A 72089-nucleotide genomic window follows, 5' to 3' on the forward strand; every position below is an offset into this window, starting at 1 on the left:
TTACTGTCAAGAATGGCTGGATTTCAGATGCACACCCAGCCTGAACGGTGTAAATAAGAAGTCAAAGGTATTTTATTTATTATTTGTTTGTTTTTAAATAATAAAATACGCAATGTAAAATGTTTAGACCGTGAAACATAAGTTATAGGCAAGTGTTTCCTTGCCATTCCTTGGTGGAACAAGTGATGCCCGTGTCCATTAATATTTTTCTAAGGGAATTCAGGGGCGCCGGGGATGGAAGGTACGTGGTGCATTCGGACAGGATGGCACAGTCACCACAAGGAACTTCTTAGCTGTGAGAAATGCCTCCTTGATGACTCGTATAACATCCTGGCCTCACAATCACAGCCTATGCCAAAGGCTTCGTTAATATATATGCAAACTATCCCACCCTCTTAAATGCCTTAAGGCCTAACAGCCCAAAACGCTTTAGGAATAATTTCCTGCAACTAATAGTCATTAATCCTTTCCCGCCACTCACAAATCTCAGTGTCAGATCCATGCCCAAGATACCCTCTGAGCACAGCAGCTCAGCCCCCACACTACCTCCCCTCCGCCCCCTACCACGGGCAACCTCGCTCCAGAGTTGATTCGTCTCGAGAGACTAAACCATCCCGCCAGGCACAGGGGCATTTCTATCAATGGTGTAGCAGATGTAGTGTCACAGATGAATAAGGCAATAGGGGCCCTTTAATCCCACTAACAATGGCTATATTTTGATACTCACCTTGCAACAGGGGGCCCTGGCACCCTTGCTATGCCACCGCCAAGCATCTAACAACTCCACACAATCCATACAAAACCTGTTGTAAAAAGCATGTAACCCTTTTCTAACCTGTCACTCCCAACAGCAATAGCATAAAGAAGGAAGACTTCACACAGATCTGCTCAGGAAAGTGGCTTGGCCCACAGTAACATCTCACTTACTGCACATCATCCCTTGGTAATCTGGAGGTCTGGTGCGTGTAAACACGAAAGATCCTATAGGTGCACAGTGAAAAGGCAAAAGACTAAACCTTCCCCAGCACACCCACACTCACATCCAAACTCCCCCCCACCGACTCCATCCAATCGCGTCCCTCGTAAATCCTATCCCTATCTACTTGACAAACCAATTTACCCAAAAAGCCCAGGGAAAGACTGGTACAGTGTGAACTGACACCATAGTGGGAAAATTCCTCTCTGATAAGACTGGTGTGCGGTAACATCATATTACATGTTGGGATCACACATACAAACTAACCTCCCACCCGTAAAGTTAACCGGACAGTCTTCTAACAAGTCTTTTCATTTATCAAATGAATGGCTACAGAGCCAAACTCATATCCACCTTTTGTTGGTCACATCACAAAAACTTCAAAGGTGTGCAACAAAATAATTAGTCCTGTAGGTTTAAGATGCCTACTGAGCATACATACCTCCTGCTACAATTCCCCCTGCCCTCAACCTTTCAACACCCCTGCTGGCTTCTTTTGCTGCTCCTATCTTAAAATAGTCCTTATCAAACTGCTGCCCGAGAAGAAAAACACATGTAGCAGCTCAGTAACTGTCAATGAGGGCCAATATTTGTGTACAGAACCTATCACCATTCTAACTTAAGTTCAGAAACTCCTTAAATGTTCTATAGAAAATCACATTGTATTCGCATACAAGGCTACCAGAAACAGCACCTGCCATAGCTGGCAGAGAAATTAACTACTTCAGGTGAACCCCACAACACCTAGCCAGGATATCTGCTGATTGGAAACACTGCACAGAAAATAAAGGGAAAACTGAAGCCAACAAGCCTTTTCCATTTGCTCTCCTAGGGTCCTCATCAGAGTCAGAAATGCCTCAACTCCTCTGAAATGTAACCGGGGTGTGGAATTTAATAAAATATCTACTCGTCCATGGGGCAAGTTGCTTAATAAATCTACTTGTCCTGTAACAAAATCCACTTGCCCCTGTGGTACCATGTAGGGCAATGCCTCTCCATGACCCACACTTGGAAAACAGCTCAACGTGCCTGCTCTCCAGGGTAGAGTAAATGAAGGATTTGTTTTACCACAATTTGCTTACATTCAGTATTCCTGTGTGTAACTAAGGTCTTATAACTTATAGTACTTTTCCCTGAAATTGATATTAGAATATACACACATACAGGGGGCTTTCGGTCAGTGGTCTTCATCCATTATTCTGTTAATTTGTCTATAACATTTTGCATCTATCCACTACAGGTTGCTGCATACATTAAGAGCCAATGTGTAAGGTCACTTCAACGATTGGCTCCTCTCTGTGTGATTGATTGCGTTTTGCTCGTAAACATTGTGGCCATCCTCACATAAAATATTGCACTTCTACACCAGAGCTTGTGGGACAATGTTTCTGTCAGAATTCCATTCATAGGGAGTTATTGACCCCAACCATGGTGGCTGAGGTTTTTTATTCCAGAGTCCGACATACTATGGACTCTGAGCAACTGGGGCCAAGTTCTACCCCTTCAGCACTTGACACCTCTGTGGCAGAGAGGGTTAAACAGTGAAAGGCTGCATGGGGAAGACGTAGGTGGAAGTTTTACATGGGCAAATTATTCAAAACATGCTTAACAACTCCCGTGAATAAATTTCCAGCCAGATACTTGCTTTTATGAAAAAAGTAGTATTTATATACAAACACAATGTGAAATATACACTACGAATAATATACATAATCTTCATAAGGCTGTCACTCTAGGGTTGTCTGGGTAAGATCCTGAGTACCACTTCCCTGCCTAAGGACTGTAGTTATTCCCCATTTACTTGAGGCAACATTCAGACATGGCCCGCTGCTGCGTACAAGTCATAGAGCTTCCACGATGGATTTTAAAATGTCAAAGACTCTTAGTGCTGTAGTCCTTCAGTCGGAGCAAGTCCCAGCGGCTAGGTGTGCCAGAAATAAGTCTTACCTGCTTTCGCTCGAGTTTCAATATGGAAGGCCTGGGCAAGTATCAGCGGCTCGCTGTTGAGTAGAAGTCTGGATGCTGCAGCTTAGCTACATTGGACCGACCACCACGGTGTCTACTTCTCCTTCACCAAACCCACCGTGCATCACCACACCCACTGCTATCCCCGCGGAAGCTGGAACAAGGTCACCGAAGACCAGCTCAACACCTCCATCAGCAAAACCCACCCACCGACATCCACGGGAGCCAACACCTCAGCACGCGACCTCCACCTATGGATCTCCAACTGCGCCAACACTCTCCAAGAGTCCAGGCCCACCTGCAGACTGCTCGAGAAAAGATTGAGAAGCAGCAAGATATTGGCAGACCACACAGCCTTGAATACTGCTGTCACCACACACCACCACCTCATCAGAACAACAAAGAAAATGGCCATACAGTAACTCATCAACGCCAATGCACACAACAGCAAATAATTCTTCACGGTGGTCAAAGAACTCTCTAAACCCAGCACAAAGACAGCAGACATCCCCCCTCCCAAGACCTTTGCTACAACCGAGCCACCTTCTTCCACCAAAAGATCAAGGAGATCTACAACAGCTTTGCAACCCAAGACCCACCCGCCGCACCGCAATCACCACATTCAGTGGCTCCAGACCCCAGGAGACACTGCCCAACTGGACCACCTTCACCACTGACGACATCCTCAAGATCATGAAGAGCATCCATTCCAGAGCCCCCTCGAATCCCTGCCCTCACTACATCTTCAACTGAGGCAGCACCTCCATCACCCCCGAACTCTGGCACACCATCAACTGCTCTATTGAGTCCACCACCCTTCCTGAACACTGGAAGCACACAGAGATCAACCCCCTGCTGAAGAAACCCTCTGCCGACATGACGGACCTCAAGAACTACAGACTCATCTCTCTGCTCCCCTTCCCAGCCAAAGTCACCAAGAAGGCCATCAGCGCCCAACTCTCTGAGTTCGTTGAACCGAACCACATCCGGGACCTCTCCCAATCAGGCTTCAGAAGTAACCTCTGCACTGAGGCCTCACTTCTCGCCAATACAGTTGACATTCAAATCTTCCTCGACCAAGGCAAAACTGCAGTCCACATCCTCCTGGACCTCTCGGCCTCCTTCGACACCATCTCCCACCACCCCCTCTGCGCAAGACTCCAAGACACCGGCATCAACGATAAAGCCTTGGAATGGACCTGCACCTTCCTCACCAGCTAAACAAAGAGTGTCAGATTTCCACTGTTCTACTCAGAACCCACAGAGGTCAGCTGCAGAGTGCCCCAGGACTCCTCCCTGAGCCCCCCCCCCTATTCAATATCTACATGGCCCAGCTTACAGTCCTTATCAGAAGCCACTGGCTTAACAGCGTCTCCTACGCGAATGACACCCCAGTCACCAATAGCAACCTTCACAGCGGGATGAAGGATGTCGCCACCTGGATAAAGGACAGCAGCCTCAAGTTCAACTCAGACAATCTTTTATCCTGGGCTCCACATCATCCGCCTGTGACGGCTCCTGGTAGGCCCGCAGCGCTCAGACTCCTCCACACCCACAGACCACTCACAAAACCTTGGCATCCTCCTAGACTCCTTGCTATCAATGAACCACCAAATCAATGCCGTCCCATCCTCCTGCTTCCACACGCGCTGCCTCCTTCGGTAGATCTTCAAGTGGATCCCCACCGAATCCAGGAAAATGTACACCCATGAGCTCGTCAACAGGGCATTGCAATCTGCTCCAGCACCACCCAAAAACTTGTAAGGAAACTTCAGAACATCCAGAACGCCTCCCCCAGATTCATCCTGAACATCCCCCGCACAGCCACATCACCAGTCACCTGAGAGAGCTCCACTTGCTCCCAATCAACTAAAGAATCATCTTCAAGCTCATCACCCACTCCTACAGAGCCCTCCACAACACCTTACCAGCATACCTCAACCACCTTCTCTTCTTCTACACACCCACCCAACATCTCCCAACATCTCCGCTCTGCCCACCTAACCCTGGCCCCCACCTCAAGGATCTGCAAGACCACAGCCGGAGAAAGATCCTTCTTCTACCTCTCTGCAACAACCTGGAACTCCCTCCCTCTACACCTCAGGCAATCACCGTCACTGCCTCAATTCAGGAAGGACCTCAAAATCTGGTTCTTCGATGAACCGCAGACCCTTCCATAGCGCCTTCAGACCCCTACAGTTGAGTAGTCGCACTTAACAAGAAACCTGATTGATTGGTGGGGCCACATGACAGAGGGATTCTCATACTTCCATCCCTTTTTACCATTGGTAGCTTTTTTCTCTACAGCAGTAAGACCACCAAACCGTGGGGCTCATTATGATGATGGGAGGATCACCACCGCCGGGCCGGCGTTGGGAATCACATTGGTTCCACGAAGGACGGAAAGTCCGAAGGCGTTCCTTTTATGCTCGCCTTGCGGAACCCGTAACTAGGGCATCATTGCAGCGGTGCCGTGCAGGCACCGCCGTAGTGATTAGGATGAGCCCTTCCACCTGTCTTTTTGCGGCGGATATCCTGCCACAAAAAGACAGGCGGAGACTGGCTTTTGGGGGCCCGTTGCCGCCCCCCCGTGGGGTAGTGGGTGCACTGGGAGGGTACCCATAGTACCCCCCTACATTTCCTTGCACAGGTGGCAGGCACCACGTGATGCCTGCCACGTTGTGCATGGAAATTCACATCATGGCATTTTCACATTGCGGACGGTGCTGCAGCGAGCAGCACCATCTGTAATGTGAAAAGGCCAGGATGCGCCCGCTAGTGTAGCGGGCGCATCCTAATTGGGCTGGTGGGACGGCCGCACGTCTGGCGGGCGGTCCTATCACTGTTATGATGACTGGCGGACTGATGTCCGCCCGCCATCATAATGACCCCCTTTGTTCTTTGTCCCTGTTTCTCAATGCCTCTGGTTCTCCTTGCCTGATGTTCCTTTCCCAAGATGTAGTCAGACACTGCACCAAACATGAGAACAATATGTTTTCAGCAGGCAATTTACAGGGACCTTAGTAAAGTATTAGTAATCAGTAAATTAGTAGTTAGTAAATTATTCTCGCAGAATATTAAGACAATATCTACCCTGAGCAGTCCAAGGCACTTGGCATTCGCTTACTCCAACTGAAGCTAACCCAGTGACGTACTAGCAGTCTGAGCCCTTAACCAATATTACTGTTGTTACATACTGTGACACCGATTCCTCCCCCTCATCAAACCATTAGTTAATATAAACAACCATGTCCTAATGGGTGTACTGTCAGAATATTGAGTTTTTTTTATATCTTTCTACAAAAATATTGTCCACCAACATATCATAAAGTCAAGCACACTTAGGTAAACATAGACTTACTATTCTTAACTCTGTATTTACATAGTTTGCCAATATATGCATCTTTACGATATGTAGATATGGAGTTAAAAATAGTAAATCTACATTTACCTTATTGACTATATAGTTATATATTCAAGGCACAGAGATGTGGTGTTAAGTATTACATTTGTTACTACTTATATATACTTACAATATGTATCTTCAAGGCACATAGATGTGGTGTTAAAAACTGTAAATGTATACTAACTTATATATATGGCTCATATATATATATATATATATACATATATATATATATATATATATATATATATATATATATATATATATATATATATATATATATATGTATATATATATATATATATACATATATATGTATATATATATATATATATATATATATATATATATATATATATATATATATTTATATATATATATTCACTGAAAAAACCATAGGTTATAGACCATATATAGTTAGGAATTAGCATTTACAAAACCTTGAAAATTCACTGAAAAAATCATAGGTTATAGACCATATATAGTTAGGAATTCGCATTTACAAAACCTTATTTTACTCACACAAAACCATTGAAATTCCATATAAGGTTAGTTGCACTAACTATATATCGCGCACCCGCAATCCACTGCTGATGATGTCACATATTACATCATTCATGACATGGTCAGTGACATCACTGATGACATCACTTATGACATCTCAAATGACATCACTGATGACATCACTGATGACAACATCCAGTGACTGTATGTTTCTGTAAAGTTAAAATATGTCTTACATATTGAAGAATGAGTGGATGTATAAGTGTCTGGATGAAGGATTTAGTAGGTGCATGACTGACTGTATGAGTGAGTGATTAAATGTGTCTCACTGAGTGCATGGGTTAGTGACTAAACTGTCTTAATTTGTGCATCATTATGTCTGTTGTTCTGTAAACTGTTGCATGTGTTGATAAGTAGCTATATGAGTAACTATATGGGTTATTGATTGGTTGCCCAAGTATTTGTATGGGAGACTGAGTGTGTGTGTGGGTGGCTGGGAGGTGTATGCCTCTGTGCATAGATGTGTGAGCAGTTGATTCACTAGATGTATGGTTTCAAAAGTGCATGTGGAAACAGCTGTATGGGCGGTTGACTGTGTGCATGAGTGTATTGGTGAGTGAATGGATATCTCAGTGCTACATGTCAAAGTAAGTACATATGTAAAACACAGTACATGTGAGAGTTGACATATATAAATAACTGTGCATAAGAGCCAGTGAATGTGTGAGTGGCTGTATGGATCATTGTGAACTTGTATCAGAGATTGTATAAGAGAGTAAATATGTGTTAGTATATGTTTGAATAAGTAAAGTTTGTATAACTGTATAGTTGAGGAAATGGAGGTGTGATTGATTCTTTGCATGACTGACTAGGCGTGTGAGTAACTCCATGGATGAGTGACAGTCTGTGAGTGTCTGTTTACACTGATTGTATCTAAGGTTATATTAGAGTCTGAAGAGGTTCATCGTATTATCACATGAATGATATCATCAGTGATGTGATCAGTAATGTCAAATGAGATGTCATCAGTGATGTCATTTGAGATGTCATCAGTGATGTCATTTGAGATGTCATCAGTGATGTCATCAGTGATGTCACTGACCATGTCATGAATGATGTAATATGTGACATCATCAGCAGTGGATTGCGGGTGCGCGATATATAGTTAGTGCAACTAACTATATATGGAATTTCAATGGTTTTGTGTGAGTAAAATAAGGTTTTGTAAATGCGAATTCCTAACTATATATGGTCTATAACCTATGATTTTTTCAGTGAATTTTCAAGGTTTTGTAAATGCTAATTCCTAACTATATATGGTCTATAACCTATGGTTTTTTCAGTGAATTTTCAAGGTTTTGTAAATGCTAATTCCTAACTATATATGGTCTATAGCCTATGGTTTTTTCAGTGAATATATATATATATACATACATATATAAACATATATCATCTGTATATCTATATAAATACAAACATAAATGCATGCATGCATATACTTATATGCATACAGATGCATGTTATTTACATGAAAGTTGAAAAAACACTAATAAAAGCAAAGCTAAAAAGCCACCTCATTACAAACAGAATGGCTTTAACTTAAACGAGGGCGAGATCTATTGCATTTTCAATGCTTGTTTACTTTGGTTCCATCAAGAAGGCATTCAGATGTGTCACACATTTGCCATAAATTCTGAATGTTAGCACTCTAGTTGCACATTAGATCACTGTAGTAAAGCTACTGCTCACCAGGGACATCTGCTGCTGGTATTCAAAGTGCATGTTTCAGTCTGCATGTCAGAATTTTTTTAATGAAATAGAAGAGGATTTGAGAAGTCACTCAAAATGATCCCTAATTTTTCTTTCTGAAGCACTAATCATACTTTCTATGGCAAAATTAACCCCCTCATGTTGTTCCTTTTTAAATTGAGTGTTTTCAGACTTACCACTTCATTCCAATCAAGATGGCTTCTGGTGTGCCATACTTTTGTCATAAGTAAGACTGTTAGCGCTCTAGTTGTTCTTTAGAACACTCTGGGACATTCTGTCATTGGGCTATACTTGGGGTACATCTGGGTGATATTTGGGCTACATTTAGGCTCTTTTGTCTCTGGTGGCCATCTTGGGAGACTGTATGTCAGAATTTTTTAATGAAATTGAAGAGGGTTTGAGAAGTCACTCAAAATGTGCCCTAATTTTTCTTTCTGCAGCACTAATCATAATTCATATGGCAAAATATACCCCCTCATTTTGTTCCTTTTTAAATTAAATGTTTTAAGAGTTACCACTTTATTCCAATCAAGATGGCTTCAGGTGTGCCATACCTTTGTAATAAGTAGGACTGTTAGCGCTCTAGTTGTTCTTTAGAACACTCTGGGACATTCTGTCATTGGGCTATACTTGGGCTACATCTGGGTGATATTTGGGCTACATTTGGGCTCTTTTGTCTCTGGTGGCCATTTTGGGAGGCTGCATGTCAGAATTTTTTAATGAAATAGAAGAGGATTTGAAAAGTCACTCAAAATGTGCCCTAATTTTTCTTTCTGCAGCACTAATAATACCTTCTATTGCATAATATACCCCCTCATTTTGTTCCTTTTTAAATTAAATGTTTTAAGAGTTACCACTTTATTCCCATCACGATGGCTCCAGGTGTGCTATACCTTTGTAATAAGTAGAACTGTTAGCGCTCTAGTTGTTCTTTAGAACACTCTGGGACATTCTGTCATTGGGCTATACTTGGGCTACATCTGGGTGATATTTGGGCTACATTTGGGCTCTTTTGTCTCTGGTGGCCATTTTGGGAGACTGCATGTCAGAATGTTTTAATAAAATAGAAAAGGATTTGAGAAGTCACTCAAAATGTGCCCTAATTTTTCATTCTGCAGCACTAATCATACTTTCTATGGCAAAATATACCCCCTCATGTTGTTTCTTTTTAAATTAAATGTTTTAAGAGTTACCACTTTATTCCAATCAAGATGGCTTCAGGTGTGCCATACCTTTGTAATAAGTAGGACTGTTAGCGCTCTAGTTGTTCTTTAGAACACTCTGGGACATTCTGTCATTGGGCTATACTTGGGCTACATCTGGGTGATATTTGGGCTACATTTGGGCTCTTTTGTCTCTGGTGGCCATTTTGGGAGACTGCATGACAGAATGTTTTAATGAAATAGAAAAGGATTTGAGAAGTCACTCAAAATGTGCCCTAATTTTTCATTCTGCAGCACTAATCATACTTTCTATGGCAAAATATACCCCCTCATTTTGTTTCTTTTTAAATTAAATGTTTTAAGAGTTACCACTTTATTCCAATCAAGATGGCTTCAGGTGTGCCATACCTTTGTAATAAGTAGGACTGTTAGCGCTCTAGTTGTTCTTTAGAACACTCTAGGAGGCTGCAGTAGAACACAAAGGAATCAACTGACAGTCTCTGTCCTTGTTGGATGTACATGTTTTACTGAGAATGTCAGACTTCATTTTCACATGACTGAGAAAGATAATGTGAATTTACAGAAAATATGCTTTCAGTTTAGCTTATAGATCCCCTTCCAAACCACTGTGGGAAAATCATGAGATATTAGTTTTCTTTCAAACAATATTCATGATATCACAGCAGAAGGTTTTTTCACATGGTAAAATCACCTTAGAACCCACCACAGTTCCTAAAACGAGTATGGTACCATCAACAAATGATTTATAATTTAACTAAAGTCCTAAAACCCTCTATTAACTACAATGCTTTTTAATGAGGTGCTATCATGTATATTGGTCCCAAGATGGCTGCCAACACTTCTTGGATGAAGTGCTGGCAGCCAATCAGATCAGATGTGTGGTTAGGCTCCGCCCAGATATATATCTTTTTTTGAACCTAAATTACTCAAAATCCACTGGAGCACATATATTGAGACCTAGCAAAGGCACATCGGGCTAACAGTCCCTACAATTTTGCCAAGTTTCGTGCAAATCCATTCAGCCGTTTGAGCTAAAAGTGAGGCCAACCGCCCTATGGAAATTAACATGGGAAAAACGCGTTTTGGGACCCCCCTTTTTTCTCGCCCCCCCCTTGATGAAACCCCCCCCAAATTGTCAGGGGCTGCTCAGAAACAAAATGTTCCATTTTCCTGAAAATTTCAGCCAATTCCGTCCACAAACGCCAAAGTTATTAGACATAGAATTTTCAAAAATCCCATAGAGAAAAAATCCTAACTATATATACCTACTGGCGACCGCCAGTAAGTAATTTATATATATATATATATATATATATATATATATATATATATATATATATATATATATATATATATATATATATATATATATATATATATATATATATATATATATATATCCAAACTACTCCTGCTTCTCCAATGCGGCATGCAGAAGTTACAGACCACCAGACAGCTCTCCAGTACACAGGTAAGTTTATTAACTCCTCTTGGTTTTGTTCGGCATGCCGCTTTTCGGGTAGAAGCTATCCTTGATCACATAGCAGGCATCTGGTACGAGGCAACCCTAAGTACTCATTTTTTCACTTTGAACACCACGTGATAATAGAAAGTGAAAACATACTGGTGTAAGTGTAGTGAACGGCAACTTCTTTTTGCGAGCAACATTTACTAACAATTCATTCTTAATATTTGAAAGATATCATGCGTGGCTAAATTGTCCCCACGAATTCTAGCAGCATAAATGCATTAATGGTATAAATAACAGACACATGCAAACCTGCGCCCATAAGTTAACATAGTAATAGTTTTGCACTGTAAATAATTATACATATTTAACCCGTTAAGCGCTGCAGTCGGCCAACGGTCATTGCAAGCACTATCTTGCCAGTGCTGCGCACGACCGTTGGCCGACGGGCCAGCGCTCGTTATTCGAACGTTCAGCACTGGGTGCTGAACGTTCGACGCAGCAAAGGGGTTAAAACTATTTACATCTATGTACATGATAAAATATTCTGTACAGTAAAAATATATATATATATATGTAAATCTATACAACTATATATACATATGCATTTAATAAATCACTTTTAATTGTGCAATATTACAGCCTGAATGCTGAAAAACACATGTGCAAATTATGGCAAATTTATAAATATGTCCCAATAATCCATGTTAAACTCAATTGTCTATTGCTAAATACCGCAGGCTATGTGCAAAACTGCTGCCTCAATGCAATTGCTATGTGCAAAATTGCTATATATGCATGATATCACATTCTATACGGAAATGTGCAAAATAAATTAGCTCCAAGATGTAACAAATCGACACCTGGTCCCAGGTGTCACTAAGGTGCTCGTTCCAATTCATCCTAAGTTTAATCAAAGTGCTAGGTGCTATGTCCTTAAAAAATGAGTGAATCCTAAAAATATTACATAAAATAACAGTGAAGATCTATACATGTTTGAAAATCAAATATAATTCCATCAGTTCATTTCCGCACTACTTCAGGGAGTGGTATAAATATAGTTCATGTCCATCCCTCTATGTTTCCACCAACTGTCATGTCCAAGAATATCAGGATATTACTCACTGCACGCCTGCAGGAAAATTCAACTAGTTGGCAGAAAAAGGTGTTTTTCTTAATCGTCCTTCCTCTCATTATCTTCTCTTAGTTCTAAAATATAAGAGGATGGTTGTGGATAACTAGTAGCAAATCAAAGAATCATCTGAAAGAAATGTATGCAATTCCTTCGTGTTGTTCAGACCGTGTGGCAATTTGCTATTGAGATTCAGAATATATTTAGTCTCTAGTTGTCTTAAGAGAGTCTCCCTATTGCCCCCTTTCCTAGGTATAGGGACGTGATCAATAACAAAATACCTTAAGCAATTGATGTCTTTATTGTGCACAGCTTTGAAGTGCCGTACGACCAGATAAGCCGGATCGCAATTAATAATGGCTCTAATATGCTGCAGAGTTCTCACGTGCACCTGGTGCTTGGTACTACCAACGTACCTGAGCCCACAGGTGCACACAAGAATGTTCACTTTATAATCTGTGCGACAATCAAAATTGCCCCTGATGGTCAATTCTTGTTCTCTAAAGGGTGTGCTGTATTTTGAGGTGTTGACATCAAATTTACATGCTCGGCAGTTCGCGCATTTGAAAAACCCCTGTTTTACAGGTAGCCACGTTTTGGTGGAGGCCCCTTCTACCACGGGTTTGGATAAATAAGCTTCCATGGTTTTGCATTTTCTGAAGGTTACCGTTGGTTTCTCCGGTAATCTTTCTTTCAAGATGTTATATATATATATATATATATATATATATATATATATATATATATATATCCTGCACTCCGTTTGTCTCCTAGCTCGCGCGCTCGCACAGCCAGCAAGCAGACTCCGGACACGGACCTCGAGGTGCATCAAAGATCTTTATTTGGCAGAAAGAGTCACCGACGTTTCGGCTCAACGGAGCCTTGATCACATGACCTATATACATATATAAATATGCATATATTTATATATATATATATATATATATATATATATTGTTCTCCAACTTGAAAAACGGCAGCGCCTCTGCCCGTTTCCCCAGCGCGCAAACAGCAATAAACGTCCCGAGTCAGACTTGTAGTATACCTTCTTTTATTTTGTCATCAAAGTGCAGGGTGCAGAAGACATCAAACAGACGCGTTTCGGGCGCGGACGCCCTTGCTCACTGTCAGCGAGAGATGGACACGTCAATCATTAAATAGCAAACATTGGTGTTCAAAAAGCGCACCAGAGTGCTCACAGAGGTAAACATAGTCAGAGGACTAATACTGAAAAGCCTGAAAATAAGTAACTGCCATAGCGGCCATTGGTAAATGGTGAACCAAACCATGACCCTACATATATGTACAAATACAATAACATTACCGATGGTGACCACAATATTGCAAACAGCATTATAATTAATCAATATTAAATGTAAACAAATAACATATGTGCAAATACGCAAATTGATGTGCAAATGGGCAAATGTATAAAGTGTCACGGGCAATTGCATAATGCCTAAGCATACATTACTTAACTGTTTAAATGCATTATGTTAAAAGTGCAAAGTGCCTTGTAAACTTAGTAACTGTGCAAATACGCAATTTTAAATGCTGTCACATTAATGGTAGATAAAACTTCAACCATATGTCATTGCACATCATTCTTTGGCGCGTTGATGTTTCATTTGTTGGTCGTAAATGCTATAGAAGTGTTATTAAACTATTGAATATGTATAGTTAATCACATGTGTATATATATATATGCAACAATGTTCCTGTTTCACCAATCCACAGTGAAATAGACCAGGTAAGGACCTCTTAACGTGACTTTTCTTTAAAATAGGCAGAAAGAAGCAGCAACGATGTTCTCCAGTGAAAGTAAGTATTTATTTCACACAGATGAAATGAAAAGACATGGTGTCATCCATCAAATATATATATATAGACATATTTATATAGATATATATTGCTATATATATCTATATATTTCCAATCCAATCCAAACAATTCTTTATTTCGGCCATATAGACCATAAAAGATGCAGTAGAAAACATTACATACATTTAAAATACATTTCAAAATACATTGTATAAAATTCTCTCTCATCCAGCGAGGAATGGAATTATAATATGGCTGAGATACCCGCCACCCCCTCTCAACACAATCCCCAAGGATGGGAAACCGGAAACAGTTCTGAACTTTTGGAAGACGGGAGGGAGTGACCCCCCCGGCCGTATTTATTAAAATATGAAACAAAATTAAAACATTAAAATAACAGTTTCATATTATGTACAATTTCATTACCACATTGCGATGTTTGGCTAACCTTAACATATTCTCTAATACAAAGGTTCTCCTAGCCGAACTAACATCCTACAAAACATTTAACTTGAAATTTTGAAATTGTACATCCTAACGTTTAAGGGCCAACGGCAAGGTCGTAACCGGTGTCAAGATCCCTAAACCAGAAATATCCCCCTCACTTGTGAGGGGCGACCGCACAGAGGTGTACCTCAAGTGCAACTACCAATTTCCCTTGACTTGACGGGGGCCCCAATAAACTCGACGCCACTTAAAGGTCGTCCGAGGACTCGTGTGAGGTATCTAGAAGGTAGCGTAGACCCCCCCCCCAAACCCCACACAACTTACCACATCTGCCGTCGCAGATGTCCTGGCCCCGGGAAATTCTCCAGGAGGGGGCTGTAGCCCCTCCTACCCAGGAAGGGGCCTTGACCGCCTTTCCTTTCCTTTCGGCGGCCCATCCTTAGAAGGGACCGCCTCCCCGTTGAGGGGCCAATGACAACCTCCCTCGTGCGCTCCCATCCGTAATGGGTGACGCCCACTCATAGGGATCTTCCAATTAGTGCTCACCGATCATGACCTTACCGCCACAGGCCGGATAGTTGACCGGCTATCCGGACCCCCCACAACACTCCTACCTAAAGGTCATGTCTTAAAGTCTTTAGCCAAGCTATCAAGTCTCCTATGAGTAACTCGTTCCCCACCCGGGACAAATGAACACCATCCCCCAAATACATACTGTCACCATTAATACAACCATGCGAAATAGAATGCAGTGTATTGGAACGGAACAATCTACTCACTTTGTTATTAATTTTTCTTACTGAATGATTCAGAGCAGAAACAGAAATAGCCCCCCGCCATACTTTTCGTGGGATCATATGGGACCATGTAATTGTGCACCCTGGAACTCTCCTCGCTAACCAACTTACAGTGGAAAGCATCGCCTCAAGAAGAAGTCGTCTACCAGTGGTGACCAAATCATTGCCCCCAAGATGTACTATGACTATAGACGGCGGTGACCTCGTCCGCCCTAGCAAACCCTCGAAAAATGATTGAAACTAGTCAATACAGAGTCCGCCCCTTCCGTAGAAGGACACACTGTACCCGTATTCCCCAGCCACGTGAATCATGTCACCTGCTTTGAATACGTCCGCGGCACGCCTCACGTATGAGTGGCCCACGACCCACACCTCCTTTCTCACAGCCGGTGATGTCTGACCGCTGGCCCGGTGTTGGGTCGACTGCATAGTCCGCCCCGCCTCGTAGGCTTGCGCAACTGAAACCAAACAAAAAGAAGAAGCGTGAGTACATCATTACAGCTTCACAACATGTGCAGCCGCACATACCTTTTATAACAGTTGGAGGACCAACGCCCCACACGTTTAACTTGTTCGACATTCAGACCCCTGGCTGTAGCCTCTGTAGCAGCCCCTATCCGAAAGGAATGGGTCCCAAACTCGCCCGGGTTCAAGCCCGCAGCGGCAATCGACATCGCAAGCACCCGCTGAAACTGAAACCTCGTCAGTGGGGTGGCGTCAGCGTGTCTCAACAAGGTCCCCCCCCCATGATGCCACCCTTTGTGCTAAATATTCCTCTACACAACTCACCGGGCACATGGAGGACCCGGGAATCCTTTGTATGATTATGCAGTCGCCCATCGCACCCTGATCGGTCTTGGACCTGACAAACGAGACAGTCATTGTCTCCCCTCTGACCTGAACGTGCTCTCGGCACAGTCCCCCCATCACATCCTGCTTGTTCCTTGCCACTAGTTCGCTTACCCGCATAGCCCCATGGAATGCCAGCGTAAAAGCGGCTCGGAATAACACTGTTTCATACTGGGATGAACACGTTGCAGGGAGTATGGATAATAACAGGGCCAACCTATCCAAACCTATCGGGCGCCTTTCATCTACTCTGCGACCCTCAAGGCGTTGCCACCCACGTAGCGCTTTTTGCACAACGAAAGACGCTGTCGGGTCCTGGATCCCATGAGCCCTAGCCACAAAGGAAATGGCGGCCCGATGCCTCTGGGCCGTAGCCACTGATTTGCCTGCCTGATGTAAAGACAGCAGGAATTTCACTACTAACTCCTCCTGGCCCCAAAGCTCCCCTCTAGCAGCCCCCAAAAAGGCCCAATAGGAACGGAACGCCCCTTCATATGCCTTCCTCGTCCTGGGTGCTAAACTCTCTCCCACGAGGTTTCGAAGTTCGGGGCACCGAGAGACCAGAGAGCTTCGGGAAAGGGTGCCGCCACCGGGTCCGCTGTGGGCAGAAAACCCCAGAAGGCCTGCATACGAAAACGAGAAAGCGCATCAGCCGCCTGGTTCATCACCCCCGGCACATGTCTTGCCTTAAATAGCACATTCAATTGCATACACAGTAATACAATTTCCTTGAGCAATCTCAGAATCCATTTGCATCGTGCTGCCTGGCTATTGATACACTCAACCACGGTCATGTTATCAGACCAGAATACCACAGAGTGATCTCTGAACCCCTCGGGCCAAGTTCTCAGGGCCACCAGAATGGGGAAAAGTTCCAGAAAAGCAATGTTACTTGTCAGTCCACCATCATGCCACCATGACGGCCATTTTTGTGCCGACCACTGAGTGCCGAATATGGCACCAACCAATGCTCCCTGCCGAATCTGTCCACAGCCCCAGCTCCTCAGAGGACACCGCCGGTTTGTTCCAGACAATTCGACCATTGAAATCCGCCAGAAATGCCAACCAAATGCGCATGTCCTGGCGAACCTCTGCCGAGAGCCTCGTGCGATGATGACCCTCCTTCAGGCCGACCATGGCTTGAGCGATCGAGCGGGAAAAGGGGCGGGCCATCGGTATTACTCTTAGGGCAAAATTCAACTGTCCCACCAATTGTTGTAATTGATGTAGCTTAACCTTAGACTTACTTATACACGTTTGCAGGCATGCCCTGAATCTTAACACTTTGTCTCTTGGTAAACGAAAACAACCTTCTTCAGAGTCGAGCTCGATCCCCAGAAACTCGAGGCAAGTCGAGGGACCCACAGTCTTACCTGGTGCCAATGGCACGCCAAACTGATTCATCAAGACACAAAATTCAGTCAACGCCTGTCCACATTCCGGATCCCCGGCTGCCCCCAGAAACAAAAAGTCATCGAGATAATGCATAACATGTTGAAACCCCGTCTTCTTTGTGAAGACCCATTGCAGGAAACAACTGAACTTTTCAAAATAGGCACAAGATATAGAGCACCCCATTGGCATACACCTATCCATGTAATAGTGACCCTGAAACATGAAACCAAGAAGACGCTGGTCGTCTGGATGTACCGGGAGCAACCGGAACGCTGACTCGATATCAGATTTTGCCATCAGCGCACCGGGCCCCAGGCGATTCAATATGGCTACGGCCTCATCGAAGGATGCGTACCGCACCGAACACACTTCCGGGTCTATCGCATCGTTTACGGAAAGACCACGTGGGGCTGATAAATTATGTATCAGCCGAAACTCACCCGGGTCCTTCTTGGGGACCACCCCTAAAGGGGAACAAACAAAGTTAGCCACTGGTGGCACATTAAATGGACCGGCGACTCGACCTCGAGTAACCTCTTTCCCGATCTTTTCCTGTACCACGGTCGTATGTTGCAAGACCGATAATTGGTTTTTACATTTCGCTATACCCTGAAACTCCCCCACTGGGATGCGGAAACCATATGAAAACCCGTTCCGCAACACCCCAGCGGAAGCGTGATCCGGGTATTCGCTGAGCCAGGGAATCATTGCCATGGTATCAATCGGAGTAGGTAAAGGCGCCCCTCGGACTATATTAGACCTGTTTGGCGCCTCCTCTACTCCCGTTATCACCCGTTTTGGCTCTGCACATGGACTCAGGATGGGATGATTGCCCACACCCACCACATTCGTGCCTAAATTTGCATGACCCCTGGGGCCTCGTACATTTACCCCTGTTAAAGTTCCAACAAATCCCCCTTTTACCTGCGTTGCAGATCGGCCTCGAGTGGTAGTCGTTACTCGTACCTGATCGAAAGGGCGTCCCAGCATATTGGCGGGAGGATTCACCCACGCTACTCCCTACCAATGGCAACTTCAACATACCAGTATCTTCCATTTTGGACCAAGACACAGAATCATAACAATCCCAAGTTAAGTTTTTATCATGTTCTTTCGCTTTTCTGAAAATATTATCGTAACAGAACCATTGATTGCCCTCGTGTGATACAGAATACCCCATGATCCGTGACTGATAAATCGGCAATTCGGACAGCAACTCGGGCCTACGTTCACCCATGATGGATGTAAAAATCCCCCACGCTCTGCCCCAAGTGCCAATGTTTTCATTTACCTTAAAGGCGGCCATCTTTGCGCGCCAGACACTCGGATGCATGAGCTCCTTCTGGCTCTTAACATGCTCCATCTCATAATGATCGGTAAGCAACGAGAAGATGTTTATATACTCATCTGCCCATATCTTCTCTTTAATAGCCAGAGGGACATGTTGACCCAACTTTTCCCTTCGTGAGGGTGCAGACTCATCCCTCGCAATCGGCAATGGCCGCTTACCTGAACCGGAAGCTGCATCTGCGACTGGACCTGTCCCAGGTTGTTTCTCTACTGCCGCAGCCGGCGATGGTGCCTTCGCCGCTTCCCTTGTTTCACGCAGTTGCTTCATCAACACCCGCGCGTCGTCAGCCGTGGTGCCCTCGCTACCTTTACCCAACCACGCTGCTAATTGTGCTGCCAGCTCGGGCGGCATATCCTCCCCGGACACGGGGGTGACCACCACGGGAATCGGATTCCCCTCTTCCGGCATCGGAGTTGGCTCTTCGAGTGGGGTACAGGGAACCGGGATGTCTCCCCCAGCCACTCCCCTTCTGGGCCTCTTGCCTTTTCCTCCCGGAGCTGCTCCTGCCAAAGGACGTTTCGGTCCCCCTTCCTCGTCATTATCCGCCATTCGCCTCTTTAGGTCGGTCACCTCTTTCATAAGAACACGCAGCATCTGGTCGGTAGTCATTCGCTTTCCCGCTTTCTTGGGCATTCTCCAACAGAGTATCTGTAAAATAAACAAGAAAGATTACAACGCTCAAAATTGGCTCTTCGTTCCGTCTCGAGCTCACGTGCAGCGAGGAGGTGCAGCTTCAGAGCACAGGAACAAGAGGATGCTTCCTTGGCTTGTTGCTCCTTTTATCCGTCTTCAGGGCGGGCGTAAACCCGCCCCTGCCTGCCCCAAGGGCGTGGCCGGCCGCGTCAGTGTCTAGGCCAGCCCACTCCAGGGCGGGAAAAAGGCGCGCCCCGGCTACGCCGCTTCGGGCATACCAGCCGAGACTCGCCTCCCGCCCAAGATGGCTTCCCGGGGGGATCGTGGTACTCCGCCATACGTTCGGGGGGACCGAATGGTCGCCCCTTTCCATAACAGTAGAATGGTTCAGGGGGCTTTTTTCTTTCTGATCAGCCATACTGCCATTAAAAATTTGGATATAGCGAACAAAATGTGACCCAAAGTGCTGGTTTTCATGATTCTAAATGCCTGTGTATACTTTCTAAACCCCAGGTTTCTACAGAGCGGCGCTATCCAATATTTTCTGGGCCTTTGATAGGCGGGGCACACAAACAAGATGTGGAGGTCATCTTCCTCATGGGTGTTACAGCAAGGACATATTTTGTCTCCCCCCTTGGTCCACTTGTAGGTAAATGTTTTAGTGGGGAGTGTGCCTAGCCTCCATTGAACAAACAATTTCCTCGCCAGGATAGGGAAAATAAAATCCATAAAAGGTTCAAAAACATAAGAATTTTTGGATTCCAGGAATCGCGCAGTAAGGGTGCCGCTGTTTTGAGCATCCATCATATGTGCAAGGGACCTGTCTTTATAGATTTGGGTCAGGGCTTTGCGTGAGATCCTTTGGCAACCTCGCGCAGGATCCTCCCATAGCTCCAAAAGGTTCATGGTGAGCAATTCATTTTTTACAAAGGCAAGCCAGGGGATTTTACTATTGCGGTTCAGGCTCATGACATGGGTAAGATCCTCCCTATAGTGATGTAGATCATTTGTGGACCAAAGCCTGTGCCAGAACTTCACTGGCTTTGACACAAGCTCCTCTGCAATAGGGGGAAGACCCATGTCCAATCTCAATGGCAGGAGTGGCGTGGCTCGTGGGAGAACTAGTAGGCGCCTTAGAAAGCTGTTTTCCACTATTGGTAGGTCTTTTCCTGCTTTGTACCCCCAAAGTTCACTGCCATACACGGCCGCTGCCTTGGCCTGAGTCCTATAAGTTTCAAGGGCCGGGCTTATGGGCTTGAAGGTGGAAGTGTTGGCCACCTTCAGGATTGCGCCCGACAGCTGGGACAGTTTGACCCTTGATCTTGCTATCTGACGGTCCCATGATAGATTTTCCTGCAGTGTTACCCCCAGATATGTGAAGGTAGACACCCTCTCAAGGCTGACAGTACCCAGGGTGGGATTGGGCCTGGCTTTGTTTGGTGGATTAAAGATCATGATCTTGGTCTTCTCTGTGTTCACCTCCAGACCGTGTTGACGACAGAAGAGACCAAATCCATCCAGGATCCTCTGGATCCCCATGGGGGATTTGGAAAGCAGGAGGGTATCATCGGCAAACATAATTGCCGGAACCCTCCTGCCTGCCAAATATGGGGCGTCGTTGTCCTTGACGTTTTCTAGATGTGAAATGACATTATTGATGAAGAGACAAAACAGGGTCGGTGCCAGGACACAACCCTGCCTCACCCCTCGACGGACAGGGAACCTGGACGAAAGGTTGCCATCCCTCCCACACCTGACCTGCGCATAGTTGTTCTCGTGTAGCCTGATTATGATGTTAAGTAACTGGGGGGGTACTCCTAGCTTTTCCAACACCTCCCAAAGTTTCCTGCGCGGGACTAGGTCAAAGGCTGACCTTAGATCCACGAAGACCATGTACAGTCTTCCCCCCTCTAGCCTCACCGTCTTCCAGTAAAGGAGGACGAGGCGGAAGATCTGATCCATGGTCGACGTGTTTTTTCTAAAGCCAGTCTGCAGGGGACTCATGATATCATTATCCTCTACCCAGTCTAGCAGGTGGTTCAGAATGAGGCGCGCAAAGAGCTTTTGGGGAACATCTATAAGGCTAATCGGCCTGTAGTTGGCCGGGAGCAGAGGAGACCCTTTCTTATATATCGGCACAATTTCAGCCCCTAGCCAAGAACAGGGGACCGCCATACCTCCTAATATAGCGTTAAACAGGATAAGAAGGTACGGACCCCAGAATATATATATATATAAATGCAACAATGTTCCTGTTTCACCAATCCACAGTGAAATAGACCAGGTAAGGACCTCTTAACGTGACTTTTCTTTAAAATAGGCAGAAAGAAGCAGCAACGATGTTCTCCAGTGAAAGTAAGTATTTATTTCACACAGATGAAATGAAAAGACATGGTGTCATCCATCAAATATATATATATAGACATATTTATATAGATATATATTGCTATATATATCTATATATTTGTTAGATTGGGCAGTCTCGGGTGGACAGGGGTGAGGACCTGCCTCCTCTAGTTAGGATAGGGGGCTCTTCCTTAGTAGTATCACCAAGCAGTCAGACCGAACCTCGAGAGCCAGTGTAAAGCATTTATTGAATTGAATTGAATTGAAAAGCAATTTGTATTGCGCGACTAAAACCCGAAGGTATCAAGGCGCCTACCAAAACATATCAAAAAGGCCGAGCACAACTATAGGTATGTCCGCACAAAGAGATGGGTTTTCAAAGCATTTCTAAAAAGCTGAAGGGTGGGAAGGGACCTTAGTTCCAGTGGGAGGGTGTTCCACCACTTAGGTGCCAGATTGGAGAAGGCTTTACCTCCCCATCTGGTTCTCCGAATACGAGGGACTGAAAGAAGGAGTCTGTTAGAGGAACGTAAGTTCCTGCCGGGGCTGTAGCGAGACAGAATGGATCCAATTCCAGTAGGGCTACTTTTTGCTAAGGCCCTGTAGATCATGCACATGGATTTGAACATTATACGGTCCTCTATAGGAAGCCAGTGAAGTGATTTTCTGGCAGAGGTAGCCGAGGTGCGCCGGGGTAGATCAAGAACAAACCTAGCCTCTGCATTCTGGACCACCTGCAAGCGCTGCAGCAGGCTTTTATTCAGTCCCGCATACAGCGCATTGCAGTAGTCCAGCCGTGAACCAACGAGGGCCACCGCAAGTTGTTTTCTTGCCTGCTGTGAGAGGTAGTGCTTAATCTTCCTCAGTATGTGAATGATACCCCAACAGGTCGATATTGTTCTGTTGGCCCATATTGAGGGTAGGATCTATCACGACCCCAAGGTTTTTAGCGGAAGAGGTAGGAACAGGGCAAGCTCCCAATGAGTCAGGCCACCAATCGGCAGACCATATCTCCTCCTTTCCTCCAAACACCATCACCTCCGTCTTCTCCCCATTCAGTTTCAACGAATTTATGATCATATACAGTAATATCTTGCCACACTACAAACGGACACCACACCGGTTTTCAATGAAAATATAGTATCCTTTATATATTGATTTACCACAAGGCCCAATGACAGTACAATTCCACAATAAGTCAGTTCGGGTTGGGTTCGAGTAGCTAGGGCGACTCGGGTACTCACAGTCCAAGAGTAGGGGTGAGATTCTCGGGGTACGAGCCGCGACAAAGTCATCAGGGCTCGTGATGGAGAAATGCTTTGTGCACAGGAGGTGCGTTTCTCAAGGTACGAGCCGCAACGAAGTCAGCAGGGCTCGTGGTGGTGAAATGCTTTGCGTACAGGGGGTGGTTCAGACTCGTACCTTTTACTTAAATGGTTTTAATCCGTTCACTAGGTCCTGAGAGAATTACAACTAAAAGTACATATATATATCTATGGCCTCGGTGGATCTGCGCATCCTGCACGCACTCTAAGCGCACCGTCCCGATCACGCACTGAATGCTAATTGGCTGTCAAGTGGTTGTCAACATTCGAAACCAGGAAGTGTTGGCAGCCATTTTGTGCCTCGGTAGAAGCAAGGATCTAGAAATTAGTGGAACAGCATGCAGTACCTGCCATGCTGTGCATGGAACTGCCCCCCATGTGCACCCCTACCCTTCCGGAGTCCCTGGGGGCCCGCAACGGGCCCCCGCAGGGATTCTCCGCATGCCTTTCCGTGGCGGCATTGCCGCCACGGAAAGGTATCCACAATTGCCCATCATAATATAGCTGGCGGTGTCTGATAGACACCACCACCATATTATTCATTTTCCGCCCCGGTCGCCTTGCGGAAAAGCGGCAGACGGTCTTTCCGTCCGCCGAGGTCCCCCCCCCGCCATACTAATGGCGGGGGGGGAAACAAATGCGGATGTCGAGCGGATTGCCCCCGCCAGGCTGGCGGTAGCCACTGCCAGCCTGGCGGGGGCAATCTGCCCGACATCATAATGGACCCCCAAGTTTGCTATGGCAGAGCGGGAGCCTGAGGTCTCACCCTGCCATAGCAAACAGCAGTGTTGAAAAAATCTTCCGGTAAGACAACAAAGGATTTGGAAGTCTATTATCGCCGTTTTAGCTGTAGTTTGCTGCCGTTAAAGCTGCAATAATTTTAGCGTCGCCCTTGTAAATATGCCCCTAAGTTTTGGAATGTCGACAATCCTGTCTCCCATTTAAATAGGCACAAAGTATTAAGTGAAGTGCACACTTTGAATTGTGAAGCAACGGTCTCTAATTGTGATCAATAAAGAATTGCCCATTGTTGAGTACAGAGTAGGAAAATTGTACATAGGGTTTTGTAACGTCAGTGGCTATTCCTCGAGCGCTCTCGTGAGGTTAATTCAAAGAGTTGTGTACTTCTTTTGCTCGTAATGTACATAATATTCTGTCGTCTCAGTTTTCTTTCCCCTCTGTCATGTAGAGGATCCTGGGTAAATATAACGGCTTCTGTACAGCCAGTACCTTTCAACCCTACCCCCAAACTGCTTACTGCCTGTTACCATAGTAACAGTTCATGGAACACTTAACTGAGCACTCAGGTTACAAGTTCACCACACAATGTTCTATTCCAAACAGCAAGTGTGCTTGACTTTTTAAATCTTTCCATAGGAACCGTTAATTACAGCTACAGACTCTTGTAAAGAGCTGGTAAAGAGTTAGCCTCAGTATTATACATCATTTCTACTTTAGATTTTTAAATCTTCTCTAAGCATGTGATTATCACATTAAATAATAGTGAAATGTTGTCAGAAGAAGAAGACGTATACACTCAGTTTTTTTAATGAACTTTTATTAAAACAAAAATAAATAAATAGAAACGTAACTTTAACATAACAGTATAATAAACAAAATGTGAGATGGACTCCAATGGTAGGAGCGTAGGTAACCTGCAAAACAAAAATGAAAATAAGTCTTTAAAACTAGATCGATGTGATTGAATGAGGTGAGAGATTACATCTTTATGAAAGGCAAGATTGTTTTTTCTCGCATGCACACTCGGGGTAGTGCACCCTTCCCCTCCCACAGAATCACCCTCAACAGGAGTCTGTAGGGCAGCGCTGCTTGTAGTCTTAGGCCTATCTTATGGTATAGATGGTATTTAAAATAAGGCAGAGATGTGACTGAATGAGGCCAAAGATTACAAATTAACATAACACTTGGCACATTGCTTATTCGCACATGTGCAGTGTACCTGATACATCCCACCCCTCTCATAGGCCCGCGCTGAAGAGGTGTCTGTAGCGAAGTGCCTGCTGGGTCAGAGCTACAGTATGGTCCCGCAGGTCTTTAAAATGATTTAGACATGAGACAGAATTAGGTGAGAGATCATGTCATTATGCAGGACAATATAGTTTATTTGTAGCACGTTTAATTGGAGGCATTGTGTATCTAGGCCGCTCTGCTTACCTTTTGCAAACACTGTTTTCAGCAGAGCTCACAACTTGAATTCTGTTTTGGTACTATACTGCAGACTATTAAATTCAGCCTTGATTTATTTATCTGCAGAGTGGACATCAGTGTCCATAACTTGAAAAGAGAAAGAAAAACAATGTGAGAGACAGTGAAGGACTGGGTTAATTTAAGACCCAGCGGTGCCAGGGATAACACCTGAAACCTTCGTGGGTTACCTGTTCCGGCGTACAAATAACAGAGACACGGGACACTTCCTTCGGCGTCAAAGATTCGAGGTTTATTTACTGCAGGGAACACAGAAGTCACAGGAAGTACAACACGTGTAGGTTCGAGGAGTCTGATTCGACTTGCTTCTGTGGGTCGCTCCTTTTATACAGTTTTCATGCATAGAATATCATAGTACACAAAGGTTTACAACTCGGTTCCCATCGTAAAGACCATAAGGGGTTGCTTTCATGTATTCAAGGCCCGGAACATAAGTACAGAAACATTTGGTAGCTCCCAACTGTAAAAACCCGTCTTCCCATCATTAATACATTCCAATCAGCAGTAATCAGATCGAGGAAGGGACAGAAACAGGTGCGGAGGAAGACAGAAACAGTGGGGAGATCGAAAAGGGTGTAAAAGGGGTGGTATCGGGAAACACGAGCTGCGGGCATCAAAGAGACGTGCCTAATGAGATGCACAACTAAGACAATAGTCCGGCACGGCAAGATGAGCCTCGAGCGGGGCCAGCTGCCTTGCAGTGTCATCCCCCTCATCATAAAGACACTTTCAAAAGAAACGTGTCTTCCGCAAGAGCTTGGGAATCCCAGGGTCGCGAAGCGGACAGCGTCCGTTCGCTGGCTACTTGAGGGCAAGAAACAAAATGGATGCCGTATCTAAGATGGAACCCGTGGGTACAGATGAAGAAACCCACGAAACAAACGAACGGTATAAGATAGTACAGCGAAAACGCGTACACCCACTAAACTCGTCATTTGCGGTTCATAGATACCAGACTCGACCATATTCGTGCGAGTTGAAAACACCACTTACGAACGTCACGGAACCTCAGACGCTCCTTTTGCCCTCATGTAGGCAAGCACTAGTCGGAATCGTATTCGATATTCATCAGACCATCTAAATGCTGCTGCAACATAATTCTATCCATCAGAGTTCCTTTGGTAACAGGCGGCTGCCTCATACACGTCGTAGCACAGAGACCACATAAGGCAGGACCACACTGCACACAAAGGCAACACGTGAACAGGAATGCTACAACAGCCCAGATAATCATCAGAATTTTCCAACCCCAAGTCGACATTAGGCCCCAAAACCACCCAAGTAGCGTCCAATCCCCTACGTCCACGTGTATGGACTCAGAGATTTTATGCAACTTCGAGATGGCTTGATAGACAGTCGGAGCGTTATCTGGAATGAAAATACAGTAGCTCGAATGGATCACCTTACATACTCCACCTCGATCTGCTAAGACAACGTCTAAAACCATACGGTTTTGTAACATCATAAGCCTATCCGCCTGAAGCTCTGCTGTGATGTTACCAAGGGCACTGGCAGTGATATTAGCGGTCGATTCCACCACTCGAGTCAACTGTCTCAGGTTCCTACTATTGACCATAGGTCCCCAAAACGGAAATAAAACCTTGAAAAAGTCTCCTGCCTCTTGACCGGCAGTGTCCTCTTCGCTAATCACGCCCCTCACAACTCTGGTCTTGTGATAATCTGCGGCAACCGTAAAAGTTGGAGGCAACAAATTTGCAATATAACAGGTGCCCGCAAAGTCAAGGGGCAACCATGTATATGCACGGTCATAACAGACAAAGTATGTACCCTTGGCAGTCAGGAGAACAGGGGAAGAGAGCATTGGTAAGACATACGTCTCGGAGCAAGCACTCTCTCCAAGGTGAGCTCTCGGGCTTCGGCCACGACCTTTTAGACAGAAATTACCAAGGTGGGGTACGATCCATATTGGAGACGAGCTTTTAAGCTGTCTTTCACCCACGAGCGCATTATACTCAACCTCACTTAGATCCCTATAGGCTCGCACCTCTTCATCTGGGATAAGCGACGGCTCATAGATATCCCTATCTAGATCAGCAATCGCTATTGCCAAAGGCTTATGGTACGGACCAGGACCAAAGTGGGGAGAACGTGGCTCTCGATTGGGGTAAGAATCTAGTGCGCTTCGAAACATTGTTTGAAATGCTCGAGCTGAACCCTGGGAACTGTAAGGCAGAACCAAGTACGGAATTCCCTTATCGGTGGTATGTGGCATTAACCCACACACCCAACAATTGGTAGTGTTTACAACCAACTGATGCTGATGAAGGAGCTGAACAAAGGAATTGTTCATGAACTCTGCACGTCTAGCCTGCTCGTGTTGTGGTAAGACATTGAAGGAATGAGGAGAAACAGTGGAGATAGTTTTAGTTTCAGGAGAAGGGGTAGGTGAGGCAGAAGGCAAGAACGTCAGTATCATGTAATACACCCCACCCGCCAATAGCGAGGAAACAGTTAAAAACAAAAGGAACACTTGAAACATGAAGCATTTTGTACGAGTAATTTGCTGCAGCTTGAATCTTTGAGCCTGAGCTTTTTCCAAATCCAACAGCTTTGAGAAAGCCATCCTCTAAAACCGTCCGCAACGTTTCTTGACGCACTTCGTTCTGTGTAGCAGTAGTCAATCCCCAGGAGTTCCCAGGAACCGACGGTCTTCGACCTAGTGTCAAGACCTACTAACCAGAAGGAAGTACACGCGCGGCCCTACGGCGCACCCGGATGCAAGGTATTTTTTATTTACAAATATATACAAAATCTCCTAGCTGTGGAAGCAAAAACACATATATATGGAAAAAGGCTCACAATATTACAAAAAAAAAAACACAATTATACGAGTGTGTTCAGACTGAATAGTAGCAATGGGGTATCGTGAATGTCAAGGGAGAAAGCAAAAGCTTTTTTATTAGTCTCTAATATTGGATCGCAGAAAATAGCGACTTCTCCCAGGACGTGTCTGTTCGTCAAACAGCTGATCCGATGATAAAACAGAGTTCTGCTGATCAGTCAATTGTTCGGATCTTGAGTTTTGTGATGACAAATGTTCAACAATGTTGTTCTGCTGCACTGAGGGCTCTCCAACAGGCTGAGCGTCGCTAAAAGGGACGAAGGTCTGTACAGTTTCCGTTTCGGACGAAGCAATGCCCTTCCTCACCCACGAGTCTGCTGGTAAAGGTATAGGTACCTTTTTAGTATGGGTGGCGTGCACCCAGTTTTTTCGTCCTTCCAATCGAACAGCAGTCCTCGTGGTAAGAAGTACTTGATAGGGTCCAGTAAAGCGGGGTTCAAGATTTCGTTTTCGTCCGAAGTTCCGCGTTACCACCCAGTCTCCAGGCTGGAGCTGGTGGCCTGGACCCTCCGTCTGCGTCGGCAATGCTTCAAAGACCTGTTGGTGAATTAACCTCAGTTTAGCAGTCAGGTCATGCAGATAATCGATCAACATTGGGTACTCAAGATCAGAGAACACACTCGGTCTAGGGACCCCCCAAACATTTGCAGGGCGGCCGAACACAATCTCGTAGGGACTAAGCCCTACTCGGGAGTGTACAGTCGCCCTTGTTGAAAGTAGAGCTAAGGGCAAAGCGTCAGGCCACGAGAGACCAGTCGTAGCCTGAATCTTCGCTAACTTCAACTTAAGGGTGCCATTATACCCCTCAACCAAACCTGCTGACTGGGGATGATTGGCGCTGTGGAATTTCTGTGTAATTCCAAGGCCCTTACACACACTCTTCATCACACTCCCCACAAACTCACTTCCGTTATCAGACCATACAATCCGTGGCATTCCATACCGAGGAAAGTATTCCTTCAGTAGGATTTTTGCAGTGGACAAAGCAGTGTTATCTTTGAGAGGGTAGGCTTCGATCCATCGGGAGAATGCGCAGACCACAACTAAAACGTATTTCAGGTTATTGCATCGCTCCATATGGATGAAGTCTAACTGAATCACCTCAAAGGGACATGAAGGGGGAGCAAAATGGCCAGGAGGTGTAGGGGTTCCCTTACCAGGATTGTACATCATACATATCATACAATTCTTAACCAATCTCTCAGCACACTTAGCAATACCGTCATTCTTCCATACAGGGGACAACAACTTACAAATACCTTTCACGCTAATATGTGCCAAGCCGTGTGCCATCGTCACAACAGCTAGCACATATGCATCCGGCAACATCCACCTCTTATTCTCCGACAAATCAATCCAACAGCCATTCGCATCCAACTTTCCCGTACTCTCTTTCCATTTCGTCTTTTCAGATTCAGTGGCCTCGTTCTGTATCGCTTTCACACTCTCGATAGTGTCCTCACACATACCAGTCTCTGTAGGCCACCTAACCGAACTCATCACATACATTCTAGTACTAAGATTCCGGGCAGTCTCCTTAGCAATCTCATCCGCAAACACATTGCCACGACCAACATCATCCGTCACCTTACGGTGTGCACTACATTTAATAATCGCCACCTGCTTGGGCAATGTAAGTGCATCCAAAAGATCATTCACAAGCTGTCCATGCTGGATCTTCGTACCATGCGATGTCATAAAACCTCTCTCTCTCCACAAACGTCCGAAGCTATGTGCCACGCCAAATGCGTATTGGCTGTCAGTAAACACATTCACCCGTTTCCCTTTCGACAACACACACGCTCTAGTCAAGGCAATCAGCTCTGCCGCCTGAGCAGAATTCTGATTCAATCTCGCACTTTCCACAACAGTATTCAACGTCACCACAGCATACGCAGTCGTTACATCGCCATTCGGCAACTTAAAACACGACCCATCCACATACAAAGTCCCATCGGGATCTTCCAATGAAGTATTTTTCAGGTCGACACGAACTTTTGTTTCCTCCTCCGTTCGTAAGTAGCAGTCATGAGGTGCTACTTCATATGATTCCATACTGATTGGCAACAAAGTCGCCGGGTTCAGGACGTTGCAGCGTTTTATTTGAATGTGACTTGCCAAAAGCGTCAACTCATAACCAGACAACCTCGCACTCGTCAGGTGTTGAGTTTTCGTACGATTCAAGAGAGTGTCAACTGCATGCGGAACCATCACCGTAAGCATATTATCCATGACCATTCCTGCAGATTGTCGGATGGACACCGCAGCTGCCGCTGTTGCTCTCAAACAACTCAGCAATGCTCTAGCTACCGGATCCAAGGTCGAGGAAAAATATGCACATGGACGTTGCTTACCGCCGAATTGTTGCGTCAAAACACTCAACGCACAACCTTCTCTCTCGTGAACATATAGTGTAAACGGCTTACTGTAGTCAGGAGTACCTAACACAGGGGCCGAACACAACGCATCACGCAATTCAGAAAAACTTTTCTGACATTCTTCCGTCCATAGTAAAGGAGTTGGAACATCCTTACACGTAAGAGCCACCAATGGTTTCGCTAGCAATGAAAAATTTGGAATCCATTGCCTGCAGTATGACGTGATACCTAAAAAGGCACGCACATCTCTCTGAGTTGTTGGCACAGTCATTCGAGCAATCGCTGCAATTCTCTCTGGGGTCAACCTTCTTCCCTCCTTTGACAATAAGTGACCTAGATAGGTTACTTCTTGACAACAATATTGTAGTTTAGAAGGCGACACCTTATGATGTAAGTCACAGAGATGTTGCAACAACGACACCGTAGCAGTTTTGCAAATGTCCTGAGTATCTGCAGCCACCAATAAGTCATCGACATATTGGATCAAAGCCGCACCGGCCGGCAACACAAACGCATCTAGTTGGCCCTTCAAGGCTTGACTGTATATAGATGGACTTTCACAGTAGCCCTGAGGAGCGCGTTTAAACCTGAAGCTGCGGCCACCAAGAGAGAAACCGAAAAGGTCTCTACTTTCCTCAGCAATCGGAATGCTGAAGAAAGCATTCTTCAGATCGATCACTGAGAACCAAGATGCAGAGGCTGGAATCAGAGTCAGCAGAGCCGTAATGTCAGGTACCACAGGGAACTGAGGAATCACAATTTTATTCACCTCCCGTAGATCGATAACAAAACGATAAACAGGTGGTTTTGATGGATCAGTGCGTTTCAAGATGGGCAGTACAGGGCTATTGCACACGTTTCCCCGAGTCTCCTCGATAACATCTTTCTCGATCAAATCGTAAATGATCGCTAACAGCGCTCGCTCACCATCAAGGGAGATATGATACTTGGGAATACGTGGCAGTCGTACATTCGATTTCAAGTGAACAACATAAGGGGAGATGTCAAGCAGGCCCACATCATTGGGACCCGTTGCCCACAAAGATGCAGGAAGAGAACTCAATTCCGGTGGAAGCTTATCGAGAGACAAGTACATAGGAGAGACAACTCTCTCACCCAACGTAAGCTTTACTCCCGCAGGAGAACAATACAAAGTCGCATACAGACGTTTTAGCAAATCCAGGCCCAAAAGATTTTCACCACAACCAGTAGTCAAAATCAACGGAGCTTTCAGCTCACGTGGCCCAATTGTAAGGGGCAAAGGACGAGAAACCGGATTGCTAACAGGGGCGCCAGAGAATCCAACGGAAACATTTGTTAAGCCAGACAAAGGTGCGCCAGGGAGTTTCGAATGCATGATGGAACTTTTCGCTGCACCAGTGTCCAACAGAAAAGGCTCAACGACGCCCGAGGTGGCAACTGCGACGTAAGGCCCTCTCTGATCAACCGGAACTGATACTACTCCCTCTCCTTGTCTATGGCTGTCCTAGTAATTACCGTCGTCAGCATCCTGATCGACGTAGTAATCATCCACATTGTACTGCGCAGATCGCCCTTGCGACGATCCACGTTGATCAAAACAATTATTAGAGTCAGAAGAATTGTTAGAACGATCATTTTGAGCACCGCGACCTCTTCCACGTGATGCCTGTTGAGGACCACCACGACCTCCTCTAGATGAATTACCACTATTACGATCAAGCAAAACTGGACAATCGAATTTCCAAGGACCCTCTCCCCTACAATAGGCACACTGATTGTACCCTAACGAAGATCTCTGCGAAGAGGAGTCATTTCGCGATTGTGACCTATTCGACTGAGACTGCGATCGATTCCGCTGTTGCGAATCATTATGATTCGAACGTGGAGGATACGCTTGTTGCAACAACACTTTAGTTTTGAGTTCTTTCGTCTTCTTATCGGCACAATCATTCTCCTCTTTCTCTCTATTCTCATAATATTGGGCCGTGGCCAATATTTGAGCAGAAGTGGAAACAGCCCACGCACTTTCTGAATTTCGTAATTTGTTGCTGAGGTCAGGTAACAAATTTGAGACAAACTTATCCACGAACAATCGCTGACCTCCCTCAGTACCCATATCCTGACCACTGTGATCAATGAAAGCCTCCTCAAATCTCTTAAAGAAATCAGAGACACTCTCATCCTTCTTTTGTTTGCAAGCGGACCGTTTGTCCCAATTCACCTTCATAGCTGGCATAAGTGTTTTCATGAGAGTGATAATTCTCTGAGGCAAAGCCGTAATTAACTGGTCAGGCTTGGCCCCACCAACTTGTAAAGCGTCAGCAGCCCGCAATGCATTCCAATCACCACCTAGTTCCGCCGCATGGTCTTCCTGTCGAATGTTTGCCCATACCGGTTGCGGTACGACATTGCCAAACAGCATATCGATATCGGCAAGATTCATTATCGTAGCATCCACAAGCTGCGATAATTCTTTATAATACCCTGCAGGATTTTTGCGAGGGTCAGGCAAAGATTGCTTTACCTGTAAAACTTCCGACCGTTTCCATGGAAGATGTATCCACACTCTCTGAAAGTGTGGCAGGACGATAGGAACGGCAGCAGCATCACCCGGCATCCACACTGGTGGAACCTCGCACATGGGATACTGACCAGGCGCTGAAAGCGGTCCCTCAATATCTTCTAAAAGCAATGCCCTAGGCATTATAGTAGGACGAAAAGACAACAACTGCTCGGCAGCATGCCGAACATTGCTACCCACCATTATTCCGCTCGCAAACTGGAGCTGGAGATTAGTGAGAGCAGTCATTACATCATCATATATTAGGTCACGTAAATGCTTGCACATTTCTTCTAACACGAACCTTTGTGTCGGTACATTGAATTGACAAAACGTATCAAGCACCGCACGTGGAGGATTTCTAAGGGGGTATTTCATCCAACCCATCGCCATGTTATACAGCGAGTCACGTTCCCTACCACCGGGAAGCTGACTTCGTCTTTGAGGGCCGTCCGAACCAGCGGACTCAAGAATAGGTCCAAGAGAATTAAAGAAGTTAGCAGCAACAGAAGGGGTATGACGTCGAACAGATGGAGAAGTAGAGTAGCTCAACGGGGTAATAAGAGAAGTGTCAGAAGCAGAAGAGACAGCAGGAGTAAAGAGACACAGTAGGAGCAGCGGGAGCAGGAGTATGAGGAAGTACAAGCGGAGGAGCAGTAGGGACGGAAGCAGGTAGAGGAGCAGGAACGGGTTGAGGAACAGGGACAGGTTGTGGAACAGGAGCAGGAGGGACAGGGACAGGAGGAATCACAGGAGCTACAGTACCCTGTGCGTACGGAGGTGGTGACTTCAAGAGATAGGACAACAAGGGGTCCTCTACTCATTCCTCCTTCTTATCCGTACCCGTCGGTAAAGCGGGGTAACACTTATCTACAGACATACGCTGCAATCTATTGAAAACTTCCTTTTCCTTTTCCTCCTTATCTCGCTGGAACTGCTCTGCGTTTCTTACCCTGGTAACAACTCCTTCTCTCTTATTACGTTTAATCTGTCTGATTTCTCTCTGTTTGGCTTCTTTACGCCACAACCAAAAGGAATCAAACATGGCCGGCCTTGCTTTTCTTTGGAACAATTTAGCTTCTAAATTATCTAAAATCGGAGTCTCAAAACTACCATGAGGTGGCCAACTAAGGACACCGTCTTTTTTAGTATAGCGAACCCAACACTCATTGAATGTAATTGGACCTAAACCATGCCTACTGTACAGCTCATAAGTTGGAGTTCCAACCGGAGGTATCGGACACGAGTCCTCCAGTCAGGAATCCGCACCACAACCCTTAAAGCAACGGAACAAAGTACTACAGCCAGGCATCGTGCACACTAACCGAGTTTCACAAACGTCAAGGGTTACGGGATTACACTATATCCCAGCAATGAGCAAAAACCCTCGGTTTTTGGCGACTGCAGACGTCAAATATCACAACAAAGAACAGAGTACTAAGAACCACAAATGCAATGGAACCATGCAACAACTAAGCACCCACAACAAAGGACTCTGGGAGCGACCCACAAATACTTAACTCAAAGATCGATGGCGTCACCAGGAAGGCCCGTTAATCGTCTCGCTGTACCAAGGTCTACGCCAGGCGCCAAAACAGGTCTACAGTCAGGGCAGCAGTCCGTCGCAGCCGTCAGGAGGCGGGGATCTTCGCGGGAAAAGTCGTCGGGCCACTTGTTTCGACAACAGGATCGATGAAGCGGGGTGCACCTTCCCTCGGAGATTTCACACGAAGTTCCTCACGATCGTCGGGCTTGGACCGGTACCACTGATGCAGCCCGACGTTGGGCGCCAACTGAAGGACTGGGTTAATTTAAGACCCAGCGGTGCCAGGGATAACACCTGAAACCTTCGTGGGTTACCTGTTCCGGCGTACAAATAACAGAGACACGGGACACTTCCTTCGGCGTCAAAGATTCGAGGTTTATTTACTGCAGGGAACACAGAAGTCACAGGAAGTACAACATGTGTAGGTTCGAGGAGTCTGATTCGACTTGCTTCTGTGGGTCGCTCCTTTTATACAGTTTTCATGCATAGAATATCATAGTACACAAAGGTTTACAACTCGGTTCCCATCGTAAAGACCATAAGGGGTTGCTTTCATGTATTCAAGGCCCGGAACATAAGTACAGAAACATTTGGTAGCTCCCAACTGTAAAAACCCGTCTTCCCATCATTAATACATTCCAATCAGCAGTAAACAGATCGAGGAAGGGACAGAAACAGGTGCGGAGGAAGACAGAAACAGTGGGGAGATCGAAAAGGGTGTAAAAGGGGTGGTATCGGGAAACACGAGCTGCGGGCATCAAAGAGACGTGCCTAATGAGATGCACAACTAAGACAATAGTCCGGCACGTCAAGATGAGCCTCGAGCGGGGCCAGCTGCCTTGCAGTGTCATCCCCCTCATCATAAAGACACTTTCAAAAGAAACGTGTCTTCCGCAAGAGCTTGGGAATCCCAGGGTCGCGAAGCGGACAGCGTCCGTTCGCTGGCTACTTGAGGGCAAGAAACAAATTGGATGCCGTATCTAAGATGGATCCCGTGGGTACAGATGAAGAAACCCACGAAACAAACGAACGGTATAAGATAGTACAGCGAAAATGCGTACACCCACTAAACTCGTCATTTGCGGTTCATAGATACCAGACTCGACCATATTCGTGCGAGTCGAAAACACCACTTACGAACGTCACAGAACCTCAACAGGGAGAGAGAGAAAGAGAGAAAAAACGACATTGAAAGTGTGAGTGAGAGAAAGTAATAGATGGAGCGGGGGAGGTAGTGTTAATACTGGGGAAAATCTTCGTAACTCGCCTTTTTGCCTCCGGTGTGTGTCCAGGCACGTGCCGGTTCATAATGCACCCTCAAGTTTAGTTATCTGAAAGATAGTGTAGAGTTAGTAATAGCAGAGTACATACAACTGCACACGTATATTTCTGCGTTATGCCTTTGGACACTCAGAATACTGTATTACATCAACTTCCACTGCAAGGAGGAGTCTGTGTGCTCTTTTTCTCCCAGAGTACTATACCCAGGCACTCCCACTGCATAGCGTGAGTTCTCATTACTGCGTACCCAGACTGTTGCACCCCATTCACTCTCAGTGTCCAGAGGTGAGTGGCCTTTCTTGCGCACCCAGACTGCTGCAATCTATCCACTCCCACTGCCCAGAGGTAATTGTACATTCGTACGGAGTGAAGTTGCTGCACACTATCCACTCTCTCCGCCCACAGGTGACTTCTCGTTGCTTCTGAAACAAGCTTCTTTGCTCACCTTGTGCCATTGGCGTGATTCAAAGAGGGTCCACCACGTGTCGAAGCAGCCTTCTTATGCGTTGTTACGATGGCCACGCATCATCGCAGAATTCTCAAACGTTGAGCATTGGAGGTGTTGGGAGGGAGGAACGCCAATTTGTGAAACACAACCTGTTAGATCATTTGTTTATCAAAGGAGAGAGGAAGTGAGGTTGACTGAAAAGAATATTTGCAACTCACCTTTCTGTCACTGGTGTGTCTTCCAACACGTGCCGGGACATAGTGCACCCTGAAGCTCTACATCTAAAAGATAGTAAAAGAAAGATGTTATGATTGGTAATTGTTGCTATCTAAATATGGAGTAGAATAACATCGCCCTTTTCCAACACCTTCCCTCCCACATTAAAAATACAACTATTTGTACAGTACCAACTTGTTAATGTGCTTCGATTTATGAAGAATTAGTAGAGTAATAATGATTTCCATCCGGTTATAGAAAACAAGTGGTGCGCAGTGATACACTTGGTTTCAATCATCATGAGCAACGGACTTTTGACTGACTATAAAAAATTTCCTGCTATAGGAAAAAAAATACAAATGCAATAAGATACGGTATTTAAATCCTGCGTCGCCTTTTTGTATCCAGTCTGCTGCACCCCATCTACTCCATCCGAAGCGCACCCAGGCCTCACTGTTCATCTTTTCGTGGATAGGGTACGTTCTACATCATGCAGTTCCACCTACCAAAAAGTCTCACATTTGGTGCTGAGTCTTGATATCATTATGGCAAATGACATACTCGTGCACCCATCATCATTGCAGGTTCCTCACACGCTCAGTCTTTGTGGTACCACTAACTCAGTGACGAAAGAGGCCGCGCTCGTGGTGTTGGGCCCCCTGTTCGGTAGTTTGGGCCTACATGAGGCGTCCAAACCACCAGGACTGGCCATCACAGTGCTTGCGATGGGAGCAACTCTGAAATGTCGTAGAGCACGTGCGCCCTGTCTTTTTTATTGGTAGGGTCACGTGTGTTGTGATGCATGTGCTGGATGGTTGTGGTGTGGGTATATACCAGCCATGAGGGAGTGTGTACCATTCTGACAACTAGACCTGGAACTAAGAAATCACTACAATGGAAATCTGGGCCATGTAGCGTTGTTGTGTTTTCCTGGAAGCTTTAGCGAAGTGAGCTGGACTGACGTATGGCAGTGCTGCTCGAGGCTGTGAACCATGACTCCGGAGCTATGGGCGTGGTTCCGTCGTGAGCTATATGAGAAACCAACTGATTCGGCTGTCCGTGTTGTAGTGCTGCCGCCATCCGGGTCTTAAACGCAAATGTGTCATTATGTCTGTAAAGTCCCACAACATAGCCAACATGGAAGGTACGGGGTATCGCTGACCCTATATTTATCTATAGTTGCACACATAAACGTGGTGCAAATATGAATGTTTGTTGTACATTCAGTGGTGTGTTGTAGCTGTAGTAATACAGGGCTATGAAAGCTTTAGGTTGCAGTTTTTGGCACATGAAGGGCAGCTAATATAGATACGTATGTGATCATTTGGGTATACTGTCGAACTTGGTGCTGGAAATCAGTGTTCGAGGCACGGAGTCGCGTCCACATACTGTTATTGTAGAGAAATGACGTAATCTACGTGTGCCTGAAAATGTACTGTAAAGTACGGTGCTCATGTAAATTGCTGATATAGTTTTGGGTCGACTTCACGCAATATATATATATATATATATATATATATGCTAAAAAAATAAATTTAAAAAACCAAGCAATAGCACACACTTATAAATTTACTATACACTTTGTTTGCAGTATTGTAATGATCCAGTTTGTACGTTCGTATTTGTAGAATGAGCGAGAGAAAGTTATATAATCAAAGTTTTTTTTGCTGGCAGAGGTAAGATGGTTGCATTTGCAATATAATGTGGTAGGGCTTAGAAGCAGCATTTTACAAACATAATAAATACACAGACACAGATAGATAGTTGAAGTGGGTACGGGCACGTGTGCTTGACTCCATTTTATTACGTTGCTGTTGGTAAGAAGTAGAATAGAAATCATGATATCATACACTGATATTCAGTCGTAAACGGTTTATGACTTCTGCTGTACAAAGGCAGGAGCACTATATGTGAAATAATACACAGAAGATTCTATCGTAAAGGGTTCATGAATTGTGGTACACTGAGGTAGGGGGTGTTTGTGTGGAGCCTGCAATGTGTTTTGACTACTGAATTTTGCCTTAATAGGGCCACGTGGCGATTATTTATGGTGTACTGAGTTAGTGGTACGTCTGGTGTTTAGCGTGTGCTCACCCTGCGAAGATGCGTGGTCTGAACGGGTTGCACTCAAAGCATTGACTGTTGCATACTGGACTGCATGAACTTTGAGGGAAAAAAAAACTAGAATCAATGGTTATCAATTGTTCTGCAAACTAGGTCTACTGATTGCTCCCCATAACAAATGAAACAATTGCACTTCACTCAGTGGATTCTAACTTTTCCAAATTGAGGACGTATGTCTGGTGGTGATGTTGAAGGTGATGCCCAAGAAGTACTTGGTATTGCCGGTGGTGGAGGTACATTTTGGCGCAGTCTTCTACATTCTAAGTGCCACAGAAGTATTTTTTGTCTCTGCCTTAAATAAATCGAGGCTGAATTCAATGCTGTCTGTAGTGTAGATCCAAAGCTGAATTCAAGTTGTGAACCCTACTGTCCGCAGTGTACATCGCAGGCAGTAGTCAGCACAGTTATAAAGGAATGCTGTTTTTCACTTATTTTAACAAAATCTGAATACATACAATATAATTGTCTCTGCATTAAGTAAATCAAGGCTGAATTCCCTACTGTCTGTAGTGTAGATGCAAAGCTGAATTCAAGTTGTAAACCCTGCTGTCTGCAGTGTAGATCTTAGGCTGGACTGCATCATCTGTAATCACGATTGAAATAAAAGATGAAACATGTATGGAATACATTGTCGAAATATGTATGATTCAGGGACATTATACTTCAAATTGTGACCTGTGCTGTCCGCAGTGTAGACTGCCATTAAGTGTACCTTTGCACTTGCAGCGTGAATATTATTATTCAACTAAATCTATAACTGATATAAAAGAAGTTTTTGAAGGAAGCATACTAAAGGGATATTGAATAGGTTTGATAGGTGTTATACTTAGTTTGGTATTGTACTCTGCAAATAATGAATCATCAGTCTATTGAATTGTGAGCTCTGATGACCATAGTGTAGGCAGGAGGCAGCAGTTAGCAAGAGCCCACGCCACGTGGGGTTGAGTAGCGCTGCACAGTATTGGTAATTTAGCGTGTGTGCAGCCAGTGATGATAAGTGGTGCACTGAGTTAGTGGCACCTGAAACAACAAGGTTTTGTGGAGCCTGCGATGATGCGTGGTCCAGGTAGGCCGTGCTGATAGTAATGTTTTTGTCTTGTGAATTTTGCCTTAGTAAGGCCACGTGGCGATGATTTTTGGTGCACTGAGTTAGTAGTATAGTACCTTTGGCGCTTAGCGTGTATGTACCCTGTGATGATGCTTGGGGGGGGCACAGTAATTGGAGTAATGTCTTTTGTCGATTGAGTTCTGCATGAATTCCATTTAAAAGTGATAGTATGCCTCATTGATGACATAAAACTGTTCACTCTTCTTTGTTATGATTTATGGTACACTGAGTTAGCAGTATCTTTGGTACTGAGCGTTTACGTAACCTGCGATGATGTGTGGTCCAGGCAGGCCGCACTAGGAGTAATGTTTTTTGACTAGGAAATTCTGCCTTAATAAGGCTACGGGGAGATGGCTTGTGGTGCAGTGAGTTAGTGGTACCTGTAGAACTCAGCGTGTGCACACCCTGCGATGATTCGTGGTTTGGGTGGGTCGCACTGGTGCTGTAGCAGGGATTCTGCTCCTACACAGAACTGTGCATAGAGACTTGGAACCTCAGTGAATTAGGGTGTGCCAAAACTAGCCTTAGTATCCAAAATCCCCTCCCAGACTAGCAATCAGTGTCTCATTGGTTCTTACTCACCCCCTATAATTAGACAACCCAGAACATGAACTTAGAACACCTCAGGTCACGTGGAACACATGAACACTCTTTTGTTATACTAACATACCAGTCCAGAACGAGGAGTAAATGAGGACACGTGCAAGTTTGAAATATTTATTTCTAATGCCGTGTTCTCAGGCGCAGTATCTTAGCTAATGCAAGCAAACATATTATAAGCAACAAGGTTATCAGCATAGTTACTATTCCATAGAATACAAATGTTAAAATGCTAAAGGGAAGAAGGCTAAATTACACCTCAGTCTTACCCTCCCTTGCTAGTATATTATATTATATCTACAGAAGGTCTCTTTGAGTTTACAAGGACGGCCCCATACCTCTGGTCTTAGTAGAAAGGGATCACATCATCTTCTACACAAGCTCTCTGCATGCGAATATTCATCAAGTGTGTTTGCATGCTCTGCGCAGTGCATTATTAAACGCACCAAAACCAGATTTGGCCACAGCTGCATATGTGTTATGTCTAGGACGTGCACTGATCAGACTGAACAACAACCACTGTGTTGAAATAACCTTGAAGGCCTCAGCACTCACTGTTCAGACATAGCTTACCAAGCAAAGCTGATACTATAGGAAAAACATATTATTCTTGTGTGAAGCAAAATATTCTATTAGGCTCAAAGCATTAATAACAATATGTGCCGTGTGCAGAAGCAGCAGAAAGGAAAAATGGTGTTTAAACGTCTAACAAGCTAATGCTAACTCAACACAGTGTGAAGGCAAAGCCTATTTCCATGACACCCTCCATTGATCCGAGCACGGATAAGATAAGATAAGATAAGGGGCAAATTTAGGAATGCAGAGTTCAAGAATAATAGTCAGAACAGGTCTCCAATTTGCACAAGGAGTAGGTAAACATTTGGATGAAAAAAACTTGCAATCCGCTAAGAGTTAATTTCTAAAAAATTGTAACCTTTGTACATAGTGAAGTCAATAGGTCTGGGCAAAAAAGTTTGTTTTTATGAAGAAAAAATAAAGAAATATCCAATGTCCAATAAGTGGCGTCGGTCATGGAAGAGAGAGACAAAGACACATCTCATTCTAACAATGAATATGCAAAATATGCAGCAACAGCCTCCAACAGGAAGTCACTGTTCTCGTCTGAAAATAATTCAGCCATCCAATTTAACAAAGGTAAAGAACATACATGTTCCTCAATCACCGGAGCCTCTAGCACCATCAGAGGACAACTCGGTGGGTTTTCAAGGAAGCTGCGTGCCAAGAAATCTGTCACCACTGCGAACACATTCAAACGACCCAGTACTCCATGTATCGCTGCAAAGGCCATAATCCCTCCATCAGAACAAAGCAATTCATGAGCAACTAAGGGGCTCATAAATTGATTATAATCTGCTTTGGGAGACACCGTATTGCAGAGACACAAAGCCAGGGCCCTTTCGAAATCGCAACTCAGGCAATGTAAAACAGGCTGGACGCATGTAAAGTAGGAACATCGAAATGATAATCCATAAGCTGCACTCAATGTAGCAAGAGGCAGCGCTCCATAATACTCAAGCATTCAGGTTCGAAGCAGCCCCAGCCATGACAGCTCGTCGTGTAACACAGGTTGTGCATCCATTTTGAAATAAACAAAACAGTAACAGCACGCCAGCAGCCAGTGCCAGTAGTAAGGGAAATCCACCAAACAAACTGGAAAAAATAGAATGGAATGCTGGAAAAACACCAAATATAGTTTGAAAAAAAGTCACAAGGCAAGTATTGATAACTTTAAAAAAGTGAGCCAGCCCAGTTGTGGAGGATGCATTGAAGATAGTGTGAATCAACTCACTGAAATGCAAGGGCAAATCAGTATTCAATAAAGCATGCACTTCTGTGCGGGTGTTAGCCACGTGAAGGATGAATGTTTCACAAGCAGATGTGAGGGCAACTTCTTTCTGGGACAATAGAGCTCTTATGTGACTCATCTTGTTGAACTCTGCTTTCAAGGTCGGAATCTTGGGCCAGATGGAAACATCAAGTTTCCCATGTGGAGGAGGATACATTACATTATTACAGCAAAAACGACACGCTCAATCCCACAACAATCTTCATTATTTAAAAGTAAATAACTCCCGTTTGCCATTAATGTGAAAGTGAGTACGATAGCAGGCACAGGTGTACCTTTCAAAATATAGGCCAAATTTGGCTCATTCTGATTACAGGAGCCATGTAATTGGATATGTCTACACATCAATGAGTGATCCGGTGTTTCAGTGCAATCTTCACCATTCAAATAAACTTCCTTACCCTCCCTAGGGCATCTATAGGTAAATGGAAGCGACCAAGCTTCATGGAGATAAGCACTACCAAGAGGCTTCTATCTACCAATGGCAAAGTACTTCATACACCCCTCGAACTTGAATAGGGGAAACAGGAGAGTTATTAACCCGTGGATAATCCACGTAGCTGTATTGGCCTCTGCCACTGAAAATGGTAAAGGTTCCAACTTTTCAATGTGCAACATAGAAAAAGATGCATCTTTCATTGACAGTAAACGTTGCTTATCAGTTAAATTAAACGGGGCAAACAATGAAGACGTTTTCATGCAATTCCAAGGCACTTTTCCTGCCTTCAGGGTCTGCAGTGTCCATGCAAACTGCATAATAGAACGCAATTGATTTTGACCATGGTACAGAACAGACACTTCATCTTGCACAATATCAACAACAGATGACACGATATTGTCTAATGTGTAAATGCGTGAAGAAAGCCTGTTTATGCTATTATCTACAACCGCTAGCACTTTTTCTAAATTAGCTTGATCTATAGCTCTAATGCGGGTAGCCACCTCAATCTGGGATGTTTTCCAGACTTCCTTGTAAATAGCATATATCCATCTTTTAGATCTGCCATTAGCAGGGCCCTTTATAAAATCATTCAGATCAACATCGTCCGTCAGTTTAGACAAATGCAGTTTAACTGACGCCAAGGTAGAGTGTTTGAGCCAATTATGACACAATTTGCCTACAGAATAGGTAGTCACAGAATAGCCACTGTCAAAACGTGAATCCACCCTGACCTGTGTAAAGCCATGAGCCAAACCCAGAAAACGATGCTGGCATGAATCAGCACTTTTGTGCCACAGCAGCCAGCCTTTGGGATCCAAACTGGATATGTTAAAGGAGGAATTCAGCAACAGAGTTTGTAATTCTCTGATCGAAATTTAGTGGCATTACTCCAACCAGAATATTCTTCTAATTCAGGAAAAGAAGGAGCATTTAATTTTTTAGAAGTAGCCAATCCAAAGCAAGTTGTCTGTGAAATGTAGAATTCAAAAACAACATATGGTTCGGGATGAGGCATGCACGGTGCAAAGCCTCAGTGCCTTGCACTTGCCAGCTTTTAGAACCCCAAACTGATTTAAGGTCAATGGTATGGTATCCTTCCACAACTCGTAGCCCCCAACAGCTAACTGGTCAAGAAAGGACTTCGAATACAATAATTTAGTATCATTAAGTCTAACTTTGGATGTGGACTGTTCAGTCATTCTAAAATAAAATGCATTGGGATTAGACTGATTAAAATCTGTAAAATAAGTGAACCTTTTCAAGAAGGAACCAGACCTGCCTTGTATAGGGGCAGGACAATGTTCCCATTGCGTATAATTGACAGTGTTCCACCTGGTATTAGCTTCATGGAGGAAATGATTGCCATAATGTTGATAGCAATATATATCACTGTAATTGTCCGACTCTAAATACAGATCTTCAGCATCAAAGGCAGTATAATATTTCAAATCAGAAAACAAAGATTCTACAGCTCCAACATCCCAATCATCAGAACGGATATTTTGTTTAATCACATCCCCCATAGAAACTCTAAGCACATTAGGGAAATTTAAAACTTCAGTGGGCCCATGAATTTGAAATCGAACAGCATCCCACACAATCCCATCTAAGACAGGCCAAGCAGTGATATTAACAAAAGCCAAGTCCCTCTTCAATCTGTGTGATGAGGAATGGGGAGCCAATGTTCCATTGATATGTCGAATGCATGTTCTCTCCTCGACATAGTGTCCGTTGACAAGTCGATAAAAATACACCACAAAGCCAATTGACATGAAAAGGTAAATTGAAAAAAGCAACAGCCAAATGTAGGTCCAAGGGGGAATCAAAAATTGTTTCTTAAACAATCCTGCCAAAACAGAAATCTCTTGTGTGTGAAACAGAGTCAAAGGAAAACCTGGATTCTGTAGCTAAGCGAGTTTGCAAATCAGGCATCGATAAGTCAGTTGGGTAAGTGTAGTCAGTTTCATCAAGCTGAGTACCAGGTAACGAGCACAATAAAGGACTTGAAACTGCAGGCATCTCGAGGGCAACATCAGGCCGTGGATTAGAAGCAGGGGCCAAAACAGAATTTCTCAAAATTGAAGGACATGAGATTGCTGGTGTCATACTAAGAAGAATCGGCCACTCTGTGTAGTTTGGCATTGTCAATGGAGATGTACCTTTTGTTCTTTACGACCTGGAAGTGGTGGTAAAATGACTTTTCTTGTGCCCTTCACCCCAAGCACTGGAACCGGAGCACGATATGAGGGACCAAATTCCTTTTTGTTTTCGATCTTCTCTCGAACCAGTTCCCCAACTTGGGGTAGCCAGCGAACTACTGGGATCTGCAACACATCATCCGTGGTGGAGGGCAAATGTTCTTTTGCAAGACTGTCTCTCGTCTTTTGTAGATCCTGTAAAATATTGCAATGTTCATCTACGTCAAAGGAGGCAGCAACAGCCGCCTGGTCTAGACCATCAAGGTCCGTGACAAACATCTTGATACCAAAGAGCATTTCGTATGGGGTCCGCCCACCCAGAGACCTTCTAGGGAGAATATTAAGAGCACGCTGCACGCCATTGAGGTGGGCCAGCCAGTTCCTGCCAGTGCCTATAACTCTAGCTGCCAAAGACTGCTTTAAATCTCGGTTCATTCGTTCCACAACACTATTGCCCTCAGGTCTGTATGGAGATGAAAACTTGACTTGGACCCCCAACAAATTCATGGGATCCTTATATGCCTTAGAGGCGAAAGCCAGACCCTGATCCGAATGGAAGGTACCACAGGCAAAAATCCCTCCAAAGACACGCAAGTCTCTTATGACAGTTTGTGAATCAGCGCTGCGGTGAGGCCACACCCACACAAAGCGTGTGCATGATTCAACTGCTTCTAAGATGTACTTATACGCAGTATCAGAGGAAAAAGGACCGCAGTGATCTAAATAAACACAACCAAGTGGTTTATTAGAAATGTACAACTGTGTCTCGAGCGGACGCGCAGCAGTTGAAGGCTTAATCTGCTGGCAAATGTCACATTGAAGGACATAATCACTGTACAGTCCCCGCCACCGGAAACGTTGTTGCAACTGAGATACAGTAGCTGAAACACCTGCATGCGCAGCCGCAACACCTTCATGGGCAGCTGTAATCAGTGTGGATCTGCGGTCCGCGTTGAGAATTAACTTCTCACCAACGTCCGGTATTTTCATATAAGGAACTTTATCAGGACTTAAGTGGTATGTATACTTCGAAGGGAACCCCTTAGGATATTTACTTCCCTTCTCAGTCGCGGCAACTGCCGCTAAGATATCATCATCAATCTTACTCTTGGAACGTGTAACTGCTGCAACCAAATATGTCGATACTGCTGATTTTGCGGCCTCATCGGCCACCGAATTGCCAACAGCGTGAACTCCCACGTGCTGATGACCAAGAGTATGAATTACATACAAGAGCGGCAACTGCTCTTTAAGCTCAGCCACTCGGACCCAGATCATTTTATATTTTATTGTGCTACCTTTGGAATCACGAAAATCATTCTGAATCCAAAAGAACCGGGTCTCGTTGTAAGACTGGACACAGTAATAAAAATCACTTACAATAAGAGTTGTCACACTAGGATCAGCGTACTCCAATGTAAGCATCACAGCACGAATCTCTGCAAATTGTGCGGTGTAGTCCCCTAGATTGTGCGTGTGCACGACTCTGGTCTTGAACTCATCATTCACCATGGCACCTACCACAATGGCGCAAGTTGAAACGTATGCGTGCTTAGACCCATGCGCAACTTGCGCTGAACCATCAGTGTATATGATGCAATGGAAATCCTCCAAAGGCTGCATAGTCAAAGGCGCAGGATGAACAAATTCATACTGCAAAAACTTCTGCGACTGTAGGGAGGTATCAAAAATAAACGAGACATCCGGAGACGTCAAAGATGCTGCCCATTGTATCCACTGTGGGTGCAAAGCTTTTGAATTTGGTACACTGGCTTTCATCACTGCCTCTAGTGCAGGATACGGGTTAACAACCAACATGCGTTTTCCCTGCGACAGTGCACGTTCTTTTAGAATCGCCATTTGCACTGCTGTCAAAACTTTTTCCACAGTGGAAAACCGCATTTCTGCTGAAGTGTACAAGTGTGACTTGTAAGCAATAGGCACTGTGTCTCCTTCGTTAAAGGTAAGGTAAGTGAAACCCACCGCCCCAGGGATGTTTGCTATCACCAGGTTGGTGTGGTTATCACGAGTCAGTAAGAATTTAGATTCTAGCAGATCAGCCTGCAAAGATTGCAAAATGGCTGAGTGTTCTGGCAGCCAGCACGATTTGGTAAAAGTTGGTTGTATCAAAGCATACAAAGGCTTGACACGCTGGGCATATTCAGTAATGTACGCCCGAAATTAAAAAATCCCAGCAAGGACTGTAATTTTTTCAGAGTTGTAGGAGCGCGCAACTATGCGCATTTCTCCAAGAGTGAGGAGCCAATCCTTTGACCCTCATTGTTGAGCTCGTAGCCCAGGAACAACACTGTGTACTCTGCAATGTGTGGCTTTGCAAAGTTGAATTTGTAACCGAAGTCCGCAAAATTACAAATTATGCGGTCAACGCGACACAGATGCACCCAAAGCTCGTCGTCTGTGAGATATATGTCATCCACATACGAACACGCATCAGTGTCGACTCTCTCCAAGAGAGAGACTATACAGGCAGCAAACACGCCTGCACTATTCTTCTAGCCCATCGCTAGGCGTCTGAATAGGCGATGTTTGCCGCCACAGGTAAAACTGGTCCATTGGGAACTTAGACCATCCAAATTGTGGGCAAAAAAAACGTTGGATATGTCAAGGGTGGTTTTAAACCATTTTCGCACAAGACCATCCACTAAAGCAGAGCAGTGGGTATTCTGTACTGCACAGGTATGGCAATGCAAGTTCAAATGCCGGTAATCCAATACCAAACGGTATGAACCGTCCGGCTTGGTCACAGTAAAAAGTGGGTTATTCATCGGTGACACACAAGTTTTAATTACACCTTGATATTCCAATTGTTCAAGGATTTCCGCAACTGAAGCCTTAGCTTCACGTCGGATGGGATATTGAGGTTGGGGTTGTGGCAGAGACCGCAAGGGAATCTTGTGGTGTGGGGAAAATGTATCCCAACCATAGTGCGTACGGTACAGAGCCGGAGCAGGGGCCTTAGCCCACTCTTCTGCAAAATTCAGCACATGCTCTTTCGAGACTGTGTGTGCAAAACTAGGGAAAATCACTTAATCCCCTCTCGGAGCCACGAGAAGGAAAGATGGGGGCCAGTCAGCCTCCGCTAACAAAATGTCATAGGTGGTCGTGAGATTTTCCAAAATACCCCTTTTATTGTACGCTGTATGTCACCTTCAATTAAAAGGACTATGTTATAAAGTCTATCAGGGGGAGCTACTCTGGTATCAGCTGTTTCCACAACAACATATCGGTCAGTCGCTGTCACCTTCAGTAGTGGACGCAGGGCCTCCCGCACTATGGTAACCTCCGCCGCGCTGCCAGCAAGGTCAGAGCCCATGTCTGATATCGAAGCTGCGTTCTCACTATCTGTAGCATCTCTCGCTGTTAAAGCAGCAACCTTTTTCTTTTGAAACTGTGGTCTTTTCGGTGTCGATTCATCCTGCTTGCCTTTACCGTCTTTCGGGCGGGGCTGGTCGCGTCCCTGCTGGCCACCCCGACCTCTAACGCCTCCCCCACCACCGGTCGATGAGGCCTGAAAAGAATGATGAGAGCGTTGGTCAGAAACCTGAAATCTATCAGGTGATTTTATCGTCGCGCGATCGCGCAAGTCATAAACACGTTCTGTAGGTGTAGGCACAGGAGACACAGGACAGGACGCCTGTTTCTGTTGTTGTTGTTTACCCTGTTTTTTTTATTTTTTGGCCAATTTTGTTTTTTAGCTTTGGGCTGTTCGTCCGTTTCTGACTTTTGCCTTTGGGGTTGCTTTTTCTCTTTAGTAGAGAAAGGCTTGACACCCAAACTATTACGGCCCACAGTTTTATAAGCCGCCGTAATAATCTTCGGTAACTGTCGGGGTTTATCGGCATCGGGAACAGCCTGCAACGCATTAGACACCTCAAAAAAGGCTCAAAATATCTTTATTTAGATATAAAACAAATATCTTTAAAAGAGAATTTCAGGTTCACATTATTCATAACAATAAAACGGTACAAGCAATCAATTGTTAAAACTGCTCCCCTGCGCTACGAGTCCATACATAAACCAACCCCATGCACGTGAACTACTATTTAAACCATTGTTAGCAATGTTTGCCCAGTACTTTGGGGTTATTTAAAATACATTGATTAATTTAAAACAGGTAGGGGTAAAGCAGTGACAGGCTATTTTTGTTTAAAATTACGATAAGCATGCTGAATCAGATTTGTCAGTCTTATGTTTAAGTCTGTGTTATCTGGGCTCAGTGCTGCAATAATGGCTTGCCTACAGGTCCGAACACCCAGCCGATTCCATTCCCCCCTCAGCTCAACCCTGCGTTGGAGGTCGAAGACGGGACAGATGCAGACCACATGCAGTAGCGTTTCCGCTACTTCGCCACACCCTCTGCAAGTTGTGTCCTCCTCCACGCGACGACAGGTGGGTAAATTTTGCAAGAATCGCCAGCCACCCATTCTAATAGTGATGAAACTGCGTTTTAAGTACAGTGAATAGGGACTGGAAAAGTAAGTGGCAGGGGTTAGCCGATTGTAGGAATTAATAACTGCCCACGCATGGCTTCGTTTTGAAAACAGTTCTTTGTCAGTAATGAGTGATAGCGATCTTACACATTTTTTGATAGCAAGCTTAAATGCAGACTGACTAGGATTGAGGGCCAAGAGGCCGTCTGCAGATATTTGTTGGGTATAGTCCTCAAAAAGTCGACCAAATGATCCTCCTGAATTTTTCTCAGTTATTTCTTGCCAAACTAGGGACTCTAGTGTGCCTGGATTGGATTGTCGTAATTTGTGGCAGAGGTTGAGAAATACCCCAATACAGGAAACGTCATAATTCAATAGCCCCATCTCTAATCTAATCTGTGAATGGGATGCGGAGTATGGCAAGTGGAGAACCTTTTTATAAATTGTAATAGTGTGCTGATTTAGAGTGAGGTTCCGTGACAATTGTAAGTGGTGTTTTCAACTCGCACGAATATGGTCGAGTCTGGTATCTATGAACCGCAAATGACGAGTTTAGTAAGTGTGCGCAGTTTCGCTGTGCTAACTTAAACCGTTCGTTTGTTATGTGGGTTTTTCATCTGTACCCACGGGTTCCATCTTAGATACGGCATCCATTTTGTCTCTTGCCCTCAAGTAGCCAGCGAACGGACGCTGTCCGCTTCGCGACCCTGGGACTCCCAAGATATTTGCGGAAGACACATGTTCTTTGTAAGTGTCTTTATGATGAGGGGGATGATACTGTAAGGCAGATGGCCCCGCTCGAGGCTCATCTCGCCGTGCCGGTTTATTGTCTCAGCCGTGCATCTCATTAGGCACGTCCCTTTGATGCCTGTATCTCGTGTTTCCCGATACCTCCCCTTTTACACCCTTTCCGATCTCCCCACTGTCTCCGTCTTCCTCTGCACCTGTCTTTGTTCCTATTTCGATCTGTTTTACTGCCGATTGGAATGCACTAATGTTGGGAAGATGGGTTTTTACAGTTGGGAACCGCCAAATGTTTCCGCACTTATGTTCCGGACCTTATGTGTATCAAAGTGACCAAAGTGACCCCTCTGGGGGATAATTGTGGGAACCGGGTTGTAAACCTTTGTGTACCATGTTGTCCTATGGGTAAAATTTGTATAAAAGGAGCGATCCACAGAACCAATTTGAAGCAGTCTCCCCAAGTTGCACGTGTTGTACTTGTCGTGACTTCTGTGTTCCCTGCAGTAAATAAACCTTGAATCTTTGACGCCGAAGGAAGTGTCCCGTGTCTCTGTCATTCGTACGCCGGAGCAGGTTACCCACGAAGGTTTCAGGTGTTGTGCCCTGGCACCGCTGGGTCTTAAAGAACCCAGTCCTTCAAGAGCACTGTTCAGTTTTCCCTTAAAGATCCCTATGCCATACGACAGGGTGGGGTCAATTTTCGCTTTCAAGACTTCCAAGAGAGGAGACAGCGTGGGGCCTGAAAGGTTTCTTGAAAGCTTAGTCAATGACACCACAAGCGTCGTTGCTTTAGCCGCAATCTCTTTGCGCTGCTTTATAAGGTTGCCACTGGAGTCCAGATGGACCCCCAGGTATTTGTACGACTGGCCAATGGCGAGGCTGTTGTTATTAAAGGACCATCCACCACTGGTGTATCACTTCTTCCCGAATGGGACAACCTGAGTCTTCTTCAGATTGACTTCAAGTTGGTTCTTGATCGTGTATTGCAGCAGTGTGTCAAGCAGCCTTTGCAACCCCACCCTGGTGAGGCTAAACAAAGCCAGATCATCGGCATATAAAAGATTGCTCAAAGCCGTACCTCCTACTTTTGGCGAGTGGCTATTTACGCCGTGCAGGGTTCTAGACAAATCAGCAATGAACAGGTTGAATAGGAGGGGGGCCAGCACGTATCCCTGCTTGACCCCTCTCGTTGTGAAGATTTTTCGCGAGAGATGCGTGCCGGACCCCAACTTCACTCGAACCCAAGTGCATGAGTGCAGTTGGATAATTGCATTCAGTAGTTTGTCAGGGATTCCCCACTTCCTCAGCTTTTCCCATAGGGCCTCCCTGGGGACCCTGTCAAAAGCGGCTTTAAAGTCGACAAAGCAGCAAAACGCAAACCTAGATGTTAAAAGGGCTTTGTCGACAGTGGATGATACCACTAATAAGTTGGTCATGGTCCCCGCGTTGGCAGTGAACCCGGTTTGGTTCATTGGCACCCTGTTGTAATCGTTTGCCCATTGCCTCAGGTCCTCCAGGAGGAGCCCTGCGTAATGTTTCGCCTCAATGTCCAACAGGGCTATAAGTCTATAGTTGTTAGGGACAGCTCGCGAGCCTGACTTATAAATCGGATGAATAATTGCACCCCGCCAGGAGTCTGGGATTTTTGCAGTTCTCAATGCATAATTAAAAAGATTAGTTAACCATCCAGACCAAAAAGTTATGTCCGATTTAAACAAGTTCTGTGGGAGGCCGTTAGGACCTGGTGCTCCATCTTGTCTAGCCTTTGTCACAGCTGTGATAACCCTGTCTTCGGTCACCTGATGAGCCTCGTCAGAGAGTGGTGTTGGGTCGATGGGAGGGCGCCCTTTAATTCCAAGACCGGGACCCGATTCTACAGACAATCCCAGTCCTGCTGGATCTTGATGGACTTGTGACTTGAAATGATCCGGAAGATAGATTGCCCATTCTGCTTCTTGAATATTTGCGGTTCCAAAACTTGAGGAACTCGAGGTTGATTGGTTGATTAGGGCCCAAAATTTCCTGGCGTTTTTCCTCTTACTCTCCCACACCAATTTGCACCAGAACTGATTTTCATATGTGAGCTTGTCCTTAGTGATCGCTAAAGCTGAAGGCCTTTTGAGTTCTGTGATATCTATTGGAGATTTCGATGTTGCCAGGGAATTTAACTAGTTGCCGTAGCGCGTTGTTCCTTGTCTTTTTAAGTGATTTTGTATTTAAAGATGGTGCAAACTTGCAAGTCTGAGTTCGACTGTGACTCTGCGTTCTAACTGGAAAACATCCGGTCAGGTGGGAGCAAAGCGACGTCCATTTAGCAGTTGGTGAGGCGTCTGGGTTGTTACTCCCGTTTGTAAGTCCTTACACACTCGCTCCACTTCAAACGCTTTAGATTTTCAGAGTATATTCCCTGACAGGCTGGGGGTGCTAGCTTATGCGTCCCTGGTCTTATGTTGAGGGAGAAAACCTGGGGCCTGTGATCGCTTTCAGTGCGTGGGAGGATACTAAAGGTGTCTAGGTAGTGTAGAAGGTCAGCGCTGCAGATGGTGTAATCCAAGTGGGAATATTTGCTGCCATTTGACCAGGACCAATTTGGTGGAGTGTCCCCTGCTGTCCTCCCGTTCATTACCAGATAGCCCGCACTATACAGCCTCGACACGCAGAGCTGTCCCAATTCGCTATGGGCTTGATTCGGAGGCCTGGTTTGAGTTATGGCCTCAATGATGTTGAACAAAGAGGGCTCATCAGTGTCCGCAGTTATTCCCTGAAAAAGGTTAATGTTAAAGTCCCCCGTGGCGATACAATCTGAATTTGGGTGCTCAGCGGCTATGTTGCTCATAATTTCTGTAAGGCGAGCCAGGTGGGCTTTTTTGGTGCGAGAGCTTGGATTAATGTATACATTTAAGAGGAACAATGAGCGCTGGTTTCACCATCGATTAATTTTAACCCCTAGAATCCAGTCTTCTTTGATGGAAAGTCGTTTAATTGTGCCTTTTAAGTTGGTTGATATATAAGTTGACAAGCCGCCTTTAGCATGGCCATGAGGGCTATCCCTGAGGGCTGGATTCCAAAGTTCAATAAACCCAATGATAGGGTGGCCATCGGCTGCCCAGGTTTCCTGCAGGGCTATTAATGTATGATCACATAGGAAGGAGAGGGTGACTTGATTCTCAATTTTGTGGTGAAGACCACTGATGTTCCAAGAGCATGTTACAATATTCGCGTGACCTTGGTGTTCGTCACCTGAAAGCTTACCGTATATCCCTTGACATTTGCAAGTACGAGATCAGAAACTACGTAAAAAGTGCCCTATAGCCCCATTCCCAATTTAACCGCTGCCTCAGGTCCGTGTTCATCTTGAACACGTTTGATGACCGAAGGAAGGACAGTCATTGACAGAGTGCCGAAGCACCTCGTGTACACCGCCACAAAAATCTTACCCCAAGACTCAGTCACCAGCCTCTGGTATCAAGTCTTTAGGCAAACTAATTGTTAGAATCCTGTGTTTTTCAACAGGAGTTGTGTTAGGAAATACCGCTGCCAGCTGGTCAAACTCCTAGGCAAGCCAGAAAGGCATATCATCCTTATCCTGGGGACGCTTGCCCATCACTGCGTTGACCATCACAGGACTAAGCTTCATTCTGCTCGGTCCGGCTGGAAGAGCCGCAACACCCAGAGCCCTACCCGGGAGATTGCGGCTAATGTATTGTACTAACGACCTAATAACGGCAATCGCGACTGTATGTAGTCGTCTTAGATCAGCAAGGGGAAACGCTCCTGCTTGAGGATGCGGCGTAAATCCAGCCAAAACAGGCTAGGTTGCGCCTGGAATGGACAAAGGACTTAACCTTGTTAGTGATAAGAGTGGAGTAGGGCGCCATTAAACCAAACTCGGAGCTGCCAAGCATGAATTGGAACTTCCTGTGTCCTATACGGAACATATTCCCCGGGCATGACTGAGTTAGTATACGTGTCGAACACACCAGTATTTGCATTCACAGCAGGGAAGGTCACCCATGAGTAAAAAATCTCAAAAGGGTAAGCTACTTCCGCACTCACAACCATGATAACTGCCATGCCCTCCAGGATGATGTTATAAGTCTGCAAATGATTGCAGACCGCAATGCGACTATGCTGCGGTATGTCAACTTCGCCCATAACGTGGTCTGTGGCGCCTAGGATAAGTGCCAACTCTCTGAGCACAACCTCTGTGAAACGAAATCCGTTTCTATGTTCAATGCGTAGAATGCCAAAATAAAGTTTAAACCAAAATTGTATCAAACTTCTTCATGTTTTATTCACATGAGTTTCTCATTTACGAAGTTTCATTTCCATAACTCATATCTGAAATCCTCTTTAGTATATGCATTATAACATCATTTCCCAATGCATTTCGGACAACAGTCCTTCATCAGGTGAATCTGAAAGACAATAATCCAATCTAAGTATGATCGACCGAGACAAAACCAAACAAATAAATGCATTCAATCATATCCATTACTAAGTTGAGCAATATATCAATCATTTCTAAAATACAGAACCAAGGTGCCAAATCATACAGTAGTATTGTTCCCGAATGTGTGTTGTCCCGAAGTTGTGTTATGAGATAAATGAATTTTAGGTTAAATGAAAGGTAAAGCAAACCCAGTGCTAAGAAGAAAAGTACCCAGAAACTCAATGGTGATTGATTGTGCAAAGTATAACCACAAAAGATATCCAAAACCAAACAAGATCATGCGAGCCTCGTGTCCGAGAATAGAACTTACAGATAAAGTTGAGCAAGATCCCGCGTCTCACTTGTGTGCCCTTCGTCGGTGAATGTGAACGGCGTGTGCCGTATATACGGAAGTAAAGTGAATGGAACTGACAGCATAGAAAGTGGACTTCATACCTTGAACTTCGCCCATAACGACACAGTAAGAAAGTGGTACAATGAAAAGTCTATGTAGCACAACTGGGTAGCAATTCAAAAGGAAACCGTTTGAAAAGAATCAAGCTTGAAAAGACCTATGTAAATATAGGTAGGTTTGTCGGACACCACTGTAATCCGGAAACAATAGCGAAGGGTGTTAAGGACTGATATAAGCACTACTCAAGCGTCATGTAATAAGACCACCAACGATTGGGCGCCATGTAGCAGGCATTCTGCTCCTACACAGAACTGTGCATAAAGACTTGGAACCTCAGTGAATTAGGGTGTGCCAAAACTCACCTTTGTATCCAAAATCCCCTACCAGACTAGAAATCAGTGTCTCATTGGGTCTTACTCACACCCAAATTTAGACAACCCAGAACATGAACTTTGAACACCTCAGGTCACGTGGAACACATAAACACTCTTTCGTTATACTAACATACCAGTCCAGAACAAGGAGTAAATGAGTACACGTGCAAGTTTGAAATAGTTATTTTTAATGCTGTGTTCTCAGGTGCAATATCTTAGCTAATACAAGCAAACATATTATAAGCAACAAGGTTATGAGCATAGTTACTATTCCATAGAATTCCCAACTGCACCTTGCCTGGATTGCTGTTCCTGTTTGCCTGTCCGTTTTTCTGGCCACTTCGCCACGCCTCGCGGCCCCCGCTTCGCGGGGGCCGCTCGCAGGCTAGAGACTTTGGTGGGGATCCAGCCCTTGGATTTCCGCATGTGCATTGGAGCACCAACGCGCCTTTAGTGCCATTACAGCTTGACACCAAGGCAAGAGGCGGGACTGCGAGGACCAGCGTGCTCAGCAGCGCTGATCGGCCGCAGCTGGTCCTCTTCCCGCCCCCTCCACCCGTTAAAATCACCGCGGAGTGAGAGTTGCTTGGGTTCCTTCACAGACCTTGCCTGGATTGCTGTTCCTGTTTGCCTGTCCGTTTTTCTGGCCACTTCACCACGCCTCGCGGCCCCACGCTTCGCGGGAGCCGCTCGCAGGCTAGAGACTTTGGTGGGGATCCAGCCCTTGGATTTCCGCATGTGCATTGGAGCACCAACGCGCCTTTAGTGCCATTACAGCTTGACACCAAGGCAAGAGGCGGGACTGCGAGGACCAGCGTGCTCAGCGGCGCTGGTCGGCCGCAGCTGGTCCTCTTCCCGCCCACTCCACCCGTCCTTCTCCCTGATAATCAGTGACAGTAACGCGCACGCGGGACGCGCGCGGGGCAAAGGCCGGGGCTAAGACCGGGCAAAGAGCGGGCCGTTTGAGGCCGTTCGAGAACGTGAGAGTCCGGTCCGGCCCACCCCCCTAACCTCTGCATTACGGTCATCTAAACACAGGCATTTACCACCTCTCCGACCTCTACCACAATCAAACAGCCATCACGCACAGATCTCCTTATACTCTTTCATTGGAAAATGAATACAAGATCCAGTAAACAGAAAAAATCCAAAAAAAAATGGGATAGGAGAAAAACTGTTAGGTCCAATGGATGATTTTCTTGCCAAAGCTAATACATTCATCGACCAAAGCATAAGTTTAATCGAGGGGAGAGTTTCAACCGAACTTGCAATTGCACGTCGATCCTCAATGGGACTACTAGCAACCGCAAGAACCCTAGACGTTCAGTCAGCGCCAACTTTAACTTCGGTGACTGCAAATAGACTCAGCCTCCCAAATAATGTAGACCTTTCAGCCTCCCAACTTTCAGTAACTTTCTCAGATAGTGACTTAGAAAAAACCCCAGACATCTTCCCCGACCCAACCCCCGAAGAAGTAAGGCAAACGAGAGGGAGGAGGGAGGGAGCCATTAAGAAAAGGAACGTTAGGAAAAAGCCAGATCATACTGAAAACACTAAAGCGAGCGACCTCATAGTTCTGGTAGGAGATACAAACCCAGCAGTAGTACCCATTCACTCTGCCCCCCTTCCCAGCAACGTAGTAATGATACACCAGCTACCACATGACCTTCAAGACTCCCCAATTTTATAACCACCAAGTCCACAACAATTAGGAAAAGAAAGAGAATCAGCCAGATTAATTAAGGAGATAGCTTCCCTCCTGAATTCCTATATTCGCCCTCTAGAATCTAGACTTAGTAACATCGAGAGTCAAATATCAAAAATTTCTAGCTCTCTCAAATCAATACCCTCACAAGCCCCTTCAAAGCCTGTCTCAAACTCCTCGACCACATTACACACAACTAAGAAACCTGTAACCATGCCTCTTCCGCAGACCAAAAAACAACCCACAGTAAAGCTCTCTACAGTATCAAACCCTCCCATCGCACAAAAACCTACTACTAAACCCTTGACCATTCTCCCACAATCCAACTCACATCCTACTCCAACAGTAAATACCCCAAGTATAAACAATCCTGCCTCTAAAACCCCAATCACCACAAATACCCCTGCCCCCAAAACCCCTGCCACAACAAATACAAATACAAATCAAACTAAAACAAAAGGAGCCCCGAGAGAGACCACTGACCAAAGACCCTCTTTAAACTTGCCACCTGCGGCATGTCCATATGTGGTAGTCATGACGGGGGTCCCCGAACTTACAGGTGAGGGGACGGAACCCAACTGGTCACTGAAGAATAAAGTCCAGTATTGGCTGAATACAAACCGCCCCGTCCCACCACCCTGGAAAAGTAGAATAGCATCAGTCTCCCGGACCTCGTGGGTGGGCCATAGAAAAAAAAACATTTGTGGTGATTGCGTAGTAATAACCTTTGAGGACCCCAGCATAGCCGAATATATCTGCTCTTGGGAATACAACAACTCCCCAAAGGGAATCGCCACAAGATCTCTGTCATACTTCTACCCAAAAAGATATCACAACAATAATTATACTCGTGATACTGATAACATCTGGAGGAAACCAATCCCACAGCCATGGGAGCTAGATGTCGCTGGACCAAAACTAATGCCGCGACACAGTGATTCCGATCACCCTTGGTGGTCAGCAAATCAAAGTCACCAGCAAAGAGAAGTTCCGTGGCAGATCATGGGCCCACAAAATAGATCTAGAATTTGGGAGCAGTGGGAGAGACCACCGCAGAATTCATATGGCCCCAATTACAAAGACACCAACAATGGACAAAACTGGCAAGGCATACCGATCATGAACCGGTTTAACGGCCTGGAAATGGTCGATTGACAAGTAACCAAATCCCCGGAGCCCTTACAAACAACTGAGGCCCCTTCCAATCCTAATATAGCCCCTCCTCAAATGAAAAACTCACCCTTAGAAAACACATCCTCACCGTTACCCATGATCTTTTGGAATGTGGCGGGTCTCCGGAATAAAATAGAGGACGGTTCGGCCGCTGGCTTCTTGAAGGACTCACAAATTATCTGTCTACAAGAAACCTGGGCAACGACGCCTCTACACCTCGTGGGATACAGGACATTTACATCTCCCGCCCTTCCCAGTATTGCAGGTAGACCGAAAGGGGGACTGGTAATCTACCTAGCAAACACAATTTCTGATATGAAGATCATTAAGGCAGACTTATCACCAAACTTCCAGATCCTCACACTTACAATTGGGAAAAAACTTCGCTTTACAATAATAAATCTCTATAACAACCTAGAGGATGACACTTTCTTGAATGTTCTCTCCCTAATTCAAGAAAAAATAACCGACCATTGGCACGCTAAACAGAAAAAGGAAACTGCCCATATAATCTGGGGAGGAGACTTTAATTTACATCCCTGTCCCTCCAATGACACCTGTGGAATGGAGGATGAAAACGAGAACTCCCTTGTCCACTTTATCCATTCAGGAGTAGGGCTTGCCATGAATAAAATACTAGCTGATCTGGATCTACAAATTTTAAACCCCATCCAACGGCGAAATAACAAACTAGAACCCACTTATAGAGGAAGGGGTCATGAGACCACCGTTGACTTTGTATTAGTCTCAGAAGGCCTAAAAGATCAAATCAACATCTTCAAAATCCTGGAAAATAATCTCAGTGATCATTCTGCTCTAAGCCTGATCTTTCATATCAACCAACCAAGATCACTGATGGCAACTATAGCAAACACCCTAATGCAGAATAGACTTGAACTGGGCAAAAATAATGGATTCTCCATAAAATGGGAAAAGGTGGACCCAAATATTCTAACAAAACGGCTAGTAGAATCCGCCTATAACAGTATTTTGATCTGCCTCGACCCCTATGCAGAGCCAAAACAAATTCTGGAAAACTTCAACATAATAACAGGACAAATTAAAAAACTGCTAACTAAAACATCTAGCCAAAACAAAACAAGCTCCATAGGTTGGTTCAATCGAGACTGCACCAAAGCACAAACCAAACTACGGAAAGCTCTAGGAAATCCAGACAGAGATAAAACACAGATCCAAGCTCTTCGACGAGAGTATAATACTGTAAGAAAAGAGAGGAAAAAAGAACTGAAACAATCCCTGTGGAACGCTCTACATAAGAGCGCACTTCGGAAAGACAGTAAGACCTTCTGGAAGATCGTTAAATCCCCATCGCTAATGGACACCGACGGCCCAAAAATAGACGTGGCCATTGATGAGGATGAGTGGGTGAACCACTACTCAAAAATTTTCAAATTGACACCTGCTACCGAAGAAAACCACTCCAATATCCGCCCAGTTGTTTATCCAATATCCATGGACATTGATATGCAGGATCTAGTATTGGCGCTGTCCTCAAGCAAGAGTGGAAAAGCTCCCGGCCCTGACGGGGTCCCAGTTGACCTATTCAAACATCTGCCTGACCTATGGGTACCAATACTTACAAGAGTTTGCATAGCAACAACAAAACTCGGCCTATTAGAGTCATGGTCCTCTTCAATCATGGTCCCAATTTTCAAGAAGGGGGACCGACAGGACACCAAGTGCTACCGACCAATATCGCTCCTAGACTCCTTGGGCAAAGTAGTTGGCAGAGTCCTTCTTGAAAAACTACACCAATGGGTAGAAGACAAAAGCATCCTCTCGGACTTACAAGACCTAATAAAAATCCAACCTCTTTTGCTCTGGAGGAGAGTTTGGTTGTCGGAAAAAAATACGCTGACCAAAAGCATTCTACAGGACACAATGTATTTGGACCACGCTCACAAAATCGCATGGCTCTCTTATGTAAGACATTTCTTTACCGACCTGGGTCTACAAAAATACTTTCATACGCCAGAAACCGTGAAAGAAATATCCAAAAAAGAACTGAAACAACTTGCGTTGGGACATCTGGAATCTCTGAGACTGACTATACAGATCGCAAAAAAATCTGTCACCCACGCGATTATGACCCAGCAGTCCCTGAAAATCCAGTTATACCTGACTATGGAGTTAACAGTATATGAAAAAATGCTCCTAACAAGGTTCAGAATGAATCTTTTTTTCAGATTAGTGGCTTTTCCTGATAAAAACAACTGGAACGTACAGACAGACCCGTGCCCTTGTGATGACCTTTCCCAACAGTCCACCATGCACACAATAATGTTTTGTAAGTTTTTCCATCCCCATCGGAAAATCTGGTTAATCCCTCTACTAAAAAAATGGGGCCACAGACAATGTCGTCCAGCCATGCTGGCACTTCAAACTTTGGACTCTGAATGCACTGTTTATCATGTCCTAAATTTTTTAAAGTGCATCATGAGGCACAGAAATAACCTGTAAATTAGTGGACTAATTTCCATTACCAATTAAATGTCTGTATTTCTTACTTTTTAATGTATATCTTAAACCGTACTTTTTAAACAAATCCTAAATACAAACTTTGTACATTGTGATATCTTTTATGGTTTTGCAAATGCTAAAAAACCGAATAAAGATTATTATTATTATTACAAAGGGAGCAAGCATGTTAAAATGATAAAGGGAAGAAGGCTAAATTACACCTCAGTCTTACCCTCTCTTGCTAGTATATTATATTACATCTACAGAAGGTCTCTTTGAGTTTACAAGGACGGCCCCATACTTCTGGTCTTAGTAGAAAGGGATCACATCTTCTCCTACACCAGCTCTCTGCCTGCGAATATTCATCAAGTGTGTTTGCATGCTCTGCGCAGTGCATTATTAAACGCGCCAAAACCAGATTTGGCCACAGCTACACATGTGTTATATCTAGGACGTGCGTTGATCAGACCCAACAACAACCACTGTGTTGAAATAACCATGAAGGCCTCAGCACTCACTGTTCAGACATAGCTTACCAAGCAAAGCTGACACTATAGGAAAAACATATTATTCCTGTGTGAAGCAAAATATTCTACTAGGCTCAAAGCATTAATAACAATATGTGCCATGTGCAGAAGCAGCAGAAAGGAAAAATGGCGTTTAAACGTCTAACAAGCTCATGCTAACTTAACACAGTTTAAGGCAAAGCCTATCTCCATGACAGTGCAATGTCTCTTTCTTACTGAAATGCGTCATGTGCAATCGCCATTCCACGTGAATAGTGAGCCGTCACAATGTAGATTGAAGGCAGTACTCAGTACAGACATTAAGGAATGATTTTTGTCGCATCCTTCAACAAAATCTGAGGACATAGAGTACAATTGTCTCTGCCTTAAATAAATAAAGGCTACATTCAATGCTGTCCGTAGTGTAGATCCAAAGCTAAATTCAATTTGTGAACCCTGCTGTCCTCACTGTTGAATGAAGGCAGTAGTCAGCACAGACATCAAGAAATTATTTTTGTTGTATCCTTTAACAAACTCTGGGGACAATTATCTCTGCCTTAAATAAATCAAATGCAAAAACCACTGTTGATGGACAGAATGCAGAACAATGTCATACATTCACCCCAGTACAGAGATCTGGGCCTAAATCCATCGTTTTTTTGCACTCCACACCACCCCAGTTCAGACATGGCCATATGCAATTTAGTCTGACCCTGTGCCTCATGGGAAGAGTCCAGCCCGCACTGCCAAGCCGGAAACAAGCTTCCGAGGACCGGTTTCTGGCATTCCAGCCGTCTTCAGCCCAGCTTGCTTGAATCCAGTGGTGTGGAGAGCATGGGACTCACGTCTGAGCATACCCATCCCACTCGGGCTGACAAATGCAAAAACCACAGTTGATGGACAGAATGCAGAACAATGTCATACATTCACCCCAGTACAGAGATCTGGGCCTAAATCCATCGAACTGGGGTGGCTGAGTGAGCTAAAGAATGGTGATGTATTAAACCCATATCAGTTGGCTGGGGGTGAGTGTTTGATTTGCTCAAATGCTCTGTCCATCATCCCCTTTTGTATCGCTTTGTTCGCCCTAAATTGGCAGGGTATGCTCAGACGTGAGTCCCTTGCTCACTTGGCCACAGGATTCAAGATAGCCTGGCTGATGAGGATTATGAATCCGAAACTGGTCCCAGGATTCTTGTTTCTGGTCCAGGGAAGACATGGCTTGGCAGTTCGGGCTGGACTGTTCCCATGAGGCACAGGGTCAGACTGATTTGCATATGGCCATGTCTGAACTGGGGTGGCTGAGTGAGCTAAAGAATGGTGATGGATTAAACCCAGATCAGTTGACTGGGGGTGAGTGTTTGATTTGCTCAAACGCTCCGTCCATCATCCCCTTTTGTATCGCTTTGTTCGCCCTAAGTTGACAGGGTATGCTCAGACGTGAGTCCCTTGCTCACTTGGCCACTGGATTCAAGATAGCCTGGATGATGAGGATTATGAATCCGAAACGGGTCCCAGGATGCTTGTTTCCGGTCCAGGGAAGACATGGCTTGGCAGTTCGGGCTGGACTGTTCCCATGAGGCACAGGGTCAGACTGATTTGCATATGGCCATTTCTGAACTGGGGTGGCTGAGTGAGCTAAAAAATGGTGATGAATTAAACCCAGATCAGTTGACTGGGGGTGAGTGCTTGATTTGCTCAAACGCTCCGTCCATCATCCACTTTTGTATCGCTTTGTTCGCACTAAGTTGGCTGGGTATGCTCAGACGTGAGTCCCTTGCTCACTTGGCCACTGGATTCAAAATAGCCTGATTGATGAGGATTATGAATCCGAAACTGGTCCCATGATGCTTGTTTCCGGTCCAGGGAAGACATGGCTTGGCAGTTCGGGCTGGACTGTTCCCATGAGGCACAGGGCCAGACTGATTTGCATATGGCCATGTCTGAACTGGGGTGGCTGAGTGAGCTAAAGAATGGTGATGGATTAAACCCAGATCAGTTGACTGGGGGTGAGTGTTTGATTTGCTCAAACGCTCCGTTCATCATCCCCTTTTGTATCGCTTTGTTCGCCCTAAGTTGGCAGGGTATGCTCAGACGTGAGTCCCTTGCTCACTTGGCCACAGGATTCAAGATAGCCTGGCTGATGAGGATTATGAATCCGAAACCGGTCCCAGGATGCTTGTTTCCGGTTCAGGGAAGACATGGCTTGGCAGTTTGGGCTGGACTGTTCCCATGAGGCACAGGGTCAGACTGATTTGCATATGGCCATGTCTGAACTGGGGTGGCTGAGTGAGCTAAAGAATGGTGATGGATTAAACACAGATCAGTTGACTGGGGTGAGTGTTTGATTTGCTCAAACGCTCCGTCCATCATCCCCTTTTGTATCGCTTAAAATAAATCAAGGCAGAATTTCATGCTGTCCGTAGTGTAGATCCAAAGCTGAATTCAAGTTATGAACCCTGCTGTCTGCACTGTAGTTCGAAGGCAGTAGTCAGCACAGATATCGACAAATTATTTTTATCACTTATTGTAACAAAATCTGAACACATACTGTACAATTGTCTCTGCATTAAATAAATCAAGGCTGCATTCCCTACGGTCTGTAGTGTAGATGCAAAGCTGAATTCAAGTTGTGAACCCTGCTGTTCGCAGTGTAGATCGAAGGCAGTGGTCGACACAAACATCGAGGAATGCTTTTTGTCACATCCTTTAACAAAATCTGAAAACAGAGTACAATTGTCTCTGCCTTAAATAAATCGAGACTGAATTCAATGTTATCTGTAGTGTTGATGCAAAACTGGTATCAAGTTGTAAACTCTGCTGTCCTCAGTGTAGATCGAAGGCAGTAGTCAGTACGGACATAGAGGAATGTTTTTTGTCGCATCCTTTAACAAAATCTGAAGACTTAGAGTACAATTGTGGCTGTCTTAAATAAATTAAGGCTGAATTTCATGCTGTCCGTAGTGTTGACCCAAAGCTAAATTCAAGTTGTGAACCCTGCTGTCCGCACTGTAGATCGAAGGCAGTAGTCAGCACAGATATCTACAAAGAATTTTTGTCACTTATTTTAACAAAATCTGAGAACATAGAGTACAATTGTCTCTGCCTTACATAAATCAAGGCTAACTTCAATGCTGTCTGTAGTGTAGATCCAAAGCTGAATTCAAGTTGTGAACCCTGCTATCCGCAGTGTAGATCAAAGGCAGTAGTCGATACAGACATAGGTCTGCGGTGCTGTGGCGCTGAGTTCGCAATGGACCTGCATCGAGGAGGCACGTGGTCATAGCGGCAGCCACGTGGCAGAGTGAGGGCCTTCGCTGTGGCAGAGTCTTTTCTCTTTGCAGAAGTGAATCACGCCCAAGGCGTAGGCTAATTATTTATACTCTTAAGCTGGAGTTGGGTACGTTGGACCAGCCCAATCCGCTTCAAGGGGGGGGGGGGAGACAACACAGCTACATGACAGAGATATTCCCAGAGTCTGAGATAATATGGTTGTGTTCACTGTGCAGTACACTACACGTATCAATAGTATATCTACACACTGAAAAGTTTTTGGTTTGTATAGTGAGTTGTGTATAACATATCACAGGTATTGTTAGCATTGTGTACATTATTGTTGATGTGCGAGTTCCTTCCCTTATACATAGTTGATTGCCACATCTCTGAACATTGAGCTAGTGTGCCGTTGAGAGGATATATTATTTTGGGAAGGTCCGTTGTTCTGTTTTGCGCTGCCTCCGAGGTAATAGAGGGGTAGGGGTCAGGAGGGGTGGTTGTAGTGGTGGTGGCACTAGGTGTTGTGATTTTGTTGGGTGTTGGAAGTGCATCATTAGTACCTCTATTACATATTTGTCTTTAGATATGGGTGTGAGTTGGATGTAATTCACACAGTACATAGTCGACGTCCTTACACTACTTAAATGTTGATATTAATTTGTTAGTGGTAAATGGAACTATCGCCTGTTTTTTTAGATAGCATTGTAGATTTGGTTTGTTGTTGAAAGTATGGGAAGTGGTATTTTTTTCTACGGGAACGCCTAGTTTGTATATTATTAACATTAGTCTTGGTTCTGGTTTGTAGCGATTTTCTTGGAGGAAGGAATACATTGAAGAGTGGTAATATTTGTAGTTTTTACTACGTTGAGAACGGGATGATAATTTTAAGAAAAAAGATAAAAACAGATATGCTTAATGAACATTATAGTTAGGAATTATCATTTAAAAACCTTTAAAATTCACTGAAAAAAACCATAGGTTTCAGGCAGATTATAGTTAAGAATTATCATTTAAAAAACCTTTGAAATTCACTGAAAAAAACGTAGGTTTCAGGCAGGTTATAGTTAGGAATTATCATGTAAAAAACCTTAGAAATTCACAGAAACAAACATAGGTTTCAGGGGTGTTATAGTTAGCTGGACATTTCACTCATACAAAACCATTGAAATTCCTGCGTTATAGTTAGTTGTACTAACTGTAACTCTCGCGCCTGCGATCCACTGGTGATGATGTCACATATTACATCATTCATGACATGGTCAGTCACATTACTGATGACATCTTAAATGACATCACTGATGACATCACTGATGACATCATCCGGTGAATGGGGTTTGGTTTGTTATTTAAATATGTATTTTATATATAGCAATCTGCATTTAAGAATCAGTGGATATATACCTATCTCGAGAGAGGATTTAGTAGCAGTGTGATTGACTGTTGACTTGTCTGATTTATAGTGTCTCACTAAATATATTGGATAATGACTAAACTGTGAATATCTGTATTACTTTGTCAGTTGTTGTGTAAACTGCTGCACACATATATATTCCGCTCCCCTGTCAAAAGACCAGCACTCAGGTTAGATTTAAACCATCCTCAGGTTTATTTACGCAAAAAACAAGACGCGTTTCAGCCTTAGCCTTCGTCAGTGCCCTATATATATATATATATATATACTACATGAGTGTTTATATTATGCATTTATGCTGGAAAAGTTTTATGTCGAACATTCTGTGAGATAGTCTGTTTACCCTCTCAGGGCGGTCACATGACCATTCTGGGATGAAGGGCCAGAGGCGGAGCACTTTAGCACTTTATAAGCACTGTTATTTGCACTAATGCCTTGCATGTGAACAAGGGCTGCAAAGCCCGAAACGCGTCATGGTTGGGTGATTAAGGAAAAAACTGGAAAATAAATAACTTACCTGAAAGCTGTGGTCTGTCTCCTGCTTCGCCGGTCCCGCCGGATCGGAGGTGGTGTTACGGAGTTACTTTTCAATACAATTACAGAAGTTCGATTTGCTTCTGTCTACAGACCCCCTCTTCAAACGTGGCACCTGGATTTTCAAATCGACTGGCAAGCTCTCCCGAAAATGGAATTCCATGCAGGTGCCCCCTATCATCGCCAGCGGTAAGTGGCGGCGTCACAGTGTGGTACAATCACTGGCGGGGTCGGTGGACTCAGCTGTTTAGTGATTGGTGCACGGCGGCGCCAGGTTCCAACCAAACGGAATCGGATAGGTGGAGAGGTCATTCGCACAAGTCAACAGCACTCTGGAGATGCAGCCACAGTAACGGTTACGAACGGCGTGCAAAGTGCTTTCCGGTTAATTTTCATTTCCTTAATCGAACCAACATGTCTGCAGAGGCTTTCCGTGCGAGGGAAGTGGAGGCGGCGCAATTATTTGATAACATCGCGGCAACGAGTGAAACGACACCAAAGGTCCCGGCTAGGATGGATAAGAACGATGAAGGTGATATTAAAACCTTGTAAAAAAATCTTGAAAAGCAGAAACGTTTGGAAATTACCAAATGGTGGGAGCATTATTCATTAACAAAATATGCAGATGCTGGCCGCGTTCCAAGAGGACTCCGCATTATGCTGGCTCCTAGTTTTGACCACCCCAATCCTATGATGCTTAAAGAATGGGGGCAAAGCAATTTGGCAGCTTCAATGAACTTAGTGCACATTTTAATAAAATATGCTGCCATTGACAGAGCCGAAATACTTTTGAACATTGATAGATTAAATGAAGAAATCAGCAAATGCAAGGAGTCAGAAATGGTCACAAAAAATCTGGAATCAGCTATGAATGACCGTTTGAAAAAACATGAAGATAAGATAAAGACAAGAAAGGTCAGTAAGTTTGCTCGTGACCAGGCAGACTATGCTAACGGGCAAATTTTCACCTTTGCCCGTAAATATAGTGCAGCAAAACGTCAGCAATACAGTGGAAATACAAAACAACAAGCTGTACCCACTATGTTACGTAATGACCCTAATCATGATGAGGTGTTGCTCGATGAGGATGCCAGGAGCATCACACCTTCAACATCCAGCGTTTCCAGTGAGGATTCTGGTAGAGACCAGCAAGCAGCACCTATTTTGGATTTGGCTGAGGACCTTGATTTTTTAGTTGCAGAAAGACTGAGAACATTGCGCCCTCGGCTGGACAGTCAAGGGCAAACTGCAAAACAAAAAACCGAAAAAGACGAGAGCGAAGGAAACAAGCAAGTAAGCGCAGTGCAAAAAAAGAAAACCAAGGGGACATGGCAACGAAGGAAGTGAGCAACAAGAATGCAGTTATCAATCTTTCCAGTGTGGTTCTGGAGAAAGCCGAAGAACAACTTTTGGCTTTGGGACTAAATTTTTGTCCCGCCCAATCCTTCGACTATGCGGCGACCCGCATTGACGTTTACCGCTTTATATGAAAAATGAAGCTACGCAAACATTTTGCTACTCAAAGCCTAAAAACGCCCAATGAAACCGTGGCCTCTGATGATCTCAATACCCCGGAAGGGGTACCGGAGGTAAGAGCAGCTGATATTTCTACTTTCCTTACTTTCAATGACCTTTGCCAAGCTACCAATTCCCAGCCATTAAGTTCCGATATTGAAAGTAACACCCAAACTAGACTGGCAAAAATTAACATTAGACAAAAAGGTGCTGGCATCACGCCCTTCAAGAACAAGTCGAAATTTGTACCTCTAATGGTAAAAGATGCCATTGATACATTCCATGACTGCATTACCAATGAAATCAAGCAACTACACATTCAATCTTGCAAAAGGAATAAAAACAAATATAAACAACAACAAGCAAACTACATAGCACTAATGAAGAAGCTCACAGCTAACCCAAATATAGTTGTAAAAACTGCTGATAAAGGCGGAAATCTTGTGATTTGGGAGAAAAGTGACTATGTGGCAGAAGCTTTGCGTCAACTTAACACTGCTTCTTGTTACAGCAAAGCTAGTAAGAAAGAATATTTAAATGCCAAAACTGTGTTGGAAAGTTGTTGGGCCAGTATTGGCGAGAGGGATTGATCTCAGGTGAGGAGTATAAGTTCATGTATAAAGAATTTCCGGTCCTCCCTGTTTTCTATCTAATCCCGAAAATACATAAGAATATCTTGCCTACCCCCGGAAGACCTATCATTTCGGCAATTAATAGTGCTGGCGAGAATGTAAGTCGCTATATCGACTATTTTTTGCAAGAACTAGTTAAAAAACTACCAAGTTATGTGCGTGACACTGGCGATTTCTTGACAAAGATCAAAGACTTGGAATGGCAAGATGACATGTTGCTTATCACATTGGATGTAGAAAGCTTGTATACAAGCATTGGACATACAGAGGGATTAAGGGCAACGAAACATTTTTTGGACACCCGTTCTGCTGACTTTTACGAACACAACAAAGTCATTCTAGATCTCATGAACTGGTGTCTAAACAATAATTATTTTGCCTTTGGAAAGGAAATATGGAGACAATTGCGTTGCGTGGCCATGGGTTCCTGTTTCTCCCCCAGCTACGCGTGCTTGCACGTGGGCTGGTGGGAGGAACAGGTCCTAGGCACCACGCACGCAATTTGGGTGAAGGAAAAAATTATCAAGTATCTAAGATACATTGATGATATCTTTATTCTGTGGCAGGGAAGTGAGGAGGAGGCAAAAATGTTTATTAATGAAATCAATGTTAACCAACTTAACCTCCATTTTACCTCACATATCAGCGCCCGCCAGATAGAATTTTTGGATGTACAGGTTTATGTAGAAGGCAATCAGTTAGCATCCACTTTGCATCGTAAACCAACTTCTGGTAACACCCTCCTTCACGCCTCAAGTCTCCATCCTAAGCATACTATTTACAGTATCACCCTGGGTGAAATCCTAAGAATCAAGCGTATCTGTAGCTCTACATCTGATTTTAACAACTGTGTCAATGATCTCAGAATGCGGGTCCTAGAACGGGGTTACTCGAATCAAATTTTTAACCAAGCTTTGGCTAAAGCAAGGTTAAGAAGTAGAGAGAGTCTACTAGAGACACCTGGTCCTGACAATGTTGAGTTGCCTGTTGTTTCCGAGATAACTGTTAACACCTGTCCCAGGTTCATCACGGCTTACAGTAGTGATGAACATGCCATCAAGAGAATTATTTAGAAAAAATTGGCCCATTATTTTAACCGATAATGTTTTGAGCGCGACGTTACCTGCGAATCCTGTAATAACATATCGCAGAGCCAGAACTATGGGCACTTCTCTTGATATTGGCAGTCCTGAATTAAAACAAAAAGACAATTGGTTAAAAGCTAAACCTGGTTTTTGGAAGTGTACTCACTGCAGGGCCTGTAAATTTGGTGAAAATAAAACACATTATCGGACGCCATTTAGTCCCAGTGAGATTCCTATTAAAGGCTGCTATGATTGTAAAACAGATTTTGCAGTTTATGTTCTAACGTGCACCTGTGGACTACATTACATCGGTAGTACCAAAGCCCAGGTGCACGTCAGAATTCTGCAACATCTGAGGGCAATACTGCATACTGATCCCTCCTATCCTGTAGCACGCCATTTTGCTGCTAAACACAACAAAGATCTTAACTGTCTTAAATACTTTGTGATAGGATCAGTATTGCCCTTACGGAGAGGAGGCAATAGAGAGTTGTTATTGCGACAGCTCGAAACGCGCTTTATTTTAGATTTCAATAGCAAATGGCCGAATGGCCTTAATAATACTGAAGATTTTTATAATTTTCTGTAATGCATCTGGAACTCTCTATTTGTATTTATCAGGAATTAATTTTGCCCCTCTCCAGGTCAGCCCTATGAAACATCTTGATGTCAATTTCTGGCAGGCAAACACATTTATATATCTCTCTCTTCTCCCAATGAGTAGTCAGGTTTCCTGTTGCTCATTGCAACAGGTTGTAACTAGTTAGATATATTCTCTCTCTATGATTCTAAGATTTGATAGATAGTCAGGTTTCCTGTCATCTATCAGGGTCACTCCAATACCTATGACTACATGCACTTTATTATGTACATGTATATAAATTGATTGCATAATTCTGTGTCAATTTTCTATTTCTATTGTGCGCCGTCTACCGACCATTTTTAGATCAATGGTTTTTTTCATCTTCCCTCCTGTTTTATCATATTTGTATCACTATTTAACTTTTAGATACACTGTCTGTTGTGTTTTTTTAGAATAATAATATTATGAAATCAATGTTTTTAGAATTGCATTTTTTAAAATGTATGACATTCCCTGATTTTATGACGGGTAATTGTTTAATTTTTCATAATGCACTCTGATGGTTTACAACATGAATTTCATTGTCTATCTAACATATACAGCTTGCACTTTATCTTTAGCCTCTTTTGCACACTAGGCAAGGTTGTCCTAGCTTTTTGTGGTTGTTATTATAACAGTTCCGTCAGGCCCTGAATCAGTTGACACAGCTCAACTCTATTTAGACATGGTGTCTATACATGTCAGTATTTGATTCACGTTAACTTTTGACGTTGTGTTTGATATGGTTTAAACATTTCATGTTTATATGATTTACTAGATTTAACCAGATATGATGGTATTTTTCGGAATTTATTCCGCGATTTGATTGTTTTACATATATAACTACATGAGTGTTTATATTATGCATTTATGCTGGAAAAGTTTTATGTCGAACATTCTGTGAGATAGTCTGTTTTCCCTCTCAGGGCGGTCACATGACCATTCTGGGATGAAGGGCCAGAGGCGGAGCACTTTAGCACTTTATAAGCACTGTTATTTGCACTAATGCCTTGCATGTGAACAAGGGCTGCAAAGCCCGAAACGCGTCATGGTTGGGTGATTAAGGAAAAAACTGGAAAATAAATAACTTACCTGAAAGCTGTGGTCTGTCTCCTGCTTCGCCGGTCCGGCCGGATCGGAGGTGGTGTTACGGAGTTACTTTTCAATATATATATATAAAATACAAATTACTCCACGAATTGCAGACTGCGATTCAATGACAATTTGTTATTTGCACTTTCACCACCTTTTCCCGCTCCCCAGCTGTTTACAGGTCGCGAACTTTGCACATATGCTATCATTTGCACAGGGATTTATCCCAAAATAACTGAATAGGAAGCTTTATGAATTTAAATGTTTCTTTAAAATGGAAATAATTTTTTATTAAAAGTTATTCTTGTAAATGTAACTTATGCATGTACATGTAAACCAATCGGTCATTTACAATGTAGAGTCTTTTTTCTACCCTTGTGATCACGTGACCGGAGTGTAAAGTGGCGGGGAGGCGGGCTTGCACTGCATTATA

General features: G+C 44.5%; 1 protein-coding gene across 1 annotated transcript; it reads right to left on the minus strand.

Annotated features, from left to right (window-relative positions):
- Window positions 1-4251: 4251 nt before the first annotated feature.
- LOC147706784 (uncharacterized) lies at window positions 4252-53239 on the minus strand. The gene is made up of 3 exons (XM_086925583.1): window positions 53030-53239; window positions 46180-47269; window positions 4252-4379 (listed from the first exon to the last, which is right to left on the minus strand). Exons 1-3 carry the CDS (start codon window positions 53237-53239, stop codon window positions 4252-4254), a joined length of 1428 nt encoding a protein of 475 aa, XP_086781709.1.
- Window positions 53240-72089: the final 18850 nt, after the last annotated feature.

The sequence above is a fragment of the Lissotriton vulgaris genome, chromosome 6 (assembly GCF_964263255.1).
Source record: "Lissotriton vulgaris chromosome 6, aLisVul1.2, whole genome shotgun sequence".
Taxonomy (NCBI): Eukaryota; Metazoa; Chordata; class Amphibia; order Caudata; family Salamandridae; genus Lissotriton; species Lissotriton vulgaris.

Coding starts and splice junctions, on each gene's coding strand:
- LOC147706784 (XM_086925583.1), bottom strand. CDS start 53,239: ATGAGCAACATAGCCGCTGAGCACCCAAATTCAGATTGTATCGCCACG. Junction 47,270..53,029: donor TGTATAGTGCGGGCTATCTG/GTAATGAACGGG, acceptor CAATCTTTGCAG/GCTGATCTGCTAGAATCTAA. Junction 4,380..46,179: donor TATGAAAATACCGGACGTTG/GTGAGAAGTTAA, acceptor TCCTTTATCCAG/GTGGCGACATCCTTCATCCC.